The following is a 72,089-nucleotide window of genomic DNA, read 5'->3' on the forward strand; positions in this document are numbered from 1 at the left end:
AGATGTTTACATCAAAAGTATAAAATAATTGAGAGCCTGATGAATTTGAGCTGAAAACCTGTGTGTGTGTGTGTGTGTGTGTGTGTGTGTGTGTGTCTGGGTGTGTGAGTCTGACAGTCTCTCTGTCTGCGTGTACATGTGCAGAAAGTAAAACTGTTAAGCGCCACAAAACTCCTCTCTCCCTAATGATCTGATTGATTGGCAGCCTGCCCTCAGAAGTTACCATGGCGACTACCATGCTTACATTTTACTGTGTGGAACAGTGTTGTGTTGTTTGTCTGTTTGTGTATGTGTATGTGTGTGTGTTTGAGACTGTGTGTGAGTGTCTGTGTGTGTCTGTCTGTGTGAGTGTGATGCCTGTGTTTGTGCGTGGACATCCTCTGTCAGTCTGGTTTATCATGTGTGTGTGTGGGGCTGTGTTTAAAAACATCTTAACGAGCGGCCAGGATGCACCTGCACCTGTTCTATTTATAGACTTTGATAACGAGCTGGCCACTACAGCTGGACCAACTGCACACAGAGCAGAGCAGAGCAGAGAGATTTGAGCTCTGTGCAGCTTCCCAAAACAGCCCATAAAAAGAGAACCGTACCTCTTATCAGAATGTGCTGTCCTGACCATCGGGGCAAGGATACCTTCCTGAGCACATTGATGTGCATTAAATGTTTGTAGGGCAAAAACTTTTCTCAGGGTCGCAAGGTAGAAAAGGGGGGCATTTCTGCTTTTCTAAAAAAAATCAGCTCCTACTTTTCTATTGAAGTGGATGAGCCACTGGAGCGGGTCTAACTACACAATTAGGCTCACTGAGACAATTCTGTAAGTCTGTCTGCTGTTTTGAGCACATTAAATGAGACACAACAAGTGTGGCTACAAACCAGTGAGGAAATCATGTGTCTAGAGTTTAATTTGTGGCCGTGCTGGCAATTTATCCAGAAAAAATCCTGAATGTTTTTTCGATCCCTCTCACTCTAACGATGATGTCACTCACTCTGACCCAACCCCATACACACTCATTGAAAAGTGTGAAATTTGTCAGAAATCCTCATGTGCTTTTAAAGGATTTATCTCAAAAACGGTACAAGCTATGAAAAAGTTGTACATACAGGATGAATACATTAGAAGTTTGTCTACAGCTCAGAATTTGAATGAAGTCTCTAGCTGAAAGTATGTGGACGCTTTAAAGGCTGAAAGAAGTAAGAAGATTTGAAGAGTTTCAAGACTGTTCCAATGCATTCTCTATGGGGAAAAAAAAATCAGAAATAGTTGAATATTGCAAAAAGTATGAATAGTTGAAAAGAGAAAAGACATAGCACACCTGTCCCGAAAAGGCTGAACATTTTGATATTTGAATTGTTGAAATAGCACAAAGTATGAAGGACTAGTTACATGACAAAGAAAGGCAGAAAATGGCCGAACCGAATAACAATAGTGTGAATGCTTCCAGCATTCACACTAATAATAAGAAGAAAAAATCCACACAATAACAGTAGTGCCCGGGCTTCGCCCGGGCACTGGTCCCTGCAGCTATTTCATAGCTGTTGGGACCAGTGCCCGGTGCGATTGCCCGCGGCCCTAACTAGGAAAAAATCCACACAATAACAGTAGTGCCCGGGCTTCGCCCGGGCACTGGTCCCTGCAGCTATTTCATAGCTGTTGGGACCAGTGCCCGGTGCGATTGCCCGTGGCCCTAATAACCAAACCAACAAATAGGCTAGTTAGCTCACAAATCTGACAAATAAGTAAACTAAACGTGAAATAACAACATTTATAGTTGGGTTAAGTCACATCTATTCACTTAAGTTGAAAATGCCTGCAACTTCTATCAAGGTTTTCAGCTAAATTTGCAGTCAAGTTGATCCAGCCCATAAATAAAGAACCTCTTTAAGGCAAGGGAGGTAGTAAAATTCACAGTATGTTTTACTCATTAGCTCCCATATCTCTCTTACAGTACAACATAAAAGAGTTTCTGTTTCTCCTTAAACTGTCCAGTTTTTATGGCACAGTTGTGGTCTCAGTCTGGCTCTCTCATGTCCCCTCCTCTGCTTTGGCATTCCTCCCACCTTTGTAACTGTGCATGTGACCTGGTGAGGAGCAAGGGTCATGGGCCAGTGGTGAGGGGGCGTTGGGGTGTTGAAGGGGGTCTCTAAGCCCTTCTTGTTATAAGTAGGGCCCCCCTGTCTGCCGTCTCTTTCAGTGGGGAACTGAAATGAACTCCATGGGAGGGCACGGCGCTCCGTTGCAGGCGTCTGCTTGCACCACCCCACCCCAAAGCTGAGGAGGGCCAGCCATCTGCGCCCTTTGTCTAAGGAGGGGGATAGCCACCCCATTTCTTTTCTACAAACACACACACACACACACACACACACACACACACACACACACACACACACACACACACACACACACACACAACCACGAGGAGGGATAGAGAAGCCTGCAAACGAGGGACAGAATTCAAGATTTTCTTTAAGGTTGAGGAGATCCCACCTCTTTCTATCTAACTGTTGTCCTCCCATCCCTCACCATCCTGAGAAAGAAAGAAAGAAAGAAAGAAAGAAAGAAAGAAAGAAAGAAAGAAAGAAAGAAAGAAAGAAAGAAAGAAAGAAAGAAAGAAAGAAAGAAAGAAAGTCATTTTTTCAGTTCTTTCCCTCTGTGGCTGGCTCAGTTCAGCTCAGCTCACCCCTCCTCTCACTCACTCAGTATAAAATATCAACTTTTCCCCCTCTTCTTTCTTCTCAGTCTCTCCCATCTCACTGGCACACAATGACCGGCTGTGTTTGCCTGGGAGTTGCCGATTGACTCGCCAAAATTGTTCACATAGCTCATTGTTTCTGACCAGACTTTTTTTGGGGAAAAAAGACCAGACACCCCCCCTGAAAAGATAATGTTTGAATTATTCAACAGAGCAATAACTTCTCACCAAAGTCATTTTCACCAAACAGTGGATTAAGATTTGTACATTTGAATATCAAACATGATGCAAAGAGAAAAGTGGTCTCCCTGGTGACTGCCATAGCTTCACTCATAACTCATTTTAATGTCCAATGAGAATACGAATGCATGAAAGAGTGAAAAAAGGTGACATCTGACATGTAATCAGCCATGGAAATGCAATACTAAAGGCCCATTCCACTTTTTAAAAAAAGACTCCCTGGGAGTAAAATATCACAGAGCAGGGTTCATGACCAGAGGGCTGAACAATAGACATCAAATCGCCATTCACAAGCTATAAGAGTGCAAGATGAATAAAGGAGAGCCCGTTGCATTTGATAAAGCACAGATGTTCAATAGGCCGACATATTTAAACTGCAGACAACCCATAACTTGGTTGCAGCTACAGGGGCTCTTTCAGTCTGTGTCTATGGGCATGAGTGTGTAGCTACTTGTGTGTAAAGCTTATGTAGCTTATGTAGATCGGTCCCTCTCAACAAAACAAAACAAAAACAAAGCACTCATGTGCATACATCTTGAATGTAAAGAAAGAATGTATGCATGTGCTTGCCTGGTACCAGCAATCTCAACATGCCCGTCAAGTCCTGGCTAACTCACTCGCTCATTCACTGGCTCACCCCCATCCAGCCCCCATTGTCTGTGGAGAACAGCTCAGTGAATGGAAGACCTAGTTTTGGCTGTGGAGGTTGGAGGACCCTCTCCACCACGCTTTCTCTATGGATCCCATTGTTCGTTTGGGCCTCCACCTCACTGCAGGCCCAGCTAAAGTATCTTAGCTGTAAAGTACAATTCATATAACTTAAACTGACTTGAGTAAAGATAACTTTATTATTTCAACAAATACAAGGAGCCTGTCTTGATGAGCTCAGTGCAATGACATTACAGCCATTAAAGCCAATGGACATTTCAAAAATAAACCGAGCCTACAGCGTTTAAAAGACTGTTTGCAATGTGCCAAAACATGGGGAGTGGAGGAGTAGACAGTCTGCTTCCTGTTGACACTGGCCTGTGCATGCCAAGTGTGCATGACTGCTCAGGTGTATCTGTGTTTTCAGGTGTGATTGCTCTTCTCACTGGTAGAACAACTGAGCAGTCTCATCGTGTTAATGGCGACCAGACGTCCCTGTTTCTCCGTGATTTCAGTGGATGTCAAAAGTCTTGACAACTACAGTATATGTTGTGGTCAGAAACAGACAAGCTGCATTAGCTATGATGCTGTTGGTTCTGTCTGATAGAACCAGTCTGTGTGCTCACAGTGAGCTCCAGAAGGCTTACTTATTCTAACGGTAAAGCTGTATGCTACAGAGCAGTAAATACATACATGACCTGATAGTGTTGTTCTAGTGAGTGGAATTTTAATCCAACAAGACCTGTTTGATCGTTAATGATGATGATTGTTTATCCAGTATTCACTCTTTTTTTAGTTCTGTTTTGGTCTCCACCAGCTGCGGAGAGAAACAGGTACCTCTGAAACTGTTAAATGTTCAGCAGCTAATTGTGTACGTAAGCCATTCTATGTTCAACAGGTAGCAGTGTGTTTATCAGAGCTGAAAACAGCCATGGGACCAAAACAATAAGCAAAAAAGCTCCACGGAGCTGGGGGGGAAATGCTGAGTTGGGTCCATCTGTGGCTCTGTGACATTACAGTTTTGTGATGTTGTTTACACACTGGACTGATTTGTTGCAGCTTCGTGAAACCAAATCCCCAGAGTGTTTTAACAACCTCAGACAGTGTTTTTTCATGAGTCACATCCAGCTGCTGCGGAGCAAGCCATAACTGCACTCAAGACTTTGAATTGTTCGTTTATTTTGAAAAACAGGATGAGTCACCCAGTAATCAGCAGCGTTTGTGTCTTAATGTTCAAGTCCTTCTGTTTTTCTGAGGGTCTGATGGAAATTTAAATCTTCACATTCATTTAATATGTGAAGGCTCATTTCTGTGGCCCACCTCTTCACTAGTTTGTGTAGCTGGATCTTGGGGTTTTGATTAAGTTTGAAGTTAAGATTAAGCTGGGATTTGAATAAGGATTCAGATTTCACATACAGCGCTCTTGGTTGAGGTTTACGGAATATAGGGAATTGTCGGGAGGAGATCCTCAAGAGGATCATTCAAGGAAGTCTGTGTGTGTGTGTGTAGTGATGACACTTGATCTTAATCTCCATGGTTACCAAGAGGATAACAAACAGCATGTTGCTGTCTCATCCCTAATTTCATTATTGAGCTTTTATCCGTGTGCAGTCCCTCCAGTCTTTTCTATCCTGTTTGTATGTTTAGTCAGACTTTGCCAGATATCAGATTGGAGATTGGGCACCACAGCAACACTGCACATACATTTCCTCTGATCATCGCTTGCGTGACCCAAGCATCCTGTAATACCAAATTTGTGGCATTGCGGTCATTTATTTTGCTGACAGCAACATCAGAGTATTAGAGTCATAAGGATTTAGCAGCTGTAGGAGTGTGTTTGGGGGCATGGGGCCAGGTGGCTACATGTGAATGTGTATATGTATCTGTGACTCTGCAGCAGTGGTGCCATTTATTGTGTTGAATGTGTCCATGTACTTATATAGGGTACAGTACATATGTGTTTTCATTCCCTTATGTTGAAATGCGGCCCCTCAATCCTTCTTCCACCCCTGCTCCCTTTGCACACAGACACACATGCACAGACATCCCACAGAAAGGGCACTAAATGGGGCGTTTAAGCTGTCAGGGTGATGAGTGCAAGGCGGGAGTATGGCTCCCGCTCCAGATGATGATGTTGTAAGGAGGCCACTGAGGTTCACACCCCCTCACTTTCATGATGATTTATTGGCTATTACGCTCCTCTGCGCCCTCTGAGCCTCATCAGAGACGCTAGTAAGCAAAGGGATGTGGCTGTAAAACGATAGCCTAGTGAGAAATGAGCTTTGTTTTACTGAAAACAATAATAGACATTGCTCATAGATTCATTTAGAGGCAACAGCTCTGAGTAATAAGATCTTTTTCAGTAGAACATCACAGAAGAAATATGGGTTAACATGAGATCATCATGAGATGAGAGAAAATAAATCACAAAGGCTGTGCTTCAGTTCACGCGGTTCCATACTTACACTTGCTGCTTTGAGTGAATAAGTGTGTCCACACTTACAAGTGTGGCAACATGCAGTGCACTACTAAAGTTGAGTGTGAATCACTGGACACTTCTCACCCTCAACAGTAGCCATCTTGGCCACATAGCAGAAGTGGAGGGGCCACCAGCGCTTTGTCAACCTACTGAGGAAGGAGGTCAGTGCTAATAGCCTTATATCCACGATACATGTAACAGCAGGTATAGGAAGGTGAAATGTTTATTTTGATGTCATGTGTGCAAAGAGGCCACAAGACAGCAACCCTTACGGTTGCTGTCTTGTCTGTAACAACATCTCTGTCCCGTCTGTCCGTCCTGGGTGAGGGATCCTTCCTCTGTTGCTCACCCTGAGCTTTCTCCAATGTTCCCCTGTTTTCTTGGGAGTTTTTCTTCAGTGGATGTGAGGATCTAAGGGCAGAGGATGTTGTCATGATGCAGTGTAAAGCCCTTTGAGATGAACTGTTTATAAAAAACAGGTTTTACAAATAAAATTGCCTTGCCTATAGTCACAGCGGAACGATGCGATCATAATTTCCAGTGAGTGCACAACAGCACGGTGTTTGATTTGAGACAACACTACCCAGTTGAAACTCACACCACCGGTGCAGTGTATACAGCGTGCTATATAGCCTACCACTGCTCTGAAAAACAAGTGTGTGATCTGGTGCCTCCAGGTGAAAGTTCATTCATGTTAATTGGATTAGATTGACACCCGGTCACATACATTAGGACCAGTGCTATCCACTTAACCCAAAGACCTTTCACCTGGAGCCATATCAAGTGTTTGTACATCTTGCTATCTCTGGCATTGTGTATCCCTCTCTGCCCTCTTTTTTGTGTGTGTGACCCGTTGAGCCACTGGCAGAGATCTCGTCTTTGCTGCTGTTCTTGCAGTAATTACAGTATAATATACAGTAAACATCAGTTGACCCACACTGGCTCTTAACTGGCTTCTTAAGATGGGAGTTGGCGGGGCGGTGCGTGGCGCAGTGGTTAAGGCGGCCGCCCCATGTAGAGGCTACAGTCCTCAACGCAGGCGTCCCCGGTTCGAATCCCGCATCGGGCAGACCTTTCCTGCATGTCATTCCCCCTCTCTCTGCCTCCCCCTCTCCTGTCTGTCTCACTGAGCTATCAAATAAAGGAAAAAAGCCAAAAAATATACTTAAAAAAAAAAAAAAGATGGGAGTTGGCAGGGGGTACTTGCCACCCTACCATAGAAATGTTTTCAATGACTCTGACTGTTTTTCTGATCAGCTGTTTATCGGCCAGGTGATAAGTGACACATCAGCAGCACGTTGGATGAGGCTTCTGAGGAAGACTGGAGTCACAGTCGAACCTGTCAAGCAGGTAACATCACCCTTGATTTCATTGTCTGAACACAAGTAAAATATAACTAAGGGTAACTAATGATTCAGTAATGATTCAGTACTCATTACCTACTCATTTTGATGTCTCACTTTACTATAAGGTACACAAACAGGGTAACTAATGATTAAGTGATAGTTAGTTCCTCAGTAATTTGATTAGGAGTTACTGAAGAACTCGCCATTAACTAATAGTGAGTAGTGACTAACTGTGAACCACGGTAGCCTACTTTACACACAGCCCCATGATACATTCATTTAGCCTACCAAACATGTGACAACATGTGTCATATTTATTTCGAAGGCATCATGGATGTTCATATTGATGTGTATGTGGTCTGAAATTAATGAATAAAATCTTCTCAAGAATCCTGCTGTCTGTGGTTTTTTTAAGGAACTACTAATGTAAAGATGAAGATGAAGAAATGAAAAACCACTCATTATGTGTCACTTTAGGTCATAAAGGTTAACTACTGGACATGTTATTGAGTAATGATTCTGTACTGATGAAGTTCACTAATCATCAAGTTGTGATTAACTTTCTATGAAATTTGATCATGAGTTAATGAAGAACTGATCATTAATAGTTCCTCATTAGTTCCTCAGTAACTACTTCTCTGAAATTTGATCAGGGGTTCCTGAAGAACTGACCATTAACTAATAGTTAGTTAATCAGTAGTTCCTCAGTAACTACTGTAATTTTGTGCACCTTAGTTCCTCAGTAACTACTGTAATTTTGTGTACCTCAATTCCTCACTAACTACTCATTAGTTCCTCATTAGTTCTTCATTAGTTCTTCTATTAGTTCCTCATTAACTACTCTAATTTTGTGTACCTTATTGTTAAGTGTTACCTTGTGTGATTTCACTGATGTTTTTTTTCTTATCACGGCAGTTACAGTTTTGCTCATGTAAAAACTTGATATTAAATCCAATACTTCCACAATTAGTGTTGAAACGATGGAAATATGAAACTAGCAGTGGTTTCATGTTTAATGCTTGTGTTTACTGTAATATGAATTTCTTTTTTCCATTATATTATTGCATGTGTAGGATTAATTAGATCATAGCAAAATTTAATGAATGCAAAATTGATCACCTGTCACCTTTGTAAATCTCTGGCCACATCACAAAGCAACATGGCTGTGATGCTGATTTAAAGCAGAAGTAAGCGATCCGGTCGTTTTGGCTAATGCTGCGTTCCAGGCAGGCTTTTGAAACCGTAAGTTACAGCTTCAAGTCACGACTTACGACTTTGTAGCGTTCCAGGCAACCCACTCGTGTTTTTCCGACCTGTTTTACCTGTGAAAGTCACTATAACGGCCACTCGTAACTTCCGACCCGTGAACTCGTACCAGATCGAACTGGTACCACTTCACAGGTCGGAAAAACACGAGTTACGAGTTGCCTTGGACGCACCATAACGTCTTGTCAGCCGATGGAGTTAGCAGCCCCCGCCCTCGTCATGGATCTATTGGTCCTCGTCCCTACGTCACCACATTCAGGCGCATCCCTTGGCTGCACACACAGAGAGGACTGCCCCTTTATGCCGTTCTCTCTCCTCATTGGATAAAGGTTGTAGGATACAAGGAAAGTTTTCTCCTGGGCTCAGAGCAGAGCAGAGTGACTGACAGACCCGTGTTTCAGACCAAACACTCTATAGAAGTGATTGCTGTCGGAAGATACAACTATTTAAGACTTAGATTAACACAAAAATATCGCTTACTTCTGCTTTAATGGGAAAATCTTGTGAATTGTCAGCAAACTGTATCTGTAGTGATTGAACTCCGTAGTGTGAAGTCTGTCGAAGTTAGAGCATATTGGTTCATCTTTTTGATCAATAATATAAAGAGCTATTAAAGTTGAACAGGCATTCACAACTAAGACAATTTAGACCCCCTGACGATCCCGGTGAACATATATCCTTGCTTATCCTGCAGGACACCCACACCCATAAACTCACGTACACACATACACACATGCAGACATACACCCGATACCTCAGGCAGCACGCCCTCTCCTGCTGGGCCCCGTCTTATCCTAATGGGATTGCCACGGTGGAAGTCACCCAATAATGAAAATAATGAAATCAGCGAGGACCTAAAGAAAGGTTACTGCTCCTCCAGCAGGCAGCATCCCCAGCCAGACTGTACCCCCCCCCCCCCATTTCCCCCACCTCCCCCTGCCTCTCAGAAAAGAGACAGACAGACAGAAAACCACAGAGGGGAGAAGGAGGGGAAGGGTAGGGAAGATTTGCAGACAGAGCCCGGAGGAGGGGAGGAGGGGGTAACTGGGAAACTAAAAAAAACACCAAAAACAGAGGCAGACAGAGAAAGAACAGACAGAGGAACAGAAGCAGGCAGGTGAAGGGAAGATAGGGGGATTTACATCTTTCAGTGTGTTGATCTAATCAGATCAGATCAGTCTTGTGCATAGGAAGCTCTTTGACTGCTAAACATGACAGCGATTTTAACAAGAGGGAGATCAAACTTAACACATGTGCTTCTTCAAAACAGTCTCCTCACAAAGAAACTAAGAATTGTCTGTTTGTTACTCATGAATTCAGACAGAAATACCACAGACCACCCAAAATAAAATTGTGTTTAGTGGCCCAGGCATGGGAGATAAACACAAACAAAGAGGAGAATTACGGGATGTGCGTGCTGAAGAATAGAGGAGTTCCTCTGGGACAGGAAATGGGAGCAGTGACAACAGGAAGCCGGCGTGAAAAAACGACAGAGGGAGGATTCCCACAGCATCTCTTCTCCTTGTTGCTTTCTTCCTCCCCTCCAGCTACTCTTCACACCTCCCCAACAGCTTTTCTGAGAGCACACAGTCATCTCACCGTGGTGTCTCCTGGGGCTGAAGACACTTGTCTATAGCTACATGAAAGATGAGCAGGTGTGTGTGTGTGTGTGTGTGTGTGTAATTGTGCCTGCTTTTTTATATGTGCTGAAGACCAAAGTCATGCTTGTGGTTTTGCCTGTCAGGACTTGATGTTTTTTAAGGATCATCTAATGATTGCTACTTTTATCTATAGATGGAAAAGAATGAAATGCACTTGCTGATATTTGAATGTACAAACGTAATGACCCTGCAACCACAGGGAGCAGGTTGCACATGGAGCGGCATCTGAGATTTCTTGTTGGCAGCCACAGATTCCAAAAAAAGTCCACATCTGAACAAAGAAATATCAGGTAATGCCAAGCCTATGTACCGCCCAAATGCAGCTCCAATGATACTTGTAGTGTCATGCCTTCACCAACAAAAGAGAAATTTGTTTCAAATTTAGATTCTGAACTTTTGCAACACTTTACTTTACTTACTTCTATAGTGATAGTCTCTACTTTTACAACTCTCATGTACAGACCCTTGATAAATTGATACTCGCCCACATGGTCCATTGATATAAATACAACATTAAGTTCATATTTGTGACCTGGAGTGCACAGGGTAGAGAAGTCTGAATGAGGTATTGACATGGAAAATAATACGCTGTTGGATTTTGTCCTTTAGACATTTTATTACTTGATACATCATAAAATGAATTGGCTTTAGGGCCCAATAAGAGCAGCATTTATAGCAGCACAGAAATCTTTTCAATTTAATTGCTGTTGCTCTCTGAAGTGAATTCAATGCACAGAGTAAAGTTGAACTTTGGTAAAGTTTGAGACTGAAAAGCCATTGACCAAATAAGTTATCTTATGACCTTTGAATGAAGAGACACAATCAGAGAGTCCAAAATGGAGAGAGTTTCATAATCCAATTTCATATGGTTTTGCTCTGCTTAACTATGAACTGCTCCACAAAAGAGATGCAGCATGGTTTGGAGTCAGTAGTGACTTGAGACAATGGATGATGCAAATGCATTTCCTTAAAAAGACTATGTTAACACAGTATTTATTGAAGGGGGGCTTCTTGTCACCACATGAGGTTCTATTGCCACGTATTTTGTGAGACTGAATGTCATTGTGCTACTTTCTGGTCTGATCAGGCTAAACAAGCAGGAGGGATGAGGTCATGTCTCTTTCTTGTCCTAATTCTCCACCGACCCCCCCCTACATTACTCCCAGTACTCTGCCCCTCCTATGCAGGTCATTAGTTCTTTGAACCTGCAGTCCTCTCTGTCTCTCTCTCTTTCACACGCACATTTTTCTCTCTCTCTCTTTCTCTCTTTTCCTCTTTCTCTCTCTCTCTCTGCCCCATTCCCTCTCTCCGGTCTGCCTCTGCTCTCCTCTCTAATTTTCAGAGGAGACACATCGCCCCAAGGCCCCCCTTGCTAATTTGGCAGCATCCCACATCAGAGACACGGGGTAGAAGTGGATGGCTGCAAGGGAGGGGGGGTTGTGCTAATGTTTTAGGGGAGTGTGGTGCCACACCTCCAGGGGAGCAGCAGAGACACAGAGACAGCAGTCTGAGGCCCCTGTGGATAAATGACAGGTTAGCACCACACCTGAAGCAAACAATATTGTTACTGGTGGGATGTTGCTGATGCCAGTGACAGCAGAGAAAGGACATGCTGGATGTGTGCTTTCCCCCATTCTGTCCAGCTGTCTAACTTTCCCCTTCAACTGGGACCAAAGGTGCATGACTGTGTATTTGTTAGTGCTGGGCCGATATGCTTTTGCGCCGATTCGATTATCTAACGATTTTTGGGTCCGATTCGATTTAAATTGCGATTCTGATTAAACAAGTATTGCGATTCGATTTTACCAAGTATTGCGATTTTATATTTCAATTATTGTGATTTTCTGTCCTTAAACAAGAGCAGGTTGAACCAAACACTTGACAATACATCGTATTTACAAAAACAATACACACATCACATCAGTTTGTCTGTTGTGTTCGTTTGTTCACATAGATATCTGTGAACAAACCAACACAACATGCCGGTTTGACTTTGTCGAGTGAAATGGCACAGAATATATGATCGTACAGTAAAGATTGGTATCCCCCCCAAAAAAATTTTTTTTAAAAATTAAAAAATTAAAAAAAAAATAAATAAATAAAAAAACGATTCTCATATGAGAATCGATTTTTAAAAATCACCAGAAAAAAATCGCGATTAATATAAAAATCGATTTTTTTTTGGCCCAGCCCTAGTATTTGTGTGTACTGAATGTGTGTTATCCCTTAAACTCTTAATAAGCATTTACTCGTCTGACTTGTGTATACATTATTTTGTATTGCTCTGCATGCACCCCCTGTGTGTGTGTGTGGGTGTGGGTGTGGGTGTGGGTGTGTGTAGGTGTCACTCTGTATCTCGCCCCTCCCATGCCTCGGGGAGTGTCTGTAATTGCCTGCAAATGTGATTGTGTTTATGTGTTATCATTCATTTTTGCCTGTTCCAGTTTGGTACGCACCCTTGTTTGTTTGTTTTTCTAATGTCTGTAAGTGTGTGCATGTATGTGTGTTTGTATGTAGGGATTTGTGCATGTGTGCACTCACTTGCCTCTTTCCCGCCATGGCCATTGTCACCAGATGTCAGTGCCTGGGAACAGAGGCAAACAATGGTCACCAAAAGCCAAAGGGCAACCGCCTGGGGAGGGGTGACACCAGTCTGTCATCTAACAGGTTTATGTTTCACCCACCCTGTCGTTTCACCGGCGTGTTTGTGACCAAGTGAGTGCTTCAGATATCTTCTCTCACCCTAGCACAATGGAATTACTGATGAAAAAATGCACCAGGGAGAGTGATGAGATAGGAACTGCGAATAGAGATGGAGAGGTGCAGTAGTAGTGGCATCAGCAGCACAGATTTGAGGAAGAGGGTGCGGCGCAGCTGTATAATGTGTTGTTTTGATACTGTATCTCAAGGAAAGGCTGAGAATATCCTGGAATGGAGATAATACCCAGGAAGCCTTTCCCCAGTGGCCACATGGTTCAAGCCAAACAAAAGAAAAGCCTGACTGCAATCTTGATGGAAGACAGATTAGTATCTTGGCTAGAAAGCCCTGACAAAGCAGAGAGCCACACAGCTCGGGACCCTTGAGAAAATAAGCACATTGACAGTAGTACAGCCTGCGGTGTCAACATGAGGTCAGTTGAAGAGGCTCCCACGAAAAGAAAAAAAAAAAAAAAAGTTTTGTCACCACCCCCCTCCTACACAGAAACACCCATACACACCCAATCATTTTGCTTGAATCCGTGTTTCCTCTATCTGATGGACGATGTTTTGAGCAGGCAGCAGTTACGCACAGACACCTGTGCTAGCTTGCTGTCAGTTTGCATAGTGAGTTTTGTAAATAAGACGTAACTGAAACACAGTTAAAACCTTTTTGTTGTGCAGTGGGTCAGTTCAACCTGGGATTTGCATGTGTGTGTGAATGTAAAGAACCACCAGAGCTGGTTCACATGTAAGCCAACAATTACAGTAATAGATCTGTGGGGGGAAAAGCAGCAGGTAGGACATGTATTCAGTGTTTGTGTGATCAGGTCTGACCTCCCATGGAGAACAAATACCTATTGTGCCTGATGAGGAGAGGACATAAAGGTTAAGCATGAGGGTCTCATTCAGAGGCCTAGTTAACCACACCAGTCAACAGAGGCCAAAACAAAAGGGAAAGGTTGATTTAGGGGTGGTGCTATCCTGCAACTGACACTCGCGTGCTCGATCTTCACACTTAGGACAAATGTTTTTAATGTTCCTTAATGCACATCATTTAGTTTGACGTGTCCGCAGTGCTTAGCAATTTAGGTATGGTGCTGTTCTTGTGTTTTGACTCGGATTCCCTGATGAAATAGTATAAAGTCCATACTTTTCCTCATTCACCTTGTGGAAACAGTGTAGGCCGAGGTCAAAAGGGCGACTGGGTGAATGGGAAGCAGAAGGGTGCTTCTGGTGTTTTGGAAACCTAAACAGACAGGAATACAAGGCTGTAAAAAGGTCAGCAGTATGAATGGCAACTCTTCAAATCCCTACACCCTGCTGCCAGGACAAAGGTTTCGCTCTGGAGGGCCGTGTGTGTTTATTGTATTGATATTCAATGATATTCTCCCGCCCCGTTTCTTTAAACCCCTTTTCCTCCTCTTTATAGGCTACCACTCGGTTCCACTTTGTTCCCGTCCCTTCCGCCTGCTCTTCCTCCCCGAGAGCTGAGGTGCACATGGTGGATGTTGTCTAATTACCCATGAACACACCACCAGCTGAAGTGGTCCTCCGAGAGTGATGTAAATCGGTGACATTTACGAAAATGTCAGTGAGTTTTCAGAGGACGCAATAACGGACAAGAGAGACCCATTATAGCACAGCATTTTTATTGTGTCGATGCGTCTCCCATCCCTACATTACCACCTTCAGAAGATTTGAATTTCATTGTGCTGGGTACTTAAATGTGGCCTCAATCCACAGAGGCTGAAGTAGATGACTGCAGGAATGATGTGTAACAGCTACTGTAAAACAAACTGCACTTTCTTCCAGGCAAAATGCAATCAGAGTAGAGCTCAATGGGTATTTTACATCCGTTGATTTGGGGAAAACATTGTCCCCACCACCACCACCACCACCATCATCATCATCACCACCACCACCACCACCACCACCACCATCATCACCACCACCACCACCACCATCATCATCATCACCACCACCACCACCACCACCACCACCACCATCACCACCACCACCACCATCACCACCACCATCACCACCACCACCACCACCATCACCACCACCACCACCACCACCACCATCATCATCATCATCGTTGTCATCATCGTTGTCAAGATCAGCTTTCCGAACCAAGTCATTTCAGCTCTTCAACTTCTACAAGTACTGAAATGATCACTTCATTAAAGGGACAACGAGGAGTTTTGGAAAAGCGAAGTGTTTTCACACTACATTTATGAGCCTCCGCGCGCACCGTACATTTCTTTGACCGGCACAAGACAGACTCATGTTTTCATTCATCAAGAATTAAAGTCAGAGGTTCAAAGAGGATCACATACCGTCGTAGTTCCGACCATAACCTGTGATTCAGCTGCGTTATTCTCATGACTCGCCACGAAGGAAACGCTGGTCGGCTCGACCAGCATTTCCGCCACCACTAATAATAATAACAAAATAACGATAGAGACAGAACGATATATTTATCGAAAATGGGCCCATTAACAAGTGTGGGTAACGGAGATTCATCCACATTAACGTGAGACTTTTTTATTACCAAATAGAAACTCCTTGTTGTCCCTTTAACAAAAGTCATTCATTTAAATTCACTTATTGACAAGTAATTGTAAGCATTGTGAACAAATCGATGTTTAGAAGGTTTACAAACACACAAACCATAATTGATGAGATATTTGTTTTAAAAAAAAACCCCAAACATATTTGCCTCATGGTGGCATAAGGAATAGTGTATCGCTCCACTGTTTAGTATTCATCATCTAGGGACCATGAATGACTTTCGTATCAGTCATTCTATGTGGAGCTTTGTACACATACATATAGATACAACAATTCCATCCATACAGCCATAGGCATACCAAAGCTAAAAGTCCCAACATTGCCTTGTTAGAGTTGCTCCAATGTGAAGATGAACTGCTTTTCTCTACTTTTCACCAGATTAAATTGAATCCTTTTGGGTTTCAGGCAACTAGTTGGAGAGACAAGCAATTAAAGATGCCGCCTTTACAGAGTCAATTATTCACATTTCATAGACTAAATGATAAATCCAAAAACAAAAATATCAACTTGTTTAACATTTATTAAATTATATGCAGACATTTGTACTTATACTTGTGTTGATGGTCAAATCCCTGTTGTACCACCACGTCATTCCTATTTAGAAGATATTAGCATTCCTTTTGCAGTTTAGCTGGTTTCCCCCTTTAACTCTGATGAGCTGTTGGTTGTTGTGGTTTGCCCCCTGGGCCTGAAAAAATGAGCTTGTCTTATTGAAAATGTTTGACCTCTGTCGCTGTCTATCCTCTAGACGTCTGAGCTACGTTTTCTGTGGCTTTATGACTAAGCTCGACTCCTTGTTTTGACATGGGTGTTGCCTTTTAATTAAAAGAGCATGGGGCTGCCTTTAATTGGAATGATAGCGTGAAGAGGGGTGATTTGACTTATGTAGGGGAGGGCAACACAATGTGTCGGCAGGACATCCATACCCCTGAGCTATTGTCTCTCTTTTGAATCTTTACCTTCACACTATGACCACAGTTTCCTACTGGGACACATGACTCCCTCCTGCTTTGCAACATTCCTCTATTCTCCCACTCTGCAACATGTGACCTGAACAGTCCAGTTGTAGATTGTGACCTGTTGGGCTTGTGAACTCCAGTTAAGAACCAGGAAGATGGAAATGTGCTGACCGGGCCTCGACAGCTTCTTGTGATATCCTGTTGGTACATAAAATGTGTGTTTATTGGGGAAAGTTGTCCAATGTAGGAAGACGATACAAACTAAAAAGCAGAGCACAAAGCACAGTCCAATAACCAGAACCCAGAAACCAAATGCATGGAGGCTGTCCTAAGATCATACAGAGGATGTGGCTGAGTGCTTTTCAAAACCCACTTGTTTTGTCAATGTGCTGGCAGTGGCACCTTTCAAATTCCAAACAGGGACGCTCTTAAAGGGTTTCCTTCCTCCACAGCTATCCCTGACTGAGGGGGGAGAGGTGCAGCAGGGGCGGAGGGGACCTTCAGAGATTCCCCCGTGTGTTGGACTTGAAAGTTTCTGTCTCTGTGAACTTTACATCAAACGGTCATGGGCTGCTGTTGGCTCTTTGAAGTGGCAGGGGGAGTGGGGGGGCTCTGCCTCGACATGTTCTGCCTCAACATGTTCAAAATGGACCTCGTCGCAGTATAAAAACAGCTCTGCTAAAGGTCTGCTGAGAGTGGCACAAGATCAAGGCTGAGGACTTATCTCTCAGTTATCATTCCTGTCACATACAGAAGGATCTATAGACACACTTTAGTGTTATACAACACAGTTATTCCCCCTCTCTCAGATTAGTGTTTTTATTGGCAGAAAATGTTGCAAAAGACCGACACTGTAGGTACTGCTGCTACTGCTAATTCAACAACATGTAGCCTACTGCCTCTTCTATTAGCTACCACTGCTGTACTATCTTTAATACTATTAGTAACACATTATTTGGGCATGCACTTTGAGTAAAATGTGAGTGAAGTTTACCTTTAGTGAAGCAACTTTTCCACCCATTAAATAATGATTCATATGAACTTTTACAGCAGTTGATTTCTTTATGTAGGTTTGTATCAGTACAATAATAGTATCAATATTTATACCATAATACTGCTCTAACTGCTGCCATCTTGATTACTGCAAGTGTAACTTTTAGTTTATTGCTGTCTCCAACTACATTGCATGTAAAGAGACAAAAAAAATACATTATGTAAATTAAAAAAATGAAATAACTGATTACAGTGTAATGTTTACATATAAAAGTTGATTTTGCTTTATTGTACAGAGAAACCAAGGGCATTGGGACCATGGAGACTCCTCAGACAGAGAGGGGGCCGGGCTCTCGTTCTCCCATGCACCACCATCTACTGACATTGGCCACCGCTCCACATTAAACACCCCGCATTCATAAAACAGAAAAAAGAAAAGAGGGACCATCTGACAAGAGCAGTGTCCACTGGTATAGCTGCCTCACTGTTTATTGCGCTCAGCACGTCGCCAGGACAGAAGCCACACAAACCGAGAGGAAAAATGGCCAAAAGTGAGAGGCAAAGAAGAAGTTTGAAGAGTGAGGAGTTCTTTTTTGACTCCGAGGCATCTCTCTTGGATCAGCAAGATTTCGAGATGTCTAGTTGCCCTTTCAATGACGTCTTCAACTCCAAAGACTCCCACATGGAGCAGATCAACACTTTTCTGAAAAATGTACAAGTTTTGCTGGAGGCTGCTAGGTTTCTTGAGAGCGCCGAGAGGAAGGACGGAAGTGAGTTTATTTGTGCTGCGTTTGATCCTTTTCATTTGCCTCTAAATTTTCAGGAAAACAAGACTTCATTGTCAACAGACTCAGACAACAAAGGGCTGAGTTCATTCAACTAAGCACCACTGCCTGCTATAAAGCATATCCTATGCCCGGGACACCAGACTAATACCAGTAATGTACTCATTGCAATTGCAGCAGAGTGTAAACGTAGACGCTTTCATTATTTTCCGGACTATTTTTATCTGCATTGTCTGCATGATGGGCACTGTGCATCTTTGCGTCTGCACAACTCTCAGCCCAGCAATCTGTAATTTCCCCCGCAGCATAGATAAAGCAATATGACATAATGACGAGGTGTGTGGGTGTGTATGCTGGCTACCACTCCGATGTGATAAATCTGACCACATTGCAGCGCCCTCCAACTCAGTTTAGGATGATGTCATTGTGTCCCTGCAGACTCGATCAAAAAAAAACAGAAAACTTTATAGATAAAACGCTCAGAACACAATTGAAAGGTGAATCGGACGTTTATTCAAACAGCATCGGTTCACTTAAAGTTGCTCGTTTATCATTTTGAACCTGCGAGGAATTAAGCAACTCGATGTGGGGTTGACTGCAAAAAAAGCATGATCTCTCCATTGCAAGCAGTCCCTGGCCTACATATAATGAAATGACCGATAATTTTGTAACAGAACACTGTGGTAAAACGAATTTAAAAGTCATTATTGACTGAAGGTGCCCGTTTCTTTTTAAAGTCATGCTTTACACCCACATAAAAATAGACTGTTTTTACACCACTTCTGAATATGTCTGTCCATGCAGGACTCTTTGCGTGCAAATAGACAGGAATAGGAGCTAATGCGTGCTGCAAAAGTGTCATTAATATCATCTAATCAGACATAATGAGGGAGTTTTGCAGCAGTAGACCGCAGCGCCTACACAGCTCTCCTCCTCTCGATTGTTTGCTTCCTGCTCTCTGTGGGCGTGCCGCGCTGGGTTCCACATGGCGCAAAGCTCTTCTGTGGTTGGTCAGATACGAGCTCAACCCTCGACGCTTGTCAAAGCCATCCGCCAATTAGAAGCCTGCTCGGTTACTACGTCACGTGTTGCTGGGCCTGGCTTAGGCCGGCAAGTACAGCCCCACGGTCCCGATGAATCACGGGATTTGTAGGTTGGCAAAAGAGTGGCATGATTACTCATGAGGGGAATAGAGCTCCGGACCCCACGTGACCTCCAGCGTTCGAGCGGCCATTTTGGCAGGAAACTGACCAGCTCCGAAGCATTGACTGTAAGCGCCGAAGCCGTCTGAGTTCACATGATCTCACTTTAATTCCAACACATTGGACTTAATATAAAAAAAACTAAATGGATTAAATATTACCGACCCTTATAATGCCCCCGGGGTGCTTTTCAAAAAATATTTTCGCCGAACAGGACGTCCTAGACCTGCAGTATCCGGACACAGCTACCTGATCAACTACTCTACAAGCATACAAAAGCCGGCTTTATGCTCTTTGTGCTCCACAAAATGACACAAGCAGGAAAGACGGTGACAAAAAGAAAAGAAAGAGGCAAACACATACAAGATGTGAGTCTCCTTCGCCTCCAGCCTTTCCAAGCTGACCCAGAGCCGGTCGCAGCGCACCGCCGCATCCGCCGCGGGCTGATCAGCACCGGGGAGAGCTCCCGGCCGGCACCCCGACAGCACCCCGGACAGCTACGAGCTAACGTTAGCCATGCTACACTGCATTAACTGGGATGATACGACACTTACCCCTCTAGTGAGGATACAGCAGGTTATGCTGGTAGATTCCACAGCTGGACGTTCATCACAAAGCCAGACTGTGTCCATGTGTAACCCTCCAGGCTTCTGTATGCTTTTAGAGCAGCGCGATGCAAAGTTGATCAGGTAGCCTAACTTAGCAGTGTCCGGATACTGCAGGTCTGGGACGTCCGCCGGCGGCCGGAGATACTTTTGAAAAGCGCCCTGGGGGCATTATAAGGGTCGGTAATATTTAATCTATTTAGTTTTTATATATTAAGTCCAATGTGTTGGAATTAAAGTGAGATCATGTGAACAGACGGCTTAAAATCTTCCGGAGTGAATTTTTTCTGTCACTGAAAACGGCTGGTTCTTGAACGTAACTCGGTCAAAGTAAGACTTATCCTCAATATGTTTTGCAGTTCTGTTAGGTCATACTACATGCTGACAAAGTCAGACATGTAAGACTTGTATGGGCTCGGAGAAAATCGCTTTGTTACTCTCGTTCCGCACCCGGCTCTCCCCTGTATCTACTCTATGAAAATCTTCAGATTCCTGCCAAAATGGCGTCGCTGTCAGTTTCGGGGCTGCGTGACGTCAGCGTGACGTCAGCTCCCGGAGCTCTATAAAAGACACACAAGGAATACTTGTGTCTAGTCAGTAACTTAACACAATCAGCATCATTTTATCAGTACGGATCATCAGTGATCTGTGTTAGGAAGGACTGTCTTTTCGGGCATTGCAAAGTAACAAACACAAACAGTTCTTGTTTAGGCTATTTGTCTAGGCTACTAGTCCGACACCTGAAAATAATGTTGAATATTTCAGAATTTACATTATTTTAAATATTTTTCGTAATTCGTAGAAGCAATAAAGTTAATTGTAACTGGCCTTAGAAATGACCCCATTATGTTTTGGATTTGCCCTTTACCAATCAAAGTGTCCTGCTCATAGACTGTAAAAAATAGGTCCTGCTGTGATAACACCTAAATCATCAGGATGTTTCAGCTGGTAGATGAGCTGAATCATGACCAGTAGGTTACTGGATGTATTTGTTACTATGCACCGATAGACTCTGTTGCCCAGAATGCATTGCGGTTCGCCCGGCCTCTCCTCCGCCTGGTCCCGCCTCTCAGCTGCAGCTAGGTAAACAAACAGCAGAGCAGAGGAAACGAGCAGCGGCAGGCACTTTGCTGGCTCTGGGGTCCCTCGGGGAAGTTTTATATTCTTTATATCCATTTTTGTAAAAAAGAAAAATTTAATACCGTGTTTCCTAGAAACTTTTAATACTTTGATACACTGCTTTCGACATTTTCTAACAACGAAACCTGGCAAGAATTGGCTGTAGCTTGCTAGCTTGGGAAACACTGGATTTTTCCCCCCTCCTTTGCTTTCGACAAAGGCTGTTGATGAGCCAGCGAAGACACTCAACAAGACAACAAAACGGCGTTTTTAAAGCAGCAGTCGGTGTCGTAAATGACCGATGCACTGTCTCCCCTGTAGCTAAAGCGGCCGGTAGGTAGGTACTGCTGTTCGCGGGGCGAACGTTGAGGCTGAGGGAACCGAGCTAACGTCAACGGCAGCAGGGAGCGTCCGACAGGGGAGAATGACGGCTGTTCAGCTGATCAATATCCAACTGTTACTGGAAGCTGCGGAATATCTAGAGAGGAGAGAGAGAGGTACATGTGTTCACTGATGTGTGGGAGAAAGAAAAAGAAAGTCATAGTAAACAACAGCATCCTCCATGGTGTGTGTTGGCTGCTTGGAAGTGGGTTAACGCTGTTGCTGTTTTACATGAGGTGTTCACATTAAGCCGGAGGGATCGTAGCATACGGTGTAGTAAAAACTCACCCCAGGCTGACTGTCTGTCTGTCAACCACTTTTCTTCCAGAGTGTGAACACGGATATGCTTCGACGTTTCCGTCAAATCAGAACACAAACTACCAGAGGCAAAGAAAATTCCGAAATAAGAAGTTCAGCAGTAACCACAACAGGTAAGAAACTGCTCCTCTTCACGATGTGGCATCTCTGGGAAATTGTGCCTGTGTGTTTTATAAAATCAATGCTGTATATGTATTCTACTATCGATGTCATTTGGTCAAACTGTCTTCTGACATGCTGTGATGATGAGGCGTTTAGTGAACAAGCACACTTTCTATGTAAAGAGAAAGTTGGTACATTTAAAGTTATGTTTTTCCTCCAACTTGCAGGGGCGTGTTTAATTGTTAGGTGCACTAGGCTCGTCCACCGCTGTGTTGCTGGTCTGGGGGGAGGGGGCGGCAGTAACGGCCCTGCTAGCTTTTCATCAGCTGATTGTCAAACGGACTGCAGTGGCTGAGGTTAGGGATCGTGGTGAAACTGACGGCTTCAAAACGAAAAAAAAGCCTGTTCCACCGTTGTGTAGTTTGTGCATCCCGAGGAAACAACCCCATAATATATAGCTGTATTTATAAGTGGGTTTAGTTTTTTTTTAGATATTGGTTGTAATCGTGCTTTTCCCCGTATGCCACGTGTATTCTACACTGTGGGAGAGAGGGTGAGTTTCGTCTTTTCCCCTGAAGGGGAAGGCTCCTATTTATGGCCGGTGTTGTTTGCAGACACCCAAAGGTGAATACGCGGAGCCTTTTTTTTAAAAAGACTAATGATGTTGAGTGTTATCAGTAATTTGCAGTGGAACCTCTATTACAGCAGTGTCCTATAAAGACACAGGAGGTGGATACTCTTTTTATATGCATCAATTGAAAGCTGTTAATGTTGCAGAACATTTAACAATCTACTCGGTGTGTCTCCTTGTGTACCACTGTCTGATAATCATGCCATTAGCTGCCACAACGATTAGAGCCCTTGTTGAACATAGTGCTTTCACTGATGACACAAATTTACATTTACAAGTCAGAGAAGCAGCCCAGAATCTCCCAAGTTAACGCCGGTGGCATTGTGTTTTCTCTTGGTGCTAGGCTGCTTACATTAATCTGTCCATTGACAGTCATACATCAAACGCAAGCCCCTCTCTCTCTCTCTCTCTCTCTCTCTCTCTCTCTCTCTCTCTCTCTCTCTGTCTTTCTGAGCCGTTTAATATTAATGCAAGAGCAGGCCACAAACAGGAACTGCGTATTACTCATCACAAGCGCATAATGCTGCCTAGTTCTGCATAGCAACAGTCATGATCAGATATAATTCTAAGGCCAAATTAAAAAACGCTTCTGCAGGTTTTGTCCTACTGGCGAAACTCTAAGCGTTCATTTATTGCGCTTGTGCGGAAGGATTTACTAAATGAAATCATAGTGGTAAGATGTCAGTACAACCGTTTCTGTGGTGAGCAACTTTAAAAGTAGAGAGTAGCACTCATGAGGGATTTTCAAATGGCTGGAACAAGCACAGACTGTGCAGTAATGATTGAGCTTTGTTGTTGGTCATGCTCTCCATGGAGACATTTTCACAGCTCACTTAGTGAGGTAACACCATTCAACATCCAACACCTTTTTTGTATTGTAATGCAGTTTGTGTCATACCCACTGGAGTTGCACACTCTGCAACCCAATAAAACAGCATTATTTGTATACTCCTGGTGCTGTCAAGTTCCTCGATGGGACATGTGTGTCACAAGCGGTCTACTTTTGACTCAACCGTCCTATTCATGGTTTTCCAGCATGGGTGAGAAATCTTGCAAATTAGTCCGAGCTGTGAGCCATATTCACCACCTCACATGTCAGATTACAGTGTCCGCAGTAAAGAAAAAGCAACTCTAAACAGCCTAAGGTTTAAAGAAAACATCTACCGTTCCTAAATCAGATAAGGATTTCATTAATGGCAAATAATGGCGCCAAATAAGAGCGCCCTATTGTGACTATACATCTCTTGTTCATTTCTCACTTGCAGTTGCTCCCCTGTTGATGTCATCCTGAGCTTTTAGAGATTATGAAAATGCACTCATTATAATAATTACATTAACTTGACATTCTGTTTAAACACAGCTTGCTTTCTGCCGTTAGCTTGCTCCAGCTTTAGCTACGTTCTCAGTGGTGTGTTGAGGCTTAAAGTGATGAGCTTATCTGACTCTGTCCTCTCTTGCCTACTGTTTATAGCAGGGTTGCTTTATCTCATTGACCCACTCCGTATGCGTATACATGCACATAAACACACACTATATTCAAGCATGCCTACATAAGGAAACATGCTCCAGTTGTGTGTGGCCTGGAGCCAGGTCATAATCTGTATTGCATTGTTGCTGAGGTCCACACGTGCAGATATCTGATTCAGAAGGCAGGGAGAGGGGTTTCCAATCATAAAACTGACTTAGAATTATCTCAATAATGCTAACATGTAGCGTTTCAAACTTGTAAGTTTTTACCTGCTATTGTTATCTCTGGTGATGACACAATTGTTCTTAAATTTCCTGCTGTCGTTATGACAGATCAGTCATTTTGTAACATATATACTTGACACACTGCTCGACATTTCCACAGTCCCAATAGTTCATCATTCTTAGAAACTGAGCATCAGCCAAAACACATTTAGCATTAACATCATCTTTGAATCACATTGTGACAAAAATGTTCAGAGTTTGGAAAAGATCACGAATTGGGATGTGGGTTACCAAGCGACGCAGACATGCACATTGACAGCTGATGATGCAAGTGACGCACTCCACAGTACTCACCTTCTGTTAGCAATACTGTTTCTGAGTCATAGTCAGTTACAGAAAACAGAGGATCCAGTGCTATTAGAAAGTATCGGTAACACTTTATAATAAGTAGGCCTACACACTATTAAGCGTTAGTTAAGCATTTATAAATACTGAATTTTTCATTTATAACACATGAATACTCATTACAGTATGTAGTTTATATACAGTTATTGCTTATCAATGATGAGTAAAACAATTTAACTCTGTTTATAAACTACATACTAATAAGTATTCATGTGTTATAAATGATGAATTCAGGATTTATTAATGCTTAACTAATGCTTAATAGTGTATACTTATTATAAAGTGTTACCAAAAGGATAATGTAAAAGATTGTGACTATGTTCATGTCCCACTAAAAGAGTCATCCATGCAGTTTAAAATGAAGTTTTTGAGGGTAGTAGCTGAATAGAAAAGCGCAAACTGGTCTAAGTGTATGAGTTGTGTGATTGTCGTTGGATGTACATGGATAGTGTGGTGCACAGACATGCATGACTACTACAGGGATGTGGAATATGTAAGTTGAAACCTGTCAAGCTCATATGTGTGAGCACTTAGGCTCTCTCAGGTTTTCAGGAAATGGCCCATGTGATCCCCGTGTTTTGCTGTGATAGCAGCCACTCTTCATGGCCGTAGACCTTGTCATGTTAAATCAAACGCCACATTTCACTTAACATGCGCTCTTGCATACACAATTGCACGGACAGTAATGTATTCTAATGGTGCCACATGGTGTTTTTATTGGTGTAAATAATTAAACTTGAATAAATAATTTCCTCTGAGGCAGGGTCCATTTTTTTACAGACTGAACTACGGCCTCGGACAGTCTGTCTTTAGGTCCTTCCCGTCCCGTTCTTATCTCCTGTTTTCAGCATATTTCCTGCTTCCTTGTCAACAAGATGGCAGCTGAGCTCGATGTATTGCACTATTGATGATGCACGGTGTTTAGAAATTGTGTGCATGACTCAGGAAAGACACAAACACCCCCCCCCTCCCTCCCTAAAAACTTGGGCCTCATGACTTAAGTGGAGTGCAGCTTGTGTAGATGGGAACCCGGTCATTAAAGTATCTGGAGAGCTGCTTGTCTCCCTTTTAGTATGTTGCTACACAAAGACACTCTCAGGGACCAGCTGATTGGCTTTACATTATTAACAGAGCACTGAACCCTGGCTGCTGCATGTGGAGGAAATGTGTGTGTGTGTGTGTGTGTGTGCGTGCATATGTGGGCATGTAAATTTTAGTTAACGTAAGTGGCTGCCCCACACACACACACACACACACACATACACCCTCCCAGGGTTGTGCTGTACATTATTGAGGAAGAAGCTGTATAGTGCCTGGCTGTCAGGTTTTAGTGTGAAGGCTCCAGTGCACTGGGTCGAGAGTGGGTCTCATTTGGGATTAATCAATAAATTCATAAATCAAATTGGACAAGCTAATTCTCGGAGTCTCTCAGCCCCTGTTTGTCGACCTCATCCAGTTATTATCCTAATATTAAACCTCATTTCCCCGGAGTACAGATAGCGTAGGTCTGCACTTTGCTTGTAAACCACGTGGCTGTTTGTTTAATAACTTGCGCTTTCTGTCTTCGCAGGTCCACACATAATGAGCTGGAGAAGAACAGGTGAGTCGGCATTAAAATTTCCAAACACTTCACCTTTAAATCAGAGAGCACGGCCTCCACGCACATGCATGCCCTGCCCTGACATGTGAATAAGTTCATCATGTCCTACTTTCATTTTGCTCCACAACACATTTGCCCTTCCTCAAGTAAGCACTTTGTCTTTAACAGATCCTTAAAAAACAAAAGTAAATGGTCACACAGTTGTTCTCTTCTCGTTTCACCTTGTTCCCCCCCCACTCTCGTGCACACTGGCTTTGCACCTTGAGTTATGCAACAGTTTGGCTGCCCAGGGCTCCGAGTTATACAGGCAGGTGAGGGTGCATGTAGTCAGAGCTGGAGCAGCAGGAAAAAGTCCAATGCTTGGTTTTAGGTCTGTAGTGGCAGTGGCAAAGTCAGCCCTATGTCTAGACAAAGTCTCCCTTCAGTGGCTTTTATGCCATAGTTCTATACTGAGTTATATCTCTCTGTTCAAGATAGTATCTACAGTGGAAGAAATGTGGGGTATTCAGGGACACCTATAGGCTTGTGACGGTTTTCCACATCTTGTTCTGAGGAGATTCAACACTGGTTTCTAAGAAACCCTTATCAGATCAAGTCTGCCACCCACATAGGTGGTGTGTTCATGTCCTGTGACTTTGCAGGCTTCAAGAGTCAAGCTGTAAAGGGTTCACTTCAACACCATAAATAAGTGCAGCCAGACTTGCAGGATTTATGGTAAATAGAGAAAAAAAGCTTGCCTTCCATTTCATTATCTCTGAGGGTGTGGGTACAATGAAAGGGTGTGGGTGGCTGGATCCATTCAGTGTAATTACATATCACCTCGGCCTGTTTTTCTCGCCATTCTCCCTGGCAGCCTCTCCTAAAAGGATGGGAACATTGGAAGGAGAGGCGTCCAGTGAGTTAAATATAGACAAGAGTTGATGTGTCATCCTGGTGCTCATATGCGATGCCACGCAAGGCCAGCCGGTCGGCTGACTGGGCCCCGGCAGATTGCGGCACCCATGCGGGGTTGCATTTTTTTTTTTTTCCAGTGTTCCACCCACACAAATACATTTCAAAAAAGGTGCCAGAGCTGTTGTTTGTTCCTACAACACAGTGTGGAGGCTTTTTTTTCATCACTAGTTCCACATCCTTGCAGCCATTCTTTGTAGTACGGCCTTATGGCCATTTATGGCCTTTGATCTTCTCTGCCAATCAGAGCAGCCCGGTGTAATACCTGTAGGTGGCAGCACAGAAGGAATGTGCCGTGTTGTTAAAAGAGTTACGAGCCATCAGGAAGATTGTTACTTAAGCGGTGGAATGAAACTTTGCATAATAAAACGGATGGAGCCAAATGTATAGAAGTTACCATTCTCATTTGTGTATTTAACTGCAGTTCATTTCCATCATGCAACATCCTTTGAAACATGCGTCCTGCGCCTCCTCCTTTTTCCTGGCTCCACTGTGCTGGTCCGTGCAGCCGTGCTAGACTCCAGAGAGAGCTGCAGCAGAATAGAGTGGGCTGGGAACAGGCCGTCCTGTACCACACTGTACCTCATCCAGATACCAACACCCCCTCCTCCCCCCCTCTCTTGTTATTGTTTTCAGTTCAACACAGTGCGTAGAAGTTGACCAGGACAAAACTAATTTGAATTTCCATTAGCAAAGAAAGAGGGTAGAAATTGTAATCCATCTTTTTAGACGCACACTTAAAGTCAGAATCGTTTATAATCCTCCCTTTTTGCCAACAGTTAATCCAATTCCCTTTAAGCACATGCCCCACTGTAAGCTATATGTATCAGGCATAGTTGTTCACCCAAGTGTGTCAGGCTTATACTATGACTCTACAACAGCAGCAGCAGCAGCAGCAGCTTTCGTTCCATCTCAGCAGACTTCCAAGTCTTGTAAATTGGAGGCAGCTCCTTTATGGCCCAGTCTGACTGAGGCCTTCTTTTTTTTAAGACTTATCAACCTTGTATATCTGCTGCTGGCATGATGATTTGCCTTGCATGGCTGCCACAGGTCTTGATAACCTCTGTGACGAGCAGACTCGTTGTGACAGCGGAGACCACAGGACGCGGATAAAAGGCACCGAAAGACGAGGGGGAAAAAAAAACACATTCCAGATTCTCATACTCTGTGGTGGGACCAGATAACGTGGTGGCTCTGCTGCTTTGATCATGTACCTCCTAACAGCCCCTTTGCACTTCCACATGTCGCTGCTAAATGACACTGTCTTAGTAGGACCCCCGTTAGTCCTTTTTCTTTTAATAAACATGTTGACAACAGCTTTCCCAGCTCAGGTTAGTTATTGGTTGATCAATGTGAGTTATATTAGGGGTGTGTTACAGTAAATGAGTGGGTACTCCGTGGCTCAGACTGGAATATGTTTGTTTTTTTTCTATTTTGAGTGATGACTCTGTTTATAATCTTTATAATCAATACAACAGGCTTTTACTTGCCACAATAAATCCACAGGAACGGTCACTTATCATTTACCCGCCTCCCCCAGCGCAGCCTATTCATATCAGTATTGTTTATCGAGACAGAGCTTATAATACACCCAGCAAATCATTTCTACCCCCAGTGCCCAGACATTGGAAGCAATGTTAGCTCTTCTGCTTTTTTTATGCGGAGAGAAGAGCTGGGCAAACAATGTGTGTTAAACACCTTTCAGTGTGTGTGGAATATTAAAAAGGCTTACTGTTACCCATCAGACTCAAGAGCTTGATGTCCTTGGGTGTCAAGGAGCATCCACGATGTTTGCCCTCTCTGGATTTTTTTCTTAGCTGTGTTGTTTGTGAAAAGGTAAATGAAGGTAGTCGTGCCTCATTTGCAATTAACATTGAGTTGATGTGGGTGTTCTCAAATGTCATTTTTCATACTTACACAGGTGTGTGTGAGACGGTGTGTTCCTCCTGCTGCAGAGTGCGGGTTTATCAGTTTACTGTTACGTCACTGAAAAATATCGGGATAGTTTTTTGTTTTTTTTTGCACATATACACTCCAGGCAAACTGAATATCGCTATAATAGGTGTCACATTTTCCAAATGGTACATACCTCTGTTGGCATTGAAGGCCTTTATGCTTTTCTAGTCTTTCCAACCAGAGAGATATAAACACACTACTGCTGTTCCAGCCTTGGGCTTGAATGAGCAGTCAAACATGAATAAGCCTGAGCTGCATTTTCTCTGGCTGTGCTGATGCTTCCTTGAAGAAAGCCAAACTGCTTCACCGGTCTCTCTGTTGTCTGCCCAGTGAGTGCAGCCTATTCTCAGGCTCTGCTGCAGGGCCTAAAAGTGGGACCATTTGTTCTGACCAACGTGACGACTTGTAAGCTTTTCTTGGCTCAGAAAAGCAGCTTAAGGGACTTGATCTTTGGTCTGGTGAGCCCAGCTAGAGCACGCACACGTGCTGGGGCATGCACCTCACCCAGGCCACCCGGCGCTAGTCCTTAACAGCCTAGTTTGGCTTTGGCTTAGCTAACGACAGAGTCAGAGGACAAGGAAGTAATTGACAGGCTGAGGGGATGAGCAGAGGGTTAGGTCAAACACACCTGACTAAGGGATGCCTTGAGCAGCACGCAAGCCTGATCCGCACTCACACAGTGTGTCAGTGTGTGCACAGCGAGCATTTCCACCCTGTAATTAACACAGTGAGGCATGAGCCCGTATCGGGGTGGGCATGTTCGCACCAGCCACCACAAACAATCAGATGGTGACAAACTGTGGCTGTGGATTAAAGTCTGCCACCTCTACCAACAAGTGAGACAGGTGTCCTGCTGTAATGAGAAGATGAAATGTTGCGTTTTTTTTCAAAATGTAGTTCATTCACTCATCGTGAAGTGAAAAGTCCTAGTACAGGCACCAAGTAAATGCTGGTGCAAAGCAGGAGCACATATTATTAAAGTCAGCCAAGACAGCTAAGCTTAGACAAGATATTTGTGTTTTCTCTCGTGCCATGTGGGTGTGTAGCTCTGAGTTGTTGTGTAGAGGAGTGCAATTACCCCTTCATTGATTTATCCCATAATTGCACCTGCAGACACGGCTGCCAGGTTTCTGACAGTTGCAAAGTTTATTGCAGGTTGGTATTCGCAGCATGCCAGTCACATAGCTTTCCAAGAGAGTCACTCGTCTTTCATGTCATGAAAATGAAAAAAACCCGAACAGAGCAATGTGGATCAGAGAAAGCAGGTTTTTTTTTATTAGTTTTTAAGACAAAATGAGAAAGAAAAATACCAGCAATATGAGACCAGATGGACAGAACAAGATATGAAAAGAGTGCACAGGTTAGCAAAGTTAGCATCATGTTATTTAAGACCAACACTTCCTGTAGCTACTTCTTGCTGTAAAATCCAGATCTTTATAAATGAACAAGTTACATGGAGAAGCATTATTTATTTGCTGTAGTATCTATATCAGATGTTCTCCACTTCTGTGAACACATCCCACTGGCTTGCTGTCAGATGGTTGAAGACAATCAGAGGTAAACAAAAAAAAAATTGCTGTTGTTTAACCTCGTGTACCCCCCTTCTCACACAGATGTTGACATTTCATACAGATGTAGACAGGTGTAGAGAAGGCCCCGCCCAGGGGACGCCATGTCGGCACTGGAAGGCTCAGCCATCATTCACATGTCGTCTCACTCCCCTGACCCTTGACTCATCTTATCTCGGCGCCGTCTTGTTGTGCCCTCATCCTGCAAAAGTGCATCCGTACAGCTTTCTGCGGAAGGACAGTGTAACCAAAACGGAGTAAGGCCGGACTGGCATGCGGGCTTAGTCAGCAGATTTCAACCTGGACAGTCTGACTCAGGCTCTTGTTTTTCATTCTTGCAAACTGAAATAAGAATATTTCAGACTGATCAATTTGTTTGTAGGTATTCAAATGATGCTTAAAACAGGGACTAATATGTTCAGCCTGTGCAATATGTTCTGCAAAGCTGTCAGTCCAGCCTGTCTGCCATTAACAACATCCATGTTGGGCTTGTTGATAAGCTTCACTACGGGACGAATGGACGCCGCCGCAGTTACAGGCTGTTCCAGGAAGAAATGCTCCTGTTTTCCTTCCTCTTTCCTCCTTCCTGGAGCAGCCCAGTTAACTTCATCTGTACCTTAAGGAGAGAGAGAGAGAGAGAGATGAAGATAGAAACGGGGGAAAATCTGATGCTTGTTGAAGACACAAGACAGACTCAATTAGGCTAAATCTGACTACGGCTTCTATTTTTAGCCGTACAGCTGGGGAAAAAGGGGGAAACACCGCTGCCTTCTGACCAATCGTAGAGGTTAGCGTTTCACCAATGACAGTGCGGAGATGAAGAAGCAGTAGCAGGAGTCCCCACCCCCTTACTCCCACAGCAGCTACCTCACATTCTTACTCATCATCATCATCAAAGCACACACACACACACACACTCTGAATGTCGTTGTTTTGCCATTTCCGTGTTAAGAGCAGAGGAACGACCTGCGTGCCAACTGGGCTAAGTAACTTAACAAGATATGTGACATTCACCCCCGCTGAGGGAGAAAGTGACTGAGTGCATCTGTGCTTTTTTGAACACAGAAATGTCTGTCCATCTATGCATTAAAAGGTTGATGTAGAATATTTGGATTACCCAGCCCGCCCACCCCCCACCCTCTATTGGATGCATTAAAACACATCCACATCTGGAAAGAGGATGTGGACTGACAAGACATCCCCCTCCCACACACACACACACACAAACATATACACATGCCCCGCCCTGCCCTGCCCCCAGAGTCAACATCTGGCTGTATGGCCATGGCTTTACACCAGGCTCATTTTAGGAGCCATGGCCATATTGGAGTTTTAATCCAAAGCCTCTATCCTCAACCTCGTCACACATGCATGGTTACAGAGGAAAGTGAGGGTGGTGGGGCATCCTGGGGGGGGGTATCCCTGGTAAAGCCAGAATATCCTAAGAAGGACTGTGTTAAGAAGAAGTTTGGTAGATGGATGGACATGTGTTCATTTCCTCTGTGATGTATGTGTGAGTGTGTGTAGCAAAGGAAACTGGGTCACTTGCCAAAGAAAAGTGCGCTGATTGTACAGTGCATCGAAAACTCACGTCCCCCCCTTCTCCGTCCGTGGATCTGTTTTTTATGGTCATCCATTCCAACAACTCCATCTCTCCTTGTCATTCGCCTCCTTTCTTCTCTCTCTCTTTCTCTCTCTCTTCCAACCTTTGTCAGTGGAGCAGATTAAAAGGCAGTGTGCACGTGTGAACTAATCCATGTGTTAGTGATGGGTTTCAGCCCCAGAGTCTCTTGGCCCTGCCATACTGTGAGCCTTCCCCCAACACACACACACACACTCATACACAAACTCTACTCCAGTGATCTCCGCACGTGTGTGTGTATGAGTGTGTGAGCACGTGTTTGTGCCTGTAGCTGCTTGACGAGGGGCAAATTGCTGCACTATTCTTTCATCCTTTTTTCTCTCACATTCGCCAATCTTGTGCATCATCTTTGTGTCCTCTGTTTCCACTTTATCCCAATCTGTCCTTCACTCTTCATCCCTCCTCGGCACTGTTGCTACGCGTCGTTGTCGTGACGGACGGATGCTGTTTGTGGCTTGGAGCAGCTTCAGCGGGGTTTAGTGTGACAACAGCACCGGCCTGCCTGCCTAGTAATCAACTGTGTTTTGGTTTTATTTCCCACTCGCAGCCTCGGGATTGGTCAAACAGAGGTGTGTGTGTGGTGGGTTTCCACGGGCCCACATTGATTTTTGAACTGCCATTTGCATTTTATTGGCCCCAGTTTCTAGTTCAGTTTCAGCCCTGAGTCCATATGCGGTTTTTTTTTTTTTTACACTGCTCTTTCTGCCAATCAGAAAGATGCTCGCTCGTTTTCCACACACTGAATCTCTTTTTTGGGATTGAGGTCACAACTGCCTCAACGCTCAGAAATATCAAAGTCCGATTCCCACTCAGCCAACCACATGCACCGTTGCATTTTCCCCCCTCTTTTACATTCCTTTTTTGTTGGCCGCCATCTAACGAGAAGACAGTTATCATTCAGCATATAGTTCCCATGGAATCCCAAGTCTCATTAATCAGCGTTTAATTCCTCGGACAAGAGAGTCGTTGGGGTGTGTGTGTGTGTGTGTGTGTGTGCGTGTGCGTGTGCGTGTGTGTAGGAGGGAAACGCACATTCTCATCATTCCTCGGCCGTGTTTGTCAAATTTAACAATCGGCCGTCAGTTTGGACAGCGTAGTAAAACCCTCAGTGGATGATTGAACTGTTAGGACATGTGCCACGGGCCGTTATACAGACGGCAGGAGAGTCACTGGACAAAGTTGTGTTTTTCTACATATTCTCTGTTAGGTGGATAAAGGACTTGAGATGACACGTGCATTTTCTTCCACTTATACAGTTGAAGCATCCTCATGAGCACTTCTCTGCTGTCGCTGTCAAAACAAACAGCAGACCCGCTACCAGCCTATTGTAGCGCAGTGAGTAAAAAACGTGGCTCTAAATCTTTCAGGGTTAGGGGTTCAATTTCCACCAGTGGCACCCACCCATGCATGAAATAATGCACTCGTGATATTTAGAGTGAAAGCATGCATGTCTTTCACATGGTAGTTCACAGTATTTCTGAATAAACATGTCATTTCTATAGTTAAACCCAGTGGAGCTCCTGACAGACTGGCTCTGGTTTGTGCCCGTGGCTAGTTTCTGGGCAGACTACACAGACAGAGCCCCCCCCCACTCCTCACCCCACACTCTATATATCTCTCACCCTCTCTGTGTTGCTCCGACTCTATCTGCATCCATCCCATCTGCCTGTGTTTTAAGGAGAGGAGGGAATCATCGGACTGTCAGAGAAAGAGAGTGCCTCCAGTCGCTGTAGGGCATATATTGCTCTAATCTTGTGGTGTGTGTGTGTATGTGTATGTGTGTGTGTGCTCAAAACATGACAGACCCACTGACTCATCAAGAGTGGACAGAATAGATCAACCGAGTAGCCTTCTACAGATCTTGTGTTTGTTCGTCATTGCCCCAGTAACAAGAGCATCATTTTAAGGGTTAAACTCCTCATAGGTTTCAAGAGTTATGGGCTTGATGATTGATGGTGGATTCTCTAGTGAGTATTAATGACTTTATAACACGAGTGATACGTCATCATGTGCCATCCATGGGCTGATGCTTGAACATCTGTCAAAACATGAATCACTGCCGCAAATTCTGCCTCAGGATGGGGGAAACCTAGAATCCAGACCTATTGAACGTATAATAGAAGCTTGTCTCTATCTGCGTTTGTCATATCCTGAGTCTGCCACTTATAGCTCAGATGATAAAGCTGTAGTACATCAAGCAGGCCCCAGTTTTGCGGGCAGGCTTCAGGCTCTTTGATGACTGTTCCAGCAGTCAACTTCCCCTATTAAAAAAAAAACCTATTCAGTCAGGTGCCACTGTCTGTATGGGTAAACATGTGACCTTGGCTGCAGCTCCACACAGCAGTCATGTGAGAGAGAAAGAGAGAGGCCCCCCCACCCTCCCCCACTTCCATTAAAAAGAGAATGAGAAAAAGACATAGGGTGCATGAAAAGAAGAGAATCCTAGAAGGGGCATCTTAAGCAGAAAAAACAGCTCTGGTCTTTGTGTTAACCCAGTGAACCAGTAAGCAAACATAGAGAGCTAACGTGTTGGACTGTAATGCATAGGCCAGACTTGTTATTGTTGATTTTATTTCAGGTTTTTTTACGCACTGCATCAACTTGGAGATGAAGTCCAATTCATTTTTTATATCGGCATCTGCTGAGTATTGAATGCAGTCACAGCAAGGCATCATGGGGGACAAATGTACGGGTTGCCATGTGGCTTGAAACCTGCCCCTCTCCATGTATGTAACATGCCACCATCTGCAGAGTATGGATCAGTGTGCCACATCACATGCTCCACTATTAATGATTTGGAGAGAAAGAGAAAGAGGCCTTTCCTGTGATTTTAACAGTGCAAGTGGACCGTCCGTTGAAGCAGCCAGGATCTCACACATGCTATTTTTAACCATGGATAATAATGTTTTGTAAAATAATGCTCCAAGCACAGACAGGGGGGGACAAAAAGAAACACATGCCCACATTTTCTGTGTTTGATTTAATTTCCCTCCTCCGCATCGCAAGTTAATTTACTATTGAGTCGATGTAGCGCTCAATGGCCATGGCTTAGTCTCCTCTAAATGAGGCTTTGCATTACAAAATACTCTAATCACTCCAATAATCTTTGACATCACTGTTAATCATGATTTGCGACTGCCTTAAATGAACCTCGACACCAGAGAAGGAGTAATGCAGAGGAGGAACAATAGCAGTCCCTCATAAAGTCAAGTTCTTTTCTCTCTCCCTAAGAGGCCCAGTGTGATGATGTCTTCATTTCCTTTTGCGTGTCAGTTTAGGAGATTTACCACTGAGACGGTCATTGGTGATGTGTAATTAGTGTAATAACTAGGTGTAGGGTCAGATTTCCTCTCCCTCTGCACATATTAGAAGTAGGTCAAATTGGGAGGGGGTGTGTGTGTGTGTGTGTGTGTGTGTGTGTGTGTGTGTGTGTGTGTGTGTGTGTGTGTGTGTGTGTGTGTGTGTGTGTGTGTGTGCGTGTCAGATGGCTTTGAGAGAGTGGGGGATTTGCCAAAGAGAAGTGTATCGACTGGTATCTGGGCTGGAAATCTGACCCTCCCCTTTAAGAGCACGTCCAGTAATTATGTCAGACATCTTGGATGGCCTGAGAAGTTATCCATTATTTACGTATTCACAAGTTCGGAATCTAGGGCAGCCATTTTTTCTCCCTCCGTTGCACAAGCTTTGGATGAACAGTGTCGGTTCCAGGGGACTTTGCATGAAAAAATAAGCAGAAAGCAGCGTTTTCTTTGTCAGTGCTGTTTTCAGCTGCTTTTGTTTCCTGAAAAGAGGAAAAAATAGCATTCTCTCTCTGTGCCATTCTTCAGGCCCAGGTGTTCTTTTATTGCCATTTATTTTATTCACATACAGAGAACTCTTACATGAATATGCATTTTCCTTTTTTTCTGACCCCCACCCTCTCCTCTATACTCTTTACTGCCTGCTGAAAATGTCGAGACTCCAGTTTTATAGTGTCTGTTGTTCACACAAGCTCAGCTTTGAGTTTGTTTTAGTAGCAGATTAAAGACAGGATTGTATCCAAAGACATCAAGTGATGTAAAATTAGTAAATTACCGGCGGGACGCAGCTGACAAGTCACATTAATGCAAATTAAGATTTACCTGGGAAATAGCATCATCAATAAAACAAAACAGTTTGAGGGGATCTGTCTGTGTGCTACATGAAATCATCGATAACACACAATCTGAGATTGTTGGACTGTGAGTTTCTCATGTGCAAGAAAATACATGTGGCTAATTGCCGGTAATGGTTTACAAAAATGCAGCTTGTATCCAGGCAATTATTGTCAGATAAACTAGTGGTTTTAATATGGAGGCAGCTGGTTCTTCTTATGCAGAGTGGATGAATCACTCTGGAGGCTTGTGTTTGACCAGAAAGATCCTTGACCTTTAGAAAGTTTTGTTTTCAGGAGCAGGACGTATCATCTATGGTCCAGCTGAAAAACTGGAACAAGGTTCCTGCGGTCAAAAATACAGGTGAAGTTCCTGAGTTTGAAAAGAAAAGAAAAAATCCTTAGCAGAAAGTCCCTGTGCTTGTAAAGACTCACTACACAGTTGATCACACAGTCATGTGTTGGTAATTTAACAAGAGTGAGGACTTGTTCAAATGGAAATACAAAAGCGGCCTGTGTTTGTGACTGTACACATCTGGGCTTTACTTTGAGCCTCCTGTTCACAGTATACTCACACTTCTCTCTCATTATCCCTCCGGGGACACTGGAACATTTTCAGGACACTACGGTGATGAATGCTCTTGTCACAGGGGTGATGTTGGGTTTACAACTCGTTGCTGTTTTGTTCTCATCGCACTGATCAAAATCTAAAGAGGTCTTTGTCTGTCCGTGCGTCTGACGGACAAAGGCTGGTTTTGGACTTCAGAGTCTGTGACTGCAGAGCTGTCATATATCAGAATACGTGGGGTATATATATGCATATGTTGCAGTGTGTTTGCCCTTCAGTGTGTCCAAAGGCACATGTACTCCGTGTGAGTGCGTGTGTGTGTGCTTGCATGGCTGTTACAAGGACAAAGGAGGATATTGCAGAGCTGTTGGCTGTGCTGACAAGAGATGTATGATGTGTGTAGGTTCAGTAAGAGCTGTGGTGGGCAGCGCTCTCATACCAACAGAGAGCGCTTCAAAGTGCTTCTTTAAAAAAACGACTCCACTTCAGTCACTTTGGGGGCAGTGTGACGCATTTCAGCAACAGATGAGAGGGAGAGCACTGCAGAATTCACAATAGATATATATCAGGGATGTGATTTTTCCGGAAATCCGGATTATTAGACATGAAAATGCGACCCTCGTAAATCATGCAAAGCCGCTTTTTAAAAATTTTTATTATTTACTTAAGCAGCTACAAAAATATTAGACATGTACCACACGTCTGGCTGGAAGGTCTCAATGGTTCAAGAACTTTTTTTTCCATCATTAAATATTAAAATGGAGCTAAGTACTGCATGTTTGTTTTCCTTTTAAATAAGTTCAATATCAAGTGCTAATTCCACCTGCCATAACTGGCTCCATCTCGCTCTCACACACATTTTGAATGATCAAAATGATGAAGATTATGTCACAGTGTGTGTGTGATGTTCACAACACACACACACACACTGTAATAATATCTGCACCTATTGAATGACACGCTGTTTTTGAGGTTTTTTTCTCCTGAAATTAATTGTTTTCTGTTTGTGTATATACTTTTAATATAAAGTGTCAAAATTATGTCATTGTGTGTAATGGCTGCACTGTTGCCGTGTCGCGCTATGGGTCCGTATAATTTCCTGCTTTTTTGTCCTTGGCCAATCACATCCCTGATATATATATATACCAATCACAATACAATACATGAAAGTTGTTAGATCAGGGAAGAAAAGGCAATGTGTGCACACGGTTGATGGGGAGTCAGGATGGGGAGGGAAGGTGTGGTGCAGTGACCCGGGGCCGGCTGCTCGCTCACATGTCAAAGCCAAAAGGCAGAGCTGCCTGCCTGCGTACCCATCTGGGGCCCATCAGGAACACAAGCCACAGGAACACACACACACACACACACACACACACACACAAGCTAGAAAGAGATACACATGCATGCACACACACTGGTAGAGTGGAAGTGCCCCACCGTCTCAGGAGGAAAGGGGAAGGCTGGCTGAGTGTGAGTGGAAAACCTTTGGGATACAACATGCAGCTGAAGTTTATGGGTTTGTTTGGGGGGTTTTACACACCTGAATCTTCTCTCTTTTTGTTAGTTGTGTAATATGCACATAATTAACCTCATAAACAGGCTGCATGTTGTTTGTTTTCCTGTCGATGGGCACTAACAAGGCACGAGAGATATAGGACGTGCTTACATGACTCGCCTGCAGAGGCCTGCAAGGATCAGTAATCATAATGAAGTACAGGAAGAGGAAGTGATGGGATACGACATGCAATTTACAAACAAATTAAGATTTCCATGATGGTATCTCTTCTGTACATTTAGCTGTAGTGCAGCATTTGCGATGCCTGAATCACAAGAGCATATGTTTCCCCCTTTATGAATTCTAAAGTAGTGTTATGATGCTTCAAGGTCCTTTCTGAACCAAGCCACCATTTTTTGAGACTTCACTGTATAGGAGATGCATAAAATCACAAGCCGCCCATAAAACTGTTTTATAACGTGTTTACAAGCTGTAAACGTTTACTCCCATGAACCTGAGGGAGATCAGCAGCAGCAGCAGCAGCTTCAGATGTGGGTTTTCCTTTGAATAGGCAGTTACGTTATACATCGATCTGTATTAAGGCTCGGGTTCACAGAAGCTCACCGCCTCATGGCCAGAAAGAGCGTGGGATTTCAAAAGCAGCTGTTTGCTAAGGTATACCCGGAAGGCAGCTAAACAAACAAGAGCGAAAATGAAAAATGCTATTATGTTCACACAACATATATATATATCCAGGAATCTCCCTCTGCTGAAAACAAGGAAAACACAGTTGTTTTTTGCCCGTGTTGTCTTATTATGAGTGAGGGATTTGATGTCCCTGCTGTGCGTGACAGTTCGGAGCACAGGTCCTGGTAGCAACTGGCCACGTGTTATGTAATCCGCCACAGATGGAGAGTTCCCCCATTCAGGCAACCTGCAGCCTCTCATGCCATTCATTAAACACCACAAATATAGATTAAAGACCAACAGCATATTACATAAAGAAATCTGTATTCATTTATCACTCTTGATCACTCACCTTTTATCTTTCAACTGTTTTCCTCTGTTCTTACTAGTATTCATTCACATTTCTCCGATTTTGTAGATCTAATTAGTCAGTTTTTTTTTTCTTTTCTTTTTTTTCTTTTTTTTCCTTTCTTTTAGAAAAAGGGCATGTCACCTGGTGCTGTAGCGTATTGTCATGGGCCTTTATCACTGTTGATGTTTTATAGACCAAACAATTGGTAATAATCTGAAGATTAAAATTCGGCTTTGGCCCTGATTTATTATTATTATTTCATTGAATCCGTTCATATCTCGTCTTGGTAATATTATCGTATATGTATCAAAAATACATATAGTATATAAGCCACCACTTGGTTAATGAAGCCATATCCTCTAGAACCATGCAGGCCTCAGGCTGGGGAGCGGTTGAACCCCTGATGAAAACAATGACATATCATCTCAGCTGCATTAACAGCAGCCCCCCCTCTGACTCTACCTGTCACTCTGTGATGCCACATCCTTTAACCAAGTTTACTTGACCGGTCTTTAGCCTGTGCAGCTGAGGACATGGAAGTTAGAGGGTTAAACAGTAAATCCGTAGCTGTTTATGTAACTAGCACCGGCCTTTTCTAAGAACTCAGGGAAAGAGTCGGCTCTGCTGCCGCTGGTCGCTGTGTTACGTGGAGGCAAAGAGAGATTCTGGCTGCAGCATGCAGGTATTTATGGTCACAAGCCACCACTCATATTGTAAGCTGCAAACGGCCAAAGCTCTTTGGCTGTGGGTCTACATGATAAACAAGCCTTTTCAGGGATTACTTGTCTTGGGGGCATCAGTAGTAGCTGTGAGTCTCTGACCTGTAACCCTTTAGTGAGATAGCAGTGCTGCTGGTACAGGCATGACATGATAAACCTGTCTCTCCCTTCATCTATAGCTGGGAGACAACATACAGTTTAGTTTTTTCCACAAAATCCTTTATTCTGAAACACTTGCTAAGAATGAAAATTTCAGTTTTACTTTCCATCCCCAGTCAGTCCGGTGCCGTGCCTGGCCTGCGTGTTGCACAACAGCACACACTGTTCCTGCTCGGTCACTCCCTCTAATAGTTTTTTGGAGCTTCTTCTTCTTCTTTGCCCCGTGTAGTTATCAGACTGTTCCACAGCGGAGCGTGTCATGCACCCAGAGATTAAGACGAATGCCACGCAGGCGTCTCACACGTCTGCCTATCGATAAGAGGCACAGCGAGGGTGTTTGAACGCTGCCAACCAATAGCTTATGTCGCTATAAAAGGAGAACAGGCAGTACATAAGGCAGCTGTTAAAAGGACTGAATCAGGGCTCTAAGTGTTTGCAAGAGGTGACTGTGTGGCAGACTACTTCTTCCTCCCCCTCATCATCATCATCACATGAGTGTAGAGTGGTGTTTTCACTTCACACCGACTTAGTGAAAAGTGGTAGTTCAGCAGGCCGACAAGTGACGCCTCACACCGCACTCACTAATAGAGGCCTCGGCACCGATGGGCGCCATGATGGGATATTTTCGGTCGAAGGCTCTGTCAGAAATGCGTTGATATACTCCGTGCACGGGTCGGCACACCGCCGCTTCCTCCCTTCCTCCGCACGTTCATCATGGCAGGACGGAGGAGGGAGGAGGAGGGAGGAGGGAGGAGGGAGGAGGAGGGAGGAGGGAGGAGGAGGGAGGAGGGAGGAGGGAGGAGGAGGGAGGAGGGAGGAGGGAGACGGGAGAAGAAGAACAGGAGTGGAGGTTATCTGAGGTCGTCTGCCGAGGTGGTCGCTGTAATCTGGACGGGAGTAAAGGAGAAAACCATCTTGGTCTCCGGTGGCGTCTGGAGTTTGTTAACTGGATGCCAGACAGACACACACATACACACAGGCCCATACATGACCAGTGTGTCCTGTCCTGCACTGCACTCTCTCACAGCCTCCCTCATTAGGCAACCCAGGTCCCTGTGTGTGTGTGTGTGTGTGTGTGTGTGTGTGTGTGTGTGTGTGTGTGTGTGTGTGTGTGTGTGTGTGTGTGTGTGTGTGTGTGTGTGTGTGTGTGTGTGTGTGTGTGTGTGTGTGTGTGTGTGTGTGTGTGTGTGTGTGTGTGTGTGTGTGTGTGTGTGTGTGTGTGTGTGTGTGTGTGTGTGTGTGTGTGTGTGTGTGTGTGTGTGTGTGTGTGTGTTCAATCAATCAAATTTTATTTATATAGCACCTTTCAAAGCAAATCGATGCCATTCAAAGTGCTTTACATTTTGATTGAACAATATACTGTATATAGGAGGTAAAACAAGAAAAAGCAAGGAGACTAATGCACGAAGATTAAAAACAACAAGAAAAAATAAAATATAGCAATAGAAAACAGAAAAATAAAATGACAACTTTTAACAACAATTAACATTTTATAAAATAGAATAGAATAAAATGCAGGATAGAAATAGGAGAAAGATAACACTTGTGATAGAAGTACGTGTAAACAGCACGTTCTTAAAGTCCACGGAAGTTTCTTAAAGTTAAAAATGGGACATTCTTGAACAAGTATGTGTTTGTTCCTCCTGTAATTTAAAAATGATATTTGTCAGCTACAGCTGCACGATAAATCATTTATTGGCGTATCGGCGCCGTTGAAACAACCCAGTGTACACAGCCAACTTAATGTGGAAATTGCTGTAGTAAACATGGCTAACTGCTGTAAAAAAAAAAATTTAAAAAGCGCGCTTAATGCCTTGTTTCCTCATAACTAGGTAATAATCTTAATTACAGTGTTGAACATAACAGGCAATATTGTCTGTTAATCTCTCAGACTAATATTCAGCCATGTTGTCCTGTCTGTCTCGCAGGTGGAGCTGCCTGCTCTCCCCCCAGGCTGCTGTGAAAGAGTACAATGTGATTAATTGCCAGCTGATATCTGCTGTGTGAGTGTGTCTGTGTGTGTGTGTGTTCGGTGGTGTTGAGATGAGACAAACACAGAAAGACCTTTCACAGATAAGAAGTGAAGGTGGGCCCTGCTCTCTGCCATGAATAGAACTGATTACCCAGACTGATGCCCTGAGCCAGACTGATAGTCATCATGCAAACTCCAAAAACAAAAGCGTGTGTGAGTGTGTGGCTGTGCACGCACGCTTATATGGGTGTGTGTGTGTGTGTGTGTCTTGTGACTTGCAAACTTTTAGCACCACAGACTGAATCGGGGCCACCACCTCCTCCTCCTCCTCCTCCTCCTCCTCCTCCTCCTCCTCCTCCTCTCACCAGACAGGCAGAACTCGTCTTGTTGGCGTACACACTTGCGCATACTGTACTGGTGTAATGGCTCGCTCTTCTCTCGTGCTCTTATCAGCACCATCCATGCATAACTTAACCTCCACACACACACACACACACACACACGAGAGACAGATATACTCTAGCGAGCGCTCACATGTCTCCACCAGTCTTAAAGCAGCAGAGCGTATCAAAGGGAGCAGTCTAGCCCCGTGAAAGTCGGCGTGGTGAATTCCTGCTCTGGTCCCCCTGGGTCCGTCTCCTTGGGGCTGCCACACACAGATAGTTCCTGAGCACCGGGTCGCTGCGCTGAGTTCACTGACTCTTAATGTCTCTGGGCCGTGCCTTCCCTGCAGGGTAGCTGAAAGGGCAGCTCCTGCTAATGGAGCGCTGATTGTGTTATAGCCACAGTTATCTCTCTTTACCTCTCGACTCGGGGGCCATTAGCAGGATAGATAGTACACGGGGCCCGTGTCCAGTAACAGAATAAGGGACTGTCAGGATGATGGAGCGTACGAGCCCAGCAGGGTCCAGGAAATACCGTTGCAGCCCCCCACCCTGCTCGGCTGAAACTTGTTTGTAACGTAGGTGAGGATCTGGGTGAGACGAGAGGATAATGTATCGTCTCGAGGCTTACAACCAAACCTGAATCATATGTAACCTGCTGTGTTGTTAAAGTATAAGCCGGGATTTACAATACATGAGCTGGGTCTGCGGTGCCTCGGATTTTCAGGAAGTAATAGCGGTTTGTGTGAATGAGCCGACGCCACAAGGTGACAGGATGCTGCCTCACGTTCTGTGAACCACAGGAGAAATACACAAATACATGCTCTCGTGTAAATCTGTCGCTTTTACTTGAAGAAGTAGGTTTACAGTTATATATTGCTTCATATCTGTTGTTATCCAAAAATAATAGAGGAATATTCAATATGATGGTGTAAGGAGAGAGGAAAAGTGGGTTATATCATAGTTAAACACTGTTTTCGGATGTGATCCTTCTCGTGTTTGATATCAGGCTGGAGTTCAACCAAGAAACCAGACTGTACTGGTTAAAAGTCACGAGCAGGCCAAGACCGGTGGGGAAAAGTGTGACGAACCCAGATCTCTGCCCTGCTGTCCACTGTGATTTATCTCATCATCATCTTCCTCTCTGTGTCTCTGTGTCTCCTGTGCAGACGAGCTCACCTGCGGCTGTGTCTGGAGCGGTTGAAGGCCCTCATCCCCTTGGGACCCGACTGCAATCGCCATACCACCCTGGGCCTGCTCAACAAAGCCAAAGCACACATAAAGGTAAAAGGACGCAAACACATTTCAGAACACAGGTCAGAACGGTGGCGGCACGTTGATGCAACTGCCCAAACTAACCCTCTGCTGTCAGATACGACCGCCTGCCGCTGGCATCAGTGTTAAAGGGATAGTTCAACATTTTGGCAAATTGGCCCATTGCCATAATCCCTATAGTCATAGCAGTAGGTTTGTTACCTTTAATTGTCGGTGTAAGCTATTTTTAGAACGGAGGAGCAGAGCAGCAGGCTGCTCAGAGCTACGCTACGGAGGCTAAAGGAATTTCTTGGTTTCCCTCATCAAACTCATCAAATACAAAATCCCAAAACTCCAAAACGCTCTGGTGGACAAGTTGTGAGCTGCACATTCACCACGCCATGAGATAATAACGGAACGTTACGAAATTGAGACGTTTTCGAGGCAAATACAGGGTAAATACCGTAATTTCCGGACTATAAGCCGCTACTTTTTTCTCACGCTTTGAACCCTGCGGCCTATACAATGATGCGGCTAATTTATAGATTTTTAACGGCCTCCGGGGGAAGCGCAAGTGAGACAGACATGTGGGGAAAGATTATGCGCCGAAGAAGACACTAGTTTTGAGTTTTGGTGCAGTGTTTTATTTTCTAACCAGGCATGTTAAGCCTACTGTCGTGTTGGTGCTGTGTTGGTGCCGTACTGCCGATTTTCAGGCACAGTTTGAAAAAAAAGCATGTCAGGAACTAAGCAGGATTTCCCCCGTGGCTCTGCTACATTTTTACCTTAATTAAAAAGCTCCGGAGTAATTGTGATGGTTTAACTCGCTACATGACTTGTGACTTGTTACGAGCGAGAACAGAGGCCTTGCAACATCACTACAGCACCTGGCCGCCGCCCCGGTGTCCCAGCTCTCCTCTCTGCAGCACCGCGACACAAACGCGCTCCGTAATATCTTGTTTATGACGGTTAAGACTACACAAACACACACGCCGTAACATCGTATGTGTCATGTAACGTTATCCACCGCTCCATTTATTGATTTTTCGCCGGCTTCGTTGTCAACAGATGTACATGGCTAGGAGCGTAACCAAAACAGCGGAAAAGTGAGCGGACTTGCATAGTTCCACACAGCTTCCGTGCACTGTCTTTCTGTGTAAATATCTCATGTTACAACATGAAAAACCTGCTGCTTATATTCAGGTGCGGCCTATATATGTACAAAATCTATTTTCTTTTTAAATTTAGCTGGTGCGGCTTATATTCAGGTGCGCTTAATAGTCCGGAATTTACAGTTCAGAGACTGCTTGCTGAAAAACTGTCCCTGAAGGCAACGCGCATCAGCGGTTTTGCATGAATTTCCCTCTAAAACAACTCTGTGTGGTAACGTTGTGTTATTATCTCATAGCGTGGTGAATGTGCAGGTCACGACTTGTCCACCAGAGCGTTGTGGAGTTGTTGGATTGTGTATTTGATGAGTTTGATGAGGGAAACCAAGAAATCCCATAATGAGCCTCCGTAGTGTAGCTCTGAGCAGCTCACGGCTCTGCTCCGCCGTTCTAAAAACATCTTACACCGACAATTAAAGGTAACGAACCTACTGCTATGACTATAGGGATTATGGCAATGGGCCAATTTGCCAAAATGTTGAACTATCCCTTTAACATGTAGTTTATCAGTGTTGCTGCCGAGGAGATCCATGCAGTTATCAACTGAGTGTGTGTGTGGATTTTTATTGCAGCTTTGTTTTCAGCCGTTTTCATCACAACACTGATAAGAATCATTTTAGCTTATGAACATATAAGAATACATTTAATAACACCTGTAGTTGTTTATGCCTCTGTATTGGAACTAGGATTTGGTTTTTCCTGCTGAGGTGGAGCTGAGTGCATCTATAAATAAATCAGTTCCTAATAGTTTGACGAATACATGTATAATTATAATACATTATAGATAGGAATTGGAGTCAAGTTGTAACCAGCGTTCAGCCGGTGGCAGCCTTGTGGAGTGTGTAACACGTTAGGACAACCAGCTTCACGCCTTCCCATCCACTTTAAAAACAGGCATGTGACCGCCTGAGATTTAGCAGCCTGCATGTGAAAAGTCCTGTAGTGTGCATCACGTAACAGAGGAGGGAGGGGGGGGCTGCATAAAGCCCATATTGTTGTGGTGGTCTCCCTCCCTCCTCCCCCCCTTACTACTGCCCCCACTCTGCACTTCTGCTGCTGTCAACTTGAGTCTCTTCAGCGCTTATTGATGGCCTATTGTTTTGGTCCGTCGCCGGGAGTCACGCTCGTCACTGTGGGCAAACCGTGACACGAGACTACAAGGTTAGAGCACAACGCGGCCGTATCGCTCCCTGCCACGGCCGCCTCGCTTACATCCTAATGGCACCAGAAGTAAACGGAGGCAGCAAGTAAAGAAAGCCAACACACACGGTGTAAACAAGGCAGGTGAGGAAAATCGTGTAGGACTTTTAGAGCCAGCAGCAGAAAGACCTGAGGGGAGACGCTGGCTTTTAACAGTGGCTACGTGTTCAAAGGCTGTTGAGGAGTGTTTGTATTTTGACAGACTTTTATATACCAGAGGAATTTCCCTTTCAGACAAACAACATCCATCTATTCAGTATGTCTGCATTCTTGCGTCAGGCGTTCCTCCTTCTCTCAATGCTTCTTCTTCTTACATTGTCTCACCCTTTTCTCCTCCTCTCCTCTCCTCTCCTCTCACATGCATTTATCTACAGATTCCTGTCTGACCCTGGTTTCTGGGACACATAATTAACCTTTTCGCTGTCTCCCCCTTCTCTCGCCCCTGTCAGAAACTTGAAGAGGCGGACAGGAAGAGCCAGTACCAGCTGGAGTCTCTGGAGCGTGAGCAGAGGCACCTCCAGCGCCAGTTGGAGCTGCTGGGGGGAGGCAGCAGCGCTGCAGCCCAGAGCAGCCCGGGAGAGGGAGAGAGGATACGCATGGACAGCGTGGGCTCCACCCTCTGCTCCGACCGCTCCGACTCTGACCAAGGTGAGAGAGGCCGCAGTCTGTCAACACCACTTTTAATTTGGCAACTACAAGGCCATGGAGACCCTCGAGCTGCTCTCAGGTTAATTTTACAACAATGCGGTTGTACTGGTCAGAGTGGAAGAGCAGAGTGAAGTGAAGTGGATAATCAATGTAGATTTCCCAACTAGAGGTTTAAAAAAACAAGTAAACTTTAGTTAACTGAAAGAAGTGCACATACGGATCCTTAAAAAGTCTTAAAAGGCATTGAATTCATTAATCTAAAAACAAGGCCTTAATTGGCATTAAAATGTCTTAAATCAATTTTTCAAACGTCTTAAAAATGTTAACACTTGGTAAGTGGGATTTTATGATTATAATTATTCTCAAATCTCAAAATAATTGGTAACAATCTGACATAGAGAAGTTAGTGGTGGCCGTCACTGCTAAATTTCTTACCGCCTCCAGCTCCCAAATCAGTTTTTTTCCCCCCAATCATTCATGTAGCAGTCACTTTACCTTGGATCACATAGGAAAGTGGGTAAAATTGTCCCTAACCCTATGTAATAGATGTGGTGACGTTTTTGTTTTTTTTTTGCATTTGTGTTTATTGTGAAGTCGGTCTCAAATTTCTTTTCAAGTGGCTTTAAAAACGTCTTAAAAAGTCTTAAATTTAAGTTGGCTTATAGGAACCCTGTGAAGAGTTAGTGTTGAAATCAGTCACACTCAGTGATTTTAAATGGATCCATATTTATTTGACATAGAGATCAACACATACTTGAGCATTTTAGAGTCATCATGTTTCACAAATGCCATCTGACCTATTTTATATTCTATCGCTAAAACAATAACTTTACTGATAATCTGTATTTTACTATCAAAACCAAGAGAAAATGATCTGACATGTGTTGCTGGAGCCAAAGCCTGATCGTATCTCCCCTTATCTTACTGTATCTTTTATGTCTGTGTTGCACATTTTTAAAACATTTTTATCTCTGGCAGCAACAAAACCAGCCTGGAAATTCCACAGACAGGTTCTGAGGATGAGAGATGGTCAAAGAGATGGCCGACGCATTATTGGTTTCTATCTGTTCACAGGATTCAGTGACATGAAGAAAAGTATATAGATGATCCTGACACTAGTCCACTGTTAGAAACATGCTGCTTCTCAGTAGTCACAGTCTGTTCTTCTCTCCCCCCCCCCCCTTGTTCTGGGCTGCAGAGGAGATCGAGGTGGACGTGGAAAGCACGGAGTTCTCCCATGGAGAGCTGGACAGTGTGAGCACGGCCAGCACCAGCGACCTGGACGACCACAGCAGCCTGCAGAGCATGGCCAGCGACGAGGGCTACTCCTCCTGCAGTGTCAAACTTGCCTTCTCCTCCTAGAGCCCCCACACCCCCAGCACCACCCCCACCACCACCACCTGCCCGCCAAAGCCCACCGGCCCCTCCCATCTGTTTCTCCATCCAGCCATGCCTACACACAGACACCCAGTCACCTCAGACGACGGCCCGGCCCCCAGCTACCGGCGTTCCCCTGGCTCCGAGCAGCTCGGCCCTCCTGCTCCCAGTCCTAGTCCTAGTCCTAGTCCTAGTCCTAGTCCTAGTCCTCCCCTTCCTCACCCGCCCCCCTGTACTGACACCAGGGACCCAAACACATTGACACAGTGATATGAGACTGCCACTTGGTTTCCAATCATTTACATTTTTAAACCCCACCCCCAGTTGAATTGAATGATTGATTTTACGTCTTTTATTTCCTCGAACCACAAAATGTCTGAATTTTTTTAAAAGAAAACGAAAAATTCACGATCCCTGATTTGATCCAAAATGCACTTAAAATTCATGTGATATTGAAATAATTTAGAGTTTCTGGGTTCTCCCTCCTGTGGGTGCGTGTGTGTATGTTGAGCTGATCCTGCGTATCCTGGATAAACGGGAATACATCCGATCTGGACTTTAACGAACACTGTGGGTGAACTTTGAATATCAGCACAGCTTGGTTCCTGACGAACATCCCTCCAGCCCTGAATTTAATCCTTTTCCTTCTTTTTTTTTTTTTTGTCATTACCTCTGCTCAACTCTGCAGAAGCTTGGACACTTGAATTGGTGCTATTGTGAAACAAACCAACAGGGAAGCAGATCAGATCCACCACCACTAAGCTTGTAAAGCAAACAAAGTGTGTCTGCTGTGATTGTTTCCAACCAAGCATGGAGGAAAACAACCACAAAAAAAACATGGAGGAAGGAAAAAAACAAACATTCCTGTTGAATGTGGGTGCTCAGTGAATTTTCAAAGAGTGGAAATTGTAACTTTGTGTGTGTGTTTTTGTTTTTCCCCTCGACAAGCAGCTACAACAAGCCATCCTGCACTTGCCTACTTTACAGCTGTCCATAGAAACGGCACAAACCAAGAAGTAAAATAAAGAAAGAAAGAAAGAAAAAAGAAAACCCAAAAAAAGCAAACAACAGTGACAAGGAAAAAGTCCAAACAACTACAACAACAACACATTTTGGAATAGATGTCCATCCTTTTTCCAGCAGTAACAAGCAATAACTCTTGTAGTTGTTTTTGTCTTTTGTCAGTTTGAACTCCTTCCCCCTTTTTGTTTTCTTTTCTCCCTAAAGTGTGTGACCGACCGTCCAAACAAGCTAATTTTTCTTCTTTTTTCTTTTTCTTTTTTTGTACATACAAATAGCTTAATAAATTACACTTTAAAAAGGAGTTTAAAAAAAAAAAAAAAGGTAGAGCTCATGGATAGAACTATTGCCTCTGTTGCTGTTTGACCTGTGTTTATTGTGCATTTTAAAATTGAATTCTTTGGAAAGATTTTGTCCTCTTCAGAGTGGCAGTGGATGTGGCATGGATACCATTTGATTTTATTCAGTTTTAAAGGAAACGCTCGAACGTCGAAGAAAAAAAAAGTTCTTCTTCAATGTGATAAAGAAAAAAAGAGAGAGTAACTTCCTGAAAAAAAGCGACTTACTAGGACTTCTGTTGGAGAATGCTGAGTTTGTGTGACACTCTTAATTTATGAGACTTTTTCCCCCCTTCTCTCTATTTTGTAATGTTCACGATTAGGGGACAAAAAAAAACCCCGCTGCACACGGCATTCCACTGGCGGTCAGGTGATGTGTGGGCAGAAGAAAACGGGTTGTATGATGTCACTGTTCGCCATCCCAGCTCCACTGGTGTTAAGGATTGCACTTCAACCACACTTCTGTTTTATTATTGTTTTTTTCTCTTCCCCACTGTCATCAGCTCTCACGACTCCTTTTTGAGAGTGACAGATAAAAAAAAAAAGCACCGCCCTTTTGAATATTTATTTTTCGATCCCTCAAAGAACACAACCAGTGGGGAAAAAAAGAGGTTAACTTATTTTGGTTCTGTCTTATTTTACTCCTCGATGCTTATTCCTCATTCCTTATTTTAAGAATTGTATATTTTATGGGTTATTGTTATTATTATTATTATTTTTGCTTATTTTTTGGGGGGAGGGGGGGGTTGGGGTGCGGGTGGGAGGGAATAAGAAAAAAATGTAGCTGTTTTGTTTTTTCTGATGTTTTATTCAATGGACACTTGAAATGTAATTGGCCCCTAAGCTGCTCCTAGTGCTGAGCCTCGCCTGTTTAGAGTCACCAGCCTTGTCCGGAGCTGACCCCCCCCCCGACCCCCCACACCTCTTACACTCTGCCTGCAATGATGCGTTTGTATCTAGTCTGGTGGGACGGGCTGATAGAGGCTGGAGCTGGTTGGACCGGTCCGCTGGTAGAAGCCCGTCCCGGGGAGTTTGGGTCTGAGCTGAGGGAGGGGGGGTGGGGGTGGGGGGGTTCCTTTGCACAAGGCTCACTGATAGCCAAGACTTTACTGGCAAATATTGAGCCAGCTACTACACAATAAAAGGGGTCTAAAACTCCACTTTCCTCCTTTAGGAGGATGGTAGTCTCTATTAGACTTGTGTTTTAGTTGACAAAACGTGTCTTACATTTACAAGGCCTCTGACTGAGGGTTTAAAGAAAAAAATAAACAAAGAAGAACAAATCCTTTGGTTTCTCTGAAGGACATCATTAAGGTGTAGAGTTTGACACGTCAGCTCTCTGCGGAGCTCCGTTGAGGTAGTTGGACTTGGCACTGAATCAGAAAGTCACCACGTCTGGTGCTTGATTATTTAAAAAACAAACAAAAAAAACTAATGCCAAAACCACCTCGAAACACCTCAGTGTCCTCTCTCTCTCTTTCTCTTGCTCTCTCTGTCTCTCTCTCTCTCTCTCTCTCTCTCTGAGGGACAGTTTACATTTATTCTGCCCTCGTTTAAGTTATTAACCTTCATCTTCTCTTTGTTTCTGTTTTTTTCTTCTTCATATGTTGGTTTTATGAACCTGCACTGCTGACAGGAAAAAGGTCCCATGCCTGACAACTGAATTTTCACTCCTTGTGCAGAGCTGGATCAGACACTTGTGTTTTAAAAACTGCGTAGAGTACAAAAATATTTTTACTACATTGGGACAAATCTGACAGTGTTGGGTCTGTTGTTTATCAAAAAAAAAGTGAGAAAAGTGTCTGGCACTCATTGTGTTGTCTCCTGGGGCCAACTATTCCGATCTTTATATCCCAAAACGGGATAAAACAAACTACAAGAACTGATTCAACTAAAGCCAGGCCTGTCCTCTCTCATGTGAGTGTGTGTGTGTGTGTGTGTGTGTGAGTGAGTGAGTGAGCGTGTGTTTGTTGTTACTAAGGCTGAGCTTTGGAAAGGAACCTGGTCCATGATCACTCTGCACTGATCTCACTCCTGCACCTGCTCCTCGGTACATATCAGACTCCTGCAGTCTGTCTGGAGACCAGTCAGTCCAGTGTCAGCTACACTAACTGGCTGTAAAGGCTCTGTCTCATAACCTGCAGGTATCATTTTGCATTGAAAGCTAAAGGATATGTTAAGAGGTCCAAGTGCAGACTGGTCTAGGATCAGCCCAGGTTATTTGGGAGGTGTAATAAGTAGTTTCTGGCTATGCTGCAAATTCAAAACAATAGCATATCTTCATAAACTGGTGATCACAAAGCTATATTTTTACCTCTGTGTTTAAGGTCAGGTGTAGGTGTAGACATGCAGTCCAGGCTCTGGGATCAACTTCCCAGGAGTGTTGAGAATCAGTTTTGCAGCTTGGCCAGAAGTGTACCAGCACCGGTGAAGTGGAAGTCGCAGTGTCTTTTGTAAACCACTCTCTCCATTCTGGTGTCGGTCTCTCAGGAGGTTGACTTTGAGCAAACGGGTCCATGAGGTCAAGATAGTCCAATCAAACGAGCAGCCCCCACGTATAGGGAGTCCTCCTGTTGTTCTGAACCTGTGGCCATCCTTTGTAAAACATGCACTCTGATGATGATTCAAGCCGTGTAAGTTGAAGATGCAATACTTACAATAAAAACACTGAGATTTTCAAACCTGAATGACTACACTGGTCTGTTTATACCTCGTGACTTATCAGTGCTGAACGCACTGCAAAAGCATTGACTCATGCTGATGTATCCAAAAATACTTTTAAGGTCAGGACTTTACACTGTTCTACACACTTTTTTATCCACACAAATCCTACTGACCACAGCTACAAATAGCACCATGTCACACACACAGCACTTCCTTTGCCTTACTTGTGTGTCCTCTCTTCAATCTGCAAGAATTTCTCAGAAGCCAAATTTCTAATCAATCATAGGACAGCCGTCTCTACCTGAGGGTCTGTTGTGCTTTCATAGTGACAATAGTGGCATAACCTATCGACACTAACTCTAAAAGTCTTCAGTTAGAGTTTGACTGGACCAATATTGTGTCATTTTGATCCAAATCCTAAAGTAGTGATAGACAGTATAGTAGTTTTACAAGTAATGATGATATTTAGTAAAAGTAAAGGAAACTATAGGAGTATAAATGTGTATTTGCACTTGCACAACTGAATGTTAACCATTATCATCTCTTATTTTGAAATAAAACATTATTTTGAAGGCTGACCATCACAGCCCTGCCTGTCTGAGGGTCTTGATGTAGTGGTGCCTCATTACACTGTAATACTTTCATCATGTCACCAACCTATTTATCAAACTGAAGCCGTCACATTTGTCACAACAGTGTCAGCAGCACGTTACCCTGACTCCAGCAGTCTACATGTGCTGCTAATCTGTGGAAGATCACATGATGTCTGTGTGATCGAAGGAGACTTTTTTTTCTTTCTTTCTCCAACAGACCACATGAGTTTCCACCACATCTAATATTCCTCTCAAGTGGTCACAGCTCGTGAAAGAGGCTCCAATCTACCCGAGTTGTACAAAACCACCATGTTCCACCGCAGCGAGAGGCGCCATGATAATGAAGATGCTTCTCCCACGCTGTAACTACACATAATCTGACTTTGGTTAAAACGCCACATCAACTGTCACTGTACATTTCAATTGGCTTTGTCTGTCTGTTGCAAACACAGGCAGTAAAATACAATATGTGTTTTCATTTTTTTTTTTAATTGATGAACATTTAAGCACACATGACAAGACAGTTACACTGACAGTTAGACATGTATAATTTGTGTTTTCAGATTCACTCTGAGTAGAATAAAGAGTTCAAAGAAATGAATTCAGAAACACATGACCAGTATCAGCTCACGTCATCTCAGCCAAGCCTTGGTCTCAGTTTATTTAACCTTTATTTAACCAGGCGAAATCAATTAAGAACATGTTCTTATTTACAATGATGGCCTGACACTGACAGTTACACTCTGAACTTAAGGAAATTATATTCATGTTTTTTTGACAAAGCTACATTTTCATAGCAGCATCATGTAACATTATTATGCACGTTGTCTATAGGTGTTGAGTGATGTATGTGTTTTTAGAGAGGCGGTGGATCATCAGTGTCCTAATCAACACTGTCCAGCTTTAGCATGCTGAATTTAGATCTGTAATTAGAACACTATTATTTTTCTAAATATGACTGTTTAAAAAAAAAATACTGTTCAGCTTCAACTACATGCAGCAGGAATACTGAAACAAACAACCACTGGGATGACAGTCAACCTCACATGCTCTGTGCAGGCTGGTTACGTGTCATATTCAGTGAATTGCTGCCTCCCAGAGGACAAAAACATACAGTGGGTTCTGTTGAGCAGTAGATTATAGATCACTGATCATATTCAGCACAAAAATAAGAAAGATACTGCAGTTTCTCAGTGTAATTCTACCGTGTGCAAATGTAAATGGTTCATGTTGATAGAGGACATGATTAAAATAAAAGATGTCACACTTAATCTGCTGCTTCAATGTGGATAAACCATTAACTGCTTACAATTTGTCTTTAAACCAATCCGAAAGAAGAAAATCCAGCATTTATAGTGTAGAAAACACAATCATTACAGGGAAATAAAAACTTCTCCAGGGTGACATCACTACCTTCAAACCATATTACTGTAATGCAACAGAAAACGAACCACTAGGGGGCACAAGAGGCATAGAGATGCTCACTATCACCCACATAGCTGTGTCTGTTATTGTCTGTTGTGTGTCTCTACACTGTGATGGTGCTGGATGGAGCCAGTGGCATTTTAACTAGGTCAATATTCACATGCAGTTTAAATTAACATCTGAGGTGGTCCCTTTATTTTATGCAAATTAGTGTGATGTCACAGACAAATTATTCTCTGTCATAGTGCTGAGGAAGAAGAAAATTGGTAAAATTCAATTTCAGATGTTCAATTCTGAGTCAATTTATTTCGTGGTCTTATATGTGCACTGTGGCAGTGTGCAGCATATTGAGAATATTGAGAAAAGATAAGATGGTTTCATTTTCACTGACATCCTGTGTGCATGTTTGGTTTTGTTCTTTTAGCATGAGCAAGTCATTTTGGAAAGCAGCCACAATGAAAAATAGTGGGTTGGAGGAGTGATAAAACGACATCTGACCTTTTGTGTTTCAACTCATTTGTAACTGAGAGTTTGAGCTACGCAAAATACGCCTCTTAAGATAAAATGTATGTAACGTCGCCCTTTGTGAGCAGAATTTGACAAAGGAGAAGAACAAAATGTTGCAGAACTGTGAGGGCTGGTGTCAAACCTGCAGGGCTGACTCAGACTCAGACAAAACCTTGTGATTTTGTCCGCTCTTTCTTGTACCACTAGGCTGCACAAAAGCGCTGTGAATCATGGCTCCTGTGACGCCCACGTCAAAGAGCCTGTGTCAGGGAAAGGAAAAAAAACAAACAGCAAGGCTATAAATGCTTGTGTTTTTTTTATATACCGGTAAATAAAAACAGAAAATGAGACGTAACTGTATGAAATCCATTAATATGTTCGTCACTGGAGGTCCTGTATATGAGAAGACAGTGAACGTCACTGAAAATATGCCCAGCTGGAATGTCTTCATCTAAAAAGAAATCCAATGTTGTTGTTTTTCTCTTATGCAATTCAACCTCCTGCACATCAGAGGAATCCCAGTGAGCCTCCAGATGATACTGATCACGACTATCACACTGATTCTACTTTCCTCAGAAAGAATGTGACACATCGTTTGGAGACTGAGCTTCTATTTAAAAAAAAAAAATGTTTATAACTCAGCTTTGCCCTGAGATTCAGAAAGAAGAAAAATGTCAACAAGTCAGTAACCAGGCTCAAAATCATGAATATTATTTGCATATCTCTTCAACTTTGAAGTTTCTTCCATGTGTAGTTAAAAGATCATCACAACTCTTCATGGTAGATGTGACCACCTTTCATCAGCTTCACCATCTGACACATGAAGGTCTTCAACTTCCAGTGTCACTTTTTTGACCATGAGACTGAGACTGAGCTGACAGCAGCTAAACAAGGCAGATTTAAGAGGGAAATGAAAAAATCGTGGTTACAGTGTAGCAGTGTAACAGTGCGTGCATTTATGAGTCAAAAATAGAAGTATGGTTTTATTTGGCACCTTCATTAAGGTCAGCACCAGTAGTCCTTGATTTCTCTAGATGACCTTAAGTGTATGTTTTTCTACCACTTTGGACAAACCCCAAAATACTGACATGCCTTTTCCTTCATGAGAGCTTAAATTAGAAGAAATGACAGGTGGCGGTTTTCGTGGGTCACACGTGTCAGGTGTGCGTGGGAATTTCACACAGTCCCTGCTCTTCATTGACAAGTGGATTGCAAACAGAGAGAGACCTAATGAAAGTGTTTCTGGCATGCTCTGGGTTTCCTGGACTGAGATCAGACAGAGTGACTGTTGGCTCTGCAGCTTGTGAGGGATGTCACAGGAGGAGCTCTGCTCCGCTTTCACTCGCCTCATGACTCATACTCTGGACCTCATCTCCATACTCTAGTTGTTGTGTCGACTTCCCATGCAGAGAGGCAAACCCAAGCAACCGATTACTGATGTGCAGCAGCGGGAGCAAGAGGAGGTAAAGATGAAGCAGGGCAGTGGGGTGATGAGTCATCGTCCCCACGGTGACTGGGGCCTCTGACATCACAGCAGCCTTATCAAAGGAGGAAAGTAATTCCTCACAAATGTCCCTCAGTGCTGATGGATGAGGGAGGGAGGGGCTGATGCTTCATGTCTCTCAGGAGACTGGCAGCTTGCAGTCAAGACCTGAGCTGTGTTGTCATTCTGAAAGGAGGAGGCAGGTGTGTGTGTGTGTGTGTGTGTGTGTGTGTGTGTGTGTGTGTGTGTGTGTGTGTGTGTGTGTGTGTGTGACGCTGTGTCCGTGTGCATCAGTGTGACAGACACTGAGGGTGATTGTAGTTGCAGGGAGAAGGGAGAAGGGCTGGTTTGGAGGCTGGTCAACACTGTGCCCTGACCAGTCATTCCAAGCCCCCCCCCCCCCCGTCTCTGTGTCTGGCTGTAGGCTTGTAGTCACGCTGTCAGGATGAGGAGAGGCGGTGGGATGGAAGGCCCCTCCCTCGCCTCACATTAGAGTCCAGTCTTGTCGGTCGTTGGCGAGCACAATGTGAAAAGCCTGGATGGAAATGTTGCAGGTTGTGACCTGCGAGTCATCCAGACGAGCAACAAGCCATCTAGAGCTTCTCTTTAGCAGCTGGTTTGGTGCTGTTGCCTTCAAGTAGCTCATCCAGCTGCAGGAGAAGAGGCTCTGACACATGGACAGGGTGTTTGAAAAGAAAAGAAAATCCACAGTGGTTCAGCAGTAAAAAAAAAAAAAAAAAAAAAAAGACCATTTCCACCATTTTCTTCACCTTGGGAGAAAATTGCATAGATATGTAGTGGCTGTGGCCTCTGGGGGCCATTTCACCACTCAGACAGCCAGAAACTCATTTGGAGAGCCATTCCAGCCTGTGTAGCAGACAGTCACACAGTCACACAGTCACTTATGATGTTTCTGTCTGTCTCCTGCTGCATGAACAACAAGCATCTTGCACAGAAATTTATTACTGAATGTATAAATGTGATTTCTGCCATTTGAGCGTTCATTAGAGTGTTTGAGGAGCCGGCGAGCAGCTTAATAACACAACAACTGGTCCCAGTGTCCCATTTAAACTCCATAACCAAACCATACATCCCCTGAAAAGCAGAGGAGACAAGTGGACCGTTTGTGAGGCAAAGCTGTTGTTATACAAATCAAATCCGTCTCCTTTAGGGAGATTAACAACATCTTAACTTTATGAGTGTATACCTTTATTATGCCCATAGGGGAATATACGGTAACCCTTCAAGGTATTTATTATGAGATTACATTTTACATGTATATGTGGGGTAGACATATACAGAGCATCTTCTGTGTGAATACTCATGGTACTAAGTGGATCTCTGCAGCGATCCAGTTGGTCGGCCTAATTCAGAAACTGTCAGGCCGGCCGATCAAGCACACTTAGAAAAACACAAGTGACAGCTGTTTCCATGTTATCAGCGAAACCCATCTGAACCTCATTTAAAAGTGGGAATGTGGTTGCTGGGGATAATTAGATCACTCACCAATTTAATACCCCTGAAGAAATGATCATACATCACTTTCTGACACCGTCTTTCTTCATCAGCACCGAGACTCGTACAAGAACGTCTGCATCCTCCTGTGCTCTGTTTTATTAGAGAACAGCCCACACTAGATTTCAACGCTCAAGAATGAAGATGGCTCGCATGCCTTCAACCGTGTGATCACACATTATTAACATGTTTCCAACTCACTCAAACAGTGTGAAGTTACTTTCATTATGTCCGCTATGCCAGACGCCCCGGAGGTTGTTGTGTGTGGGGCGATGATGCTCTGTGTGTCGTCTGGTTTGTAGGAATTTGATTCGACATGTTTGTGAATCTCTGACAGATCAGAGTGGAGACGGAGAGGATCTGTGGGTAGAGAGTGAAAGGGATGAAATGCACATGGTAAAGATCTATTCTAAAGACCACACACAGTGGGACACCTCACAGCTGTGACAAGTCTCTCTGCATGCCCTGCTTCTGTTTGTGTAAAGAGGCTACATGGGTCATGTTGTTGACATGACACACATTTTCATAATTTTAACATTCTAATTATATTCAAAACATCAGTGGTGCTGTCAGCTCTTCTCTGTAACTCTGTGAGTTTACAGCCACGGGACTTTTTCAGAACTTCCAGGTTTTCTGGACATTTTCTGGAGACGAAGTCGTCCTGCTGGAACAGACCACCAGCCGGGCCGATCTGGCAGCGTTCTGAATCTTCAGGGAGTCATTTGGCACCTGATTCATTTTTTAAAATGACAAAATACATGGTTTGTCCAAAGTCGGATGTTCTGTTGAAAACAAACAGATTGGGCTGAGAGCTGTTTTCCTTGTTAGGAGGATGGTCCTAATAAAATCTAGTTTCCAAGCCTCTGTTATTTCAATTAACATGTCGGTCACTCCTGAAAGACTTCAGCATAATCAAGTTATCATTGAATGAATGAATGAATGAATGAATTTATTTTGGTATATACAGTATCAAGCTTATATAACCGAAAGGGTGTAGGTTGAAGCCAAAGCTTATACTCCTCCCCCTTTTACTTTAAAAAATGATACGCATTAACAATAGGATCAGATCACTGACATTTGAAACTAATCCGTACACTTACATTTCTGATCACAACAAAATAAAGAAAAGTACACAGCGCATAACCCAAAATAGTACAAAATCATTAAACTTAATTTTCCATACTGTAACGAGAAATGATGTTGTTCTTATAAAGTCTTTTAAAGCTGACTAGAGTACAGCATAATTTAACATTTTCAGGACAATTATTCCAGATGTTTTAACCCCTCTAACAGAAAGACAGGGATTTTTACAGTAGTTTGAGTCTTTGGTTTCTCAAATAATAGTGGTCTTCTCAGGTTAGAACTGGAATCCTTCATTTTGAACAGATTCTGGATATCTGGAGGAAGAAGTTTATTGTTTGCTTTGTGCACTGTTTGTATTGTAATGTGATCAACTAAGTCCCTGAATTTCAAAATGTTCAGGCGACTAAATAGTGAGTTGGTTGGCTCACAGAAAGGTTTATTACTGATGATTCTTATAGCCTTTTTTTGCAATAAAAAAATAGAATTTGTATTTGTTCTGTATGTGTTTCCCCAAACGCAAAGGGCAGGAGAAACACCGTAAGAGCCCTGAGGTTGGTTAGGGAGGTAAGATTCAAATTTAGCTCCAGATTAAAAGCTGAGGTGAAGTGATGCATCATGTGGGAGGAACTCCAGCTTTAAAAGCAGCCAGACACATTTACAGTGTCCTTTATAGTTGTTGTTTTTTTATATCATCTATCTAGTCAAAGCCAATCCCTGGCCAGCTGATATCTAGTGTGTGTGTGTGTGTGTGTGGGCTTCTGATGTAAAGGATTGCACAGCAAAGTGTGTCGAGGCCCTTCAGGTTACAGGAGACAATCGAGAGGTTGGTATGTGACTAACAAGCAGCGCTCGCCTTCCTGTTCCCCCTCACGCCTCCACAGATGGACAGCCGTGACCGATCTCAGTTAAGTAGGAAGGTCTTTGTCTGCTGACCCCCCTCCCCTCCCCTCTCCTCTCCTACCTCTGTTTTTTGCTGAGCACTTGTCTTTACATGTGACTGTTATTTAAAAAAAAAAAAAAAAAAGGGAAGTTGAGCTTTGCTGAGGGAGATAAGTGTCTTTTCTACACAGACAGAGAGGAAACAGCCACTGACACATGTAGGTGACACACACACTTCCGTTGCGCTGACTCGGTCACCATGTCACTCGCCACTGGACGAACACTCAAGGTTGGCTGTTTGTATTTTTTGCCATTACAGTGATGTAAACACAGAGTGACTGTCTTTTATTGTTTACTTGTCTTTCACCCTCCTCCTCCTCTCTCTTTTACCTCTCCATCCCTGCCACCTTTTCCCTCCATCTCTCTCTCTGTTTGGCATGACCCCCCCCTCTCTTGTGTGTGTCTTTCACATCTCTCCATCTCTGTGTCCTGACGTGTGACTCAGTCACAGTCTGCCGCCTCTGGAGCGGTGACGGCTGCACGGCTTTTGGAAGAGGACCACAGGGATCCATCCTCCTTGTTTCATTTATCCTTGACTGTGTCTCCTCTGCTCCCATTGGCCCATCACTCTTCGTGCGCTCTGAGTGAACTGCTGACAGTGAAGCATTGCAGCAAGCAGAGGTTGTGAATGGGAAGGGCTGGGAAACTCTTCATTATTATATATTTTGCTCAAATAAATCAAAAGGATTTAGGGGGGAAACATGTCATTTCCAGGCCATTGGTCTGGAAGCCAAGGATGATTGTTTTGTTTTCATTGTGTTGTGTAAATGAGGGGGCAGAAACATAAGGTGCAACTAATCACATTAATGCATTCATGTCAGAGTCCTATTGTGTATACAGCCTCATTGTCATGGCTTATACTGGGAAATTCAAATGGCATCATTAAGTTTGGCCTGTAGCGCACATAACAAGTCAAGGTGTTGTGGAAAAGGTACATTGCCAAGAGGAGAGGCACATCCAAAGCCATATATTGCATTAATGAATCAAATGGTGGATGAAAGTGATTGCATTGCATTGGAACTTGTGGGTCACATTCACTTTAAAGCTGCTTTAATTAATAAAACTATTATCACTCTAAAACAGAGTGAAAAAGGAGATTGAATGCAGGGGTTACATCTGAGGTTGAATCAATAATGTTGCTATGTGACTACTGACTGTCTGAATAAGGACCTGTTTGCTCACACTTCTGTCAATATTTGGTTTTCAGCTTGTTCTGAACTTAAATGTATGAAAACTGTAGTTTATTTGCAGGAGGATGAACCACTCCTTTGAGCTACTATAATGTTGGTACCAACGAGCAGTTACAGATTGTATTTGTGTTTTTTGTGTGTGCCTGGTCACTAACTTGTTTCAAAAATACGATTGAGTTACATCCTATAATCTATGATCTAATATTCCCTTTACCCAGAGGTCTCTTCAGATACACCTCTGCCCTGCCTTTCTCTGGCGTCATCTCCTTTGTGTGTAACAGTCTCTATGATAACAGAAATCTAACTTCTTCTATGAGTGCTTCTGTCCGTACAGGCCTACATGGCATGTAGGAGTGGGACTGCTGAGGCGGAGGAAAGTCTGTGTTTTAAAGGGCACGGCAGGCAGAGAGGGCCGATCCCGGAGCAGCAGCTGCCCCTGGACATGTCTCAGATGATGATCATCCACACTCGTGTTGTTGACTCAGAATTTAAGGGCTTGGCAGGTGATGTGTAAAACCACAAGCCCAGTTAGTATGAACAGCACTCTGTCAAGTACGTTATATCACATAGCTCCATCACAAAAGCCCACAGAGGATATAGGCCTATTCTATGTGTGTAGCCTATGTATAAGGATTTGGATGTAGATTTGTTAAATTACATTCCGTTTGTGTGGTTGTTTTGCTTTTTTTGAAAGACCTCGCTATTTTCAAATTCAAAAATAGCCAAATGCTGAACATGCAAATCTTGTTTCTAGGCCAGCGTGAGTGCCGTTGCCGCCTCACACCTGGATCATCTGAGGTTGATTCACCAGTCGTGCACCTGGTTTGTTTTTATGAAAGCTGATTTATGAATGCAGCTCTGTGTGTTTGCGGTACAGGGAGTGAGTGCTCTGCTGTCTGACTGCAAATATGTCAGCGCTGAGACAGGAACCCGTCATGGAAAGAGTCAGCAGCTCATCTGACTCTGAGATTGTGTTTATGTGTGTGTGAGGGGAAAGATATTTGAAGGGCAATTGAAAGAGCCACATGACAGAAACAAAACAGTTAACAAGTAAAAATGAAAAAACAAAACAAGCAGCTGTGACAATGTGGTAGCGTAGAGGAAATAAAAGAGAAAGACGGGGGCTGATGAGTCACCAGTGTTGTTGGTATGTATGACGATACACAGCATCAGCCCGGTCATGTCTCCATCAGTCTGTTTCTGTCTCTCTTTAGATGCACCGGACCACCCAATGACACGGCCCCAAGTCCCCAGGGTGTGCGACAGAGTGAGGGTAGGACCTGTTGTCTGCTGTATGGTGGCCATAATGGACAGTGTAGACGCGACTTTCTCGGCATTCGAATATTACTTCAGTAAAACTGGCCTCAGGCTGTTGTCAAGACTTGTTATTGTTATCATCAGTCAACATCTCAATACAAGTGAAACGCACAATCCAGGCTGGAGCGTCACTGAGCACTGTCATCAAGCACTGGCATGGTTTACTATGAGATGTACTGATTTGGTGTTTTTATTGAAATAAATAATTAGAAGAAATATGATTAACATGGATTTGATAGCAAAAAATGCACTTGTAAATAAATAATATAAAATAAAATGACTAAGTCAGGCCTACACACTAAATTAAATGGTTTTACTTACTGGTTTTCTGTCAGCAAACTCAAGTTCATCTTAAGTTTAAGTGTGTTAGTCTGCTATAATGTGTATAAATTATGTCCAGGTCAAGGATTGTTTCTATCCCTGAGGGTAAACCTGAGGATGTCATCCCCAGAGAAAAACAGACACTATACAACATTGTACTGGCTGATAGAGTAGTCCTCCACTTTGAGAGTAATTGATTTTGATATGTCAATTTCGAGATCTCCTTGACATGTTTGGATCTGTAACGCATCCTGAACATCAATTTGAATATTTGTTGCCTGATGCAACTTTGAAATATTGTCGATGAGCTTGAGAAGCAGGAAATGATTTGTGGACATGACTGAGTTAAAGCAGCAGTAAGCGATCCGGTGGTTTTGTCTAACTTCCTGTCAGCAGATGGAGTTAGCAGTCCCCGCCCTCGTCCCTACGTCACCACATTCAGGCGCATCCCTTGGCTGCACACACAGAGAGGACTGCCCCTTTATGCCGTTCTCTCTCCTCATTGGATAAAGGTTGTAGGATACAAGGAAAGTTTTCTCCTGGGCATCAGTCAGATTATAAGAATCGTCCCACTTCTTTGTGTAGGTTTGCAGAAACTTCTCCCCCCTCCAGGGATGGTAAGAACATGTAAACTACCGGTAGCCTTTTATTTTTAGACTACATGCAGGTCATATCCTGCACCTCACCACTTTGTCATCTGCATCTTGCTTTACATGGAGAATGGACAGAGCTGCAGGAAGAACTATAAAAGTTTGAATCCTTTGTAGTCTCTCTATCGTCTTTATCAGCCTTATCGCAGCAGCTCCAACCCCTCAATGAACATATCTGCACAGCAGATGACTGGTATGATGATAGAGATGACGCTCACACCAGGATAATGACTAACTCGTCTTCTTCTGTGCCCTTAATCCTCGAGGATTGGCTATAATACTGGAGCACGCATAATAATTGCTACGTCAACACAACCACCAGCAGCGACCCCCCACCCCGCCCCACCCCGCCCCCTCCTTCTCCTCCTCTTACAGTAAAGGAGGAAAATATGTGAGTGGAATTCAAATTGAGTGTTGTCCCTGTGCAACTGCACTTCCAGAGCTCACAGAGTGCAGTGGTTGAGTGTGTGCATGGATATGTTGTTTTGGTAGGTACAATATGTGTGTGTGTGTGTGTGTGTGTGTGTGTGTGTGTGTGTGTGTGTGTGTGTGTGTGTGTGTGTGTGTGTGTGTGTGTGTGTGTGTGTGTGTGTGTGTGTGTGTGTGTGTGTTTGTAAAGCTGGAGCTCATGCTGGAGTGTATTTTTGTGCTTATGTGTGTGGGTTTGTGTTTATTAGAGAGCATCACAGACATTCCTTTGTTATTTCATGTTCGCTCGTCTCTGAACCTCCTGCCACCTCCGTGCCTCCCTCAACAAAAACAATAACAACAACAACAACTCCACCAACAAGAGTAAAGCTGCCCCCAGACCAATCAGACGTGAGACTGTGACAATGTAAGATCTTGTGTATGCCTGACACCCGGCGTCATTCACACCTTATCATATCACACGCTGCCTGCCACTAATGAGAAGAGTCCAAGGCGACGTGGCTTGTGATGATGAGGGAGTCGTTTACACTCTGATCCATGCGGCGCTCTGATCCATGCGGCGCTCTGATCCATGCGGCGCTCTGCGGCTCTCTGAATGTGGTCAACAGGAAATGAGGAGGGGTGAATCACACCGGGAACGCTGCATTGTCATCACCACACATCTTAATGAAGCCTTTGTGACAAGACTTGATGCGTTTTCTAAGAAGTCTCCACCACTTCATAAAACACCAAGACAGACCAGAGTGAACCGTGACCGTGATCACAAAGGAAGTTATCATGTGTCGTCACTATCATTACAGTGAATGCTAAGCTGTGTTCAGAATGATAGCTACAAAATGAGCCAATTTTTTTTTCCTCTGATCATTCACATGAATCAATGTGACTTCTGGATATTTTACTTGAATGTGTGTGAATGTGCCCCAAACAGCCGAACCATCTGTGAATTAATGTTGGTGTCAGTTTCCACCAGTTACGCACCAATCTCTATGATGCTGATTCATGAAGCCCTGCAATATGCAGACATTTTTCACTCAATGTGAAACACTTAAACCTTTGCATTAATTCACACCACACTGAGCAGATCATCAGTTTAAATCTCTCCTTCCGGCCCATATGCGCTCACAGTGCCTCTGCAATTCATTTCCAGTGAGCCGCGTGGTGCGATGGCCCTTAGGGCTCAGTTCACTGCAACTTGCAAATAGATAAAACAAAATTAAATTCAGAAAAACATCTCTGTCAGTGTGTTTCTAGGGGATACTAAAAGTGTTGAACCTGGCTGGGATGTTCTGGTTCTACAGCAGTGAACAAAAAGTGTGCATAGATGTATTACGGTACATCCAAATGTTTTTCCAACCAGGTTCTTCACCATTTTTTTTCAAGTTACTTTTCAGAGCCTCATCACAAACCCAGGCCACTGCAGTAACAACTGCACCTTCATGTTGTATACTGTGTCTACCACCGGACTGCACCTGCTATACTTTGTGTCCAGTGGAAAAACCTCCTTTGTGTTGTGACTATTTACATGATTTACTCAGTTGATGAAGATGTAATATCAGTTTTTATATTTGCACATGTTTTCTTTAGTTGTAGTGCTTTGAGCTCTAAGGGCCACCGTAGCCTGCAAGCTGCCTAAACTTATGCACCACAGCAAAGATTTCCCATTGGATGATGATAACATTGTGTAGAGATATACCCTACACCACCGAATTACATTTATTGGACTAATATGACTTTACTTTTGTTTTAATATGCACTATCTTTTGTTTTAATGTACTCACATGTATTGCATCGGGGCGGCAGTGGCTCAGGTGGTAGAGCGGGTCGTCCAATGATCAGAGGGTTGGCGGTTTGAATCCCGCTCTGTCCTGGTTGCTGCCGTAGTGTCCTTGGGCAGGACACCTTACCCACCTTGCTCCTGATGGGTCGTGGTTCGCGCCTTGCATGGCAGCTTCTGCCTGTGTGTGTGAATGTGTGTGTGAATGGGTGAATGTGATGTACTGTAAAGCGCTTTGGGTATCGTTTCAGGTATAGTAAAGCGCTATATAAACACAGACCATTTACCATTTTATCCTGAAGCACATTGAGTTTATGCTCACCATATGAAATGTGCTACAGTATATAAATATATTGACATTGACATTGACATTTACTGTAACATCATAGACTTCAGACTACACACGATACAGTCAGATATGGCACTGTTCAGCTGAAGCAAAGCCACACATTGTTAATATTTATATTAAAAACTGTCTTTAGCATTTCAGCTCCAGCTCCATGCTCCAGGATTATGTCATTTGAGGAGCTACTTGGTACAGAAGGTCATGACCAGAGCATATATCACTTGTGTCTGTCAAGTTTCACACTTTTAATATTTTTTTCCTATTTACACTCTTGTGTCAATGTCAATAACTTCCTGTGTATGCTTTTTATTTACCCCTTTTTAAGTTTTATTGAATTGAATTGAAAACAGATACTGAGAAAGTCTGTTTTCACTGCAATGAATGAGCTGTTTTATTTTGATTTTCCTCGTTCAGGTTATGTGTTGCTCTCGCCATGTATTTTAATCATGTCTGTGATTGAAACAAAATAATGTATGCAAATTTAAATTGACACATTTACAACACCTTTTTTTTTTATATATAACAAACAATTAAGTCACGATAAAGAGAGGGAGAAATGTCAGACTGAACCAGCCAATTAGGAGTGAGCATCATCATCATGTTTCTCCCCTGGCAGCCAATCAGAGGATGCTCTGGCAAACAGCAGGATCGCTCTTGACTTTTGGAGACAGCTTTTAGTCAGCGGCGAGGAATAACATGTAAGCATGCTGGAGTGGCGTTTGGTTTGTAGGCCAGTGGATGACACTCAGTGGGAGGTTGTGATTTTGGTGGGTCAGCTGAGTGGGTCACATCCTGTTACATCGAGCCAATCAGGGCTGTGGGGTCACCCCGCCATCTCAGGCTGGGACGACCCACCTCCGTCATCTGCTGCTTGAAGAGAACTGAGGGGAGAACCACAGTCAGACATTTGTGTTTTGATATACAGTACGGTGTGTGTGTGTGTGTGTGTGTGTGTGTGTGTGTGTGTGTGTGTGTGTGTGTGAATGTCTCCTCTGGTTGTGTGAACAAATTCTAGATCAAACCAGCCCGGTGAGGACTGGAGGTTGGTCTTCACAACTTCAAAGTGCAGCTTGAGGGTAAAGACTTGGTTGTAGGGCTGCTGAGGTTAGGAGGAGGTTTCAGTCAGTCAGGGCAAAGGCGAGGGAGAAAATCTATCTATCTATCTGTTCCTCTCTCTCCCTCCCTTTCAGTGTGTCATGACTCAAGTGTGAGTACATCCCTTATCATATTTTTCACGTCACCAGATACACCTTTAAACACAATAACTTGGTGTTGTGTTACTGTAACTGACATGAACCAGAAGGTTTGAGTTGTAATCTGTTTCATTCCATTCGAATACTGTTCTGTTTTTAAATGTTCTGCAGTCTGTCAAACCAAACCGAGGTGTTTCAAGCTTTTATTTTCAACATTGAATTTGATGCTAAGAAATATATCTTTTTTAATGTGTGTGCTGTTTTTCCTTGTGTGCTTTGAAGACAAATATCCGTATGTGGAAATGGATCTCTTGAGTGTGCTAAACAGCCCACCATCCTCAAACACGCACACACAATCATCATGCTGTCTGACGTCGATATTCAGCAACAACATGTTTTGAGGCAACCAGTCGCAGACAAAATGCCTCTGGAATGACATTAAGAGGAGGGGTGTTGATGCCTCACTGGACTCGTCATTACACGTGTTAGTATAAAGTGTGACGCCGGTGGGCAGGTGTCACTGTGATGTCACTGACTCTGACTTTGCGTCAGGCAAAGTGAAGCAGACAAAGGAGGAGGCGGTGCCGTCTGATGCTGCAGCCACTGGTGCCATGAGTTTACAGCTTTGAGGTGCCCACCGTGTTTGCTCCAAAGATAAGTCACCAGTCATGACCTTTGACCTGTAATATTTAAAATGCAGTTACAGTTGTTTTCTCATTTGGGCACAATTAACAATCAGTTTAATCATTTCCCGTGTAGAGTTATGAATGATTGATTAGGGGAAGTGGATTACCTGCCACATTCCTGATTTGTTTAGCAATTCAAATACATCTGATGTTGTGCTCACTAGTTCACCACACTTAATAATTGGAACACAATCTGCCAGCCTAATTTATCTATAGACACCTAGATACGGAGAAGTGATGGATATGTGTAAGCTCTGTGCAGCTGTGAAGGTGTTAGACATTTAATTCATGTAAATTTCTCTGGTGTGTTTTGTGAAAAAGCAACCAGAAACACAACTTACGTGCTGAGTGAAGATGATGGACACAGAGATAAGTCACTTACTACTGAGTGGGCAAAGTATAACATTGAAGAAAATTAAAGGCTGAATAATTACAAGAGAAACATAATGGTATTTCAGTCTGGTTATTGGAATAGGAACACACTTTTTTTTTTACATACATGCATACAAGGTTGCACTTAAGGAAGTCTGTACCTAAATAATCTCACTACTTAAAAAAAATGTATAAATTTGTAAATGTATAAATGCTTTTTCGCCTTTAATGGACAGGAGAGTTGAGAAAGACAGGAAATGGGAGGCAGAGATGGGGAATGACACGCAGGAAAGGGCCGCTCGACACAGGATTCGAACCGGGACCGCCTGCAGTGAGGACTACAGCCTCAACACATGGGGCGGCTGCTCTACCAACCGAGCTAAACACCGCCCCATGACACAGTTTTTTGATTGTGTTTGTTTAGATTACATTCCTATGAAATTACCTTGCCAGCTATTTACTATGGTATTTAGCACAACCAGCGTGTTATTGTTTGTGTGTGTGTGTGTGTGTGTGTGTGTGTGTGTGTGCGTGTGCGTGCGTCATGTATCTTGTGTAATGCACTGTAGTACATAATAGCAATACTGAAGCAATCACAAGTACAAAATAGCAACTGATTGACCTGGAACCACGGAGCCAAACAAACCTGTGTCATTTTGATAAAGAGGTTAAACTCTGATTGATTTAATGTTGCATATTTTCCATACAAAAATAGGACACGATCAATTTCATTAGCTTGTTGATCAGTTGCGCAGTCAGTCACTGCAGCATTTCATTTAACAGCTCCAGCTTGTTCATTATTGTTTAAAGTTGTTGCAATGTTTAAAATGGATCCACTGTGTTTAATGACACAGTAAAAACCATTTCAGGAAGAATGCTTTTAATGTAAAAGAGCAGCAGCAGCAAGTGTTTGTTGCTTTTACAGCATCTTACAGTAATACATCTGTGTCATGGTGTGAGAAGATTCAACAATAAACAGTCAGGCTGATATCAATGTGACAAAAATGTGCTTTTAAAGGGATAGTTCAACATTTTGGCAAATTGGTCCATTGCCATAATCGCTATAGACCCTTTCAGAGAGTATAAACAAAGACAGGTGTGGCTCATTAGAAAACGCTCTGCTACACTAAATGGAATGGAGCCTTAATTAGTATCCTTGGTAACACCTGTATTTGTTTATACTCTCTGAAAGGGTCTATAGTCATAGCAGTAGGTTCGTTACCTTTAATTGTCGGTGTAAGCTATTTTTAGAATGGTGGAGTGGAGCGACAGGCTGCTCAGAGCTACGCTACGGAGGCTAATGGGATTTCTTGGTTTCCCTCATCAAACTCATCAAATACACAATCCAACAACTCCACAACACTCTGGTGGACAAGTTGTGAGCTGCACATTCACCACACTATGAGATAATAACACAACGTTACCACACAGAGTTGTTTTAGAGGGAAATTCATGCAAAACTGCTGATGCGCGTTGCCTTCAGGGACAGTTTTTCAGCAAGCAGACTCTGTATTTACCCTGTATTTACCTCGAAAACAGCTCAGTTTTGTAACGTTCCATTATTATCTCATAGCGTGGTGAATGTGCAGCTCACAACTTGTCCATGAAAGTGTTTTGGAGTTTTGGGATTTCGTATTTGATGAGTTTGATGAGGGAAACCAAGAAATTCCATTAGCCTCCATAGCATAGCTCTGAGCAGCCTGTCGCTCCACTCCTCTGTTCTAAAAATAGCTTACACCGACAATTAAAGTTAACAAACCTACTGCTATGACTATAGCGATTATGGCAATGGGCCAATTTGCCAAAAATGTTGAACTATCCCTTTGAGCAGGCAATCCGGAATAGACTCCACCACCACCATGGTGGCTTTCATGAACATTTCAAGGATTGTAGCTTTAAACACAGAAACACAGTGAAGTTCAAACATGAGTTTCCTTGTTGGATTCAAAATTTTTTTTTAGAAGTTTATAATACGTATAAAAATAAAAGGCAAACGACACAATACTATTGGCTATATTGGTTTCACAGTTTTTAAGGATCATATCTTGACAGGTCACGGAGACTTCTCCCTGACCTGAGAGGTGCTTTCTGTGATGTGCGTCATCACAACAGGCACCTACTGAAGTGTCATGCAGTTCATGTATTGACAAAGAGGCAGGAATGACACCCACCCACATGTGCGTAGACGCACACAGAGAAACACACACCCTTCTGCTGCTCTTTCACACATATTTTCATGCATATGCTCACACATGCCAACTCTTCCTCACCTGTTCTGTTAAAGTTTCAGACACAGACACTTTAACACGCAGGGGCAAAATAGATTTATAACCACTGGCAGAGCAGGGAGTGTTTGCTGTATTATGATTCAGCCATTAGTTCTGAAGAATACTACTGCGTATGTGAATATAATCACTCAACTTTGTCCAACGCACACTGCCAACCTAATGCTGCTTTTATATGATGATGGTACACCTCCATACGCAAGCAAGGAGCTGGAAATAACATCCCGCCCTTGAACTCCCACAGTGGTGCAGTGGTGGTGATGCTTGTGGCCTTAACCGAGCTGCTCTCAGGAGAGGCAGAGATAACAAAATTGTTTTCCCAGCTGGAGACAACGGTATCTGGGTTTGAGTCACTGAAAGGCCAGAGGGAGAGGGCTGGTGCCTCGAGGCGTCAGCGCAGGTAGTCGGTGTTGCCAAGGACGGCGCTGAACAGGAAAGGTATTTGAATCTGAGGGTGTGTGTCTGACACATGATGACTTAGAGCTTTGATGAGATCTTATTATTGGAACAGTCATTCTTATGACTTATTGAGATCACAACATCAAAAGGTTCCTGCTTTCTGCACCAGAGTAGACCTGAGAGTTTATATAAGAGGTTTCGGGGAGGAAATTGATTATCATCTTTGATATAATCTTATAGGTTGCTTTGGGACACTTTTGCCTCAAATTGATGGTGAATAATAATAGAGAGAGGAAGGATGATAAGCAAAAAGGTCATAGTATGTGTCAGAGGAGTTTTCTCAAGATCCAAACAAGAAGGCTGGATCTGGTTTGAACTTGATACAGTAAAATAGCCTAGCTATATAAGAAAGGCAGTAAAGGAAGAAGTAATGTTAGTAAAAATGTTAGTAGCACATCGATTGATTGATGAGGAGGAATGTTGCACTTCTGTTCAGCAGCTCCAGGCTACTACAACAACACAACGCCCACAACCCTCGCTACGTAAATGTTGACACTGTGTCCCATGATCAATTTGCTAAACAACAACTCAGCATGGTGGTGTCATGTGACACGTATGACAAATTGACTCGGCCGAAAAACACAAATGCAGCTGACTCACCGGAAAGGATTGTGCACACACAACAACACAGTGGGTGTGACCAGATGAATATTTGAAGGCACACGCAGCTCTTTCATTGGTTTGTGTGGAAACAAGGGGCATGTCCACAGAGAGTCGTTTGATGATCATCCCTCTGCCGCTTCCTGTACATGACGACAAACTTGATTCATCACACGTGTCGCATCATGTATCACTTACCCGTTTGTGACAGAGACGTTTAGTCAGAGTGATCTCAGAAATGTCATGTGAACGAAATGTCAACAACAAAGTAG

General features: G+C 43.5%; 1 protein-coding gene across 2 annotated transcripts; it reads left to right on the plus strand.

The window, feature by feature from the left end:
- The first annotated feature begins 17,921 nt into the window (after nt 1–17,921).
- Nucleotides 17,922–52,673, plus strand: mxi1 (max interactor 1, dimerization protein). Of its 2 annotated transcripts, none has more exons than XM_085804673.1 (6): nt 17,922–18,326; nt 21,977–22,079; nt 26,367–26,396; nt 44,150–44,264; nt 47,053–47,251; nt 48,450–52,673. In XM_085804673.1, exons 1-6 carry the CDS (start codon nt 18,098–18,100, stop codon nt 48,611–48,613), a joined length of 840 nt encoding a protein of 279 aa, XP_085660799.1. In that variant the 5' UTR covers nt 17,922–18,097; the 3' UTR covers nt 48,614–52,673. The 2 variants fall into 2 exon arrangements, with proteins under 2 accessions (XP_085660799.1, XP_085660874.1); XM_085804748.1 differs by lacking the exon at nt 17,922–18,326 and adding an exon at nt 21,234–21,764.
- The last annotated feature ends 19,416 nt before the right edge of the window (nt 52,674–72,089 follow it).

The sequence above is a fragment of the Trachurus japonicus genome, chromosome 1, assembly GCF_045865225.1.
Source record: "Trachurus japonicus isolate A0001 chromosome 1, Traja_1.0".
NCBI classification, from domain to species: Eukaryota; Metazoa; Chordata; class Actinopteri; order Carangiformes; family Carangidae; genus Trachurus; species Trachurus japonicus.

What these genes read in the sequence shown, in the direction of transcription:
- mxi1 (XM_085804673.1), top strand. Translation starts at nt 18,098, where the DNA reads ATGGCCAAAAGTGAGAGGCAAAGAAGAAGTTTGAAGAGTGAGGAGTTC. An exon ending in AATGAGCTGGAGAAGAACAG is followed by an intron (nt 26,397 to 44,149) that starts GTGAGTCGGCAT and finishes TCTCCTGTGCAG; the next exon opens with ACGAGCTCACCTGCGGCTGT. An exon ending in AAGCCAAAGCACACATAAAG is followed by an intron (nt 44,265 to 47,052) that starts GTAAAAGGACGC and finishes CGCCCCTGTCAG; the next exon opens with AAACTTGAAGAGGCGGACAG.